We start from the raw sequence: 72,089 nt of genomic DNA on the forward strand, positions 1-72,089 counted from the left end.
GGGCACAAAGTGAACCCCTTCCATTTGAGCTGCATATCTGTATAGTGTGCTTTGTGGAGACTCAGCACACAATCTCACCCTACATATTGTACCCTGATGTAGGTTGGATTTGTAGCAGCTTCCAGAAGAAAACAGTTCCTACTATTTTTATGGTCTTGTTTCTGAATGTTTGAAGTCAATGGCCGTCATTTTGCTATTGACTTCAATGGGAGCATGATTGTATCCCATAGGAGAAGGGGGGAAAACCACCACCAAACAAACACAAACCAGTTTTCACTGCTTCATTTATCTGGAAAGACTGTTTGGAGAAAGAGGATACAAGCCAGTCTGAAGAGAGAGTGCACACTCTATTCTACTTACACAGTCTCTTCTCATTTAGTGCCACATCTTTCCTACTGTTCAAGCCAATGAAAATATTAAAACTGAGTTCAATGGAACGCAGATCTGTCCATTGAAGAAAATAAGCATAAAATGTGTGGTCTCTTCTCTTATGTCTTGACTTTGGAGATAAGAGCTCTGAACCAGATGCATGGTAATCCTATGAACTGAACCAAAACTTTCTGAGATCCAAAGAAGTTCAGATAACATTTTTTTCTCCATACTTTAGTGCCTCAATGTTTTGTTCAAGACTAGAAGCGTAAATACTTCAAGAAAAGTGACTGTCATGTTATGCAGACATTTTAGCCTCATGGAAGTTCTGAGGAAGAAATGTATTATTTGAAAGTAATTAGCATCACCACAAATATTTGAGATGTGAACTATAATTAATATGTAGATTGCTAGACTGAGAATAGGAATTTCTATGCGTGGTTTAGAATACATGCAATATTGCCATAATGTTAATTACTCTGACTTTTTATAGCAACATTTTAATGGCAAAAACCCTATATACCACAATATCTATATGAAACAGGGTTAGTAAAAACAAAATGACATCTTCAGTCCTTATTTCTGTCAATTTATGTAAAATACTATTTTAAGTTAACATATTGTTTTCAAATAGGATTATTTTGTATTATTATTCAGTTATACACTCTCCCACTACTCAGGAAAATTACTGAAGTTACTGAAAATTAAAAGTCACTATTCTGAATAATAATATCTTTAAATATACTTTATACTGAAAATGCAGGCAATATAAAATTATTACAAGTAGGAACAATTATGAACCACGATAGCACTTGAATTGTAGTTAATTTTATTAGTGCAAACCATGTGGAAGTAGAAAATAATTACCTTGAACCCTGCCATGAGTCCAATAGTGCCACTGTGTCGTAGATCTGCTGAGATTTTCACCCACTTTCTGGGGGAGTTAAAATAATGTAATTTGAAATGACTGAACTGAAATCAAACGTTCGACCAAGTGACTGGATTTCTAGTTGTTGTTCTTTTTAGAAAGCTGTTAAAAATAGCTAGGCCATAGCGATTCCAACTTGACACAATCAGACTGGGTCTGAATAGGGACTTGGAATGGTTATCTCAGTACAAGAAGTAATTGTCACTGTTCACACATTCTCACCCTCTAATCAATGGTTGTTAGTAGGCCTCATCTACCCTAAATGAATTGACTTTGTTAGCACTTGCCCTCCCCATTGTTATGTTTCGCACCCTTGGATATATATACACACACACACACATACACCTCCTATCTGTGGTTTCTACTTCATGCATCTGACGAAGTGGGTTGCAGCCCACGCAAGCTTATGCCCGCAGAAGTGTGTTAGTCTTTAAGGTGCTACAGGACTCTCGTTGGTTTTACTGTATACAGACTAACATGGCTATACAGACTATATACAGACTAACATGGCCTCTGGAACCTTAAATGTTACTTATTAGTTGAATTTACTATTTACAAAGAAATGGTTTACCCTTGAAAAGTATCTATTGAATATGAAATGGTTCTGTACTTTCCATAGTAGTTTTTTTTTCAATAAGAATTCTGTCCATGTTATATATTGTAATATGGTTATTATGTAAAACTTTTAAATACTTAAATATGTGCTTAAGTTTAAATCTAACTCTATTCAGAAAAGAGCTTAAGAATTGCTTTACCCCCATTTACTTCAATAACCCACACATAAGTATACATTTAAATTCTTTGCTGAATAGGGATAGATTAAAGTGAATTTAAGCACATGCTTAAATACTTTGCTGAAATCAGGGTCAAATGAGGACAAGAGTCTAGCTGCATATTTACATTTCATGGTGCCAGAATTTTAATTTGGTGGTCAAAAATGGTAGAAAGTGGAAAAGAAAATGGTAGAAAACAAAAGAATAGAATAGAAAAATGGTAGAAAAAATGGTAGAAACTTCATGAATTTAACAGAGTTTGAGATCTGCAATCTGAATGGTGAAAACCTTTTAAATATTTCTTTGATCTTGATGTGAAATCTCATGGTAGCAGCTGAAATCTCAGGAGAACAGAACTGAAGTATCCTGTCACAGGCGTAGGTATCTGTGAAACTGAAAATAGAAATAAACATGGAACGGGAAGAAGCCTAACTCAAAACCCATACTGTAGCTGGAGTATTGTGCAGGAAATATCCTGTTTTAAAAATTAAATTTATGAAAGAAAAATTGCTTCTAAAAAACAATTTTGTTTAAAGGATCTGAAACTAAACAAGAAAATTCTACACTCAGGTTACTGCTCAATCCTTATCTCATCCCATCTGTCTTATGTATTATGGAATAGACACTATAAGATATGACTACATTAAAACCCCGAGGCTGGCCCATGTCAGCCGACTTGGTTTTGTGGAGGTCAGCCTGAGTGACTAAAAATTTCAGTGTAGAAATATGGGCTTGGACTGAAGCCCGGGCTCTGGGACCCCAAGCGCAGGCATCTACACTACAATTTTATAGCCCCGCAGCTCAAGCCCTGTGAGCCTGAGTCAGCTGACGTGGGCCAGCCGTGTGTGTTTTATTGCTGTCTGACATTCCCTATGTTCTATAAGAGCACGAAGGAGGCTTCTGCAGGCTTCATAGACAAAAGGGGTGAATTAAGGAAGGGCATCTTTAACTTCCTTTTCTTGTGGGTAAATGTCATTTCAAGTTTTGCCTGGATAGGGACTGTAGGATGGGACTCACATGTACTTTATTTCTTCAATTGTTACATGTAAGAGGAGAGCATAGGCTTTGTATCATTTTAGCATGTAGTAGCTTAATTAACCCTTAACACATTTTTATTTTCTTCTTGATTACAAAAAAGACAAAAGAAATGATATGGTCTTTGGGCATGACCCACGGCCCACTGAAGTCAATGGAAGTCTTTCTATTGATATAAATGTGCTTTGGATAAGGTCATTTACTTCTAGTAATGTTTGACTAACAAAAGTAACAACAAAAGTACAAAATTTACCATACCTCAAAATAACTTTCAGTTGGCCTTTGTCTTGTCATCTGAGCAGTGCAAGCCATTTGTAGTTGGTGATCATAGCACATCAAGCAGTCTCCTTCTTAAGCCCTCCCAAGCTGTTTGTATCTCAGGCTTCTGAATAGGCAGACCTTTTGAGTCCTGAAGGTCTTTCTCTTCTCTAGAGCCTCCCAAACGATAATGGAGGTACATTTTAACTTTATAATCTACTCTCAAATGATAATGTAAAACATGTGTGTTATTTGTCTCCCATTACTAAAATCCTTGCTTGAATAAAATAAAATGGAATTACAAACACAGAATTGGATTTTTTAGTATTGTTTCATTGATAAAAATGGCACTAATGTCAGTGTTGCAATAGTAAAAGTGATTGTGTGTGAGAAAGACGGACATGAGTCATTCCCACATTTTCCACAAGTATTTTCCAAGTATCTGTATATAATTCCAAGTATCTGTAGGCTGCTATTCCTAGACTTAAGTGGGACATTTCTTTAATTAATGGTTTTAATATGTTATTTTTCTTATGAAATCTGTTCTTATCACTGAGTAACTATTCAGTTATTTGAAACAACAGGGCACAGACACCAGCATGTGGGATAAAATAAAATGTTTTATCTAACACTTGCTGTTAAAAGCTTGGTTTGGGAACTGCACTTACATTTCTGTTCTGCTTGTTCAGAGCCAATGTTGGCAGTAACTCTTAACCAATTTAACATTTGCTTTGCCTTTATACCTCACTTTGGTGTTCATCCTTTGGACCAATTTTATCAGGATCTTGTTCCAAATTGAGGTACAAAACAGGTGCAACAATACAATCAATCCCAAACAGACACAAGGGAAAAATACAGTCATGAAGAAAACCAAAACAAATTATTCTGCCCTTTGTTTATGCGAGACTACTGAACCCTTATGCGTGGCTGTGAAGTACTTTGTTTTTTGGTAGTGGTATATGATTTCAGATTCTGATGAGACTGATATTATCTCCCCTAATGTTATGGTGAGAGTAAATGATAGACTGGCTTTGTAAATGAAATCCCATGCTGCTACGGTCTACAGTTCAGAATTGTCATGTTAGATTAAACAGCATTGTGTTGTTGCCCTTTATTAATTATGATGCCTCCTGCAGCTTCTATGATTGTTTTGTTCCAAGGGTACTGTTATGTGGAAGAACAGCTTCCTTCAAAAAACGCCATCATTCTGAAAGCAGCTCATTAACTTCAGTCTTTCTCTCAGTTTGCTATGACAGACTTTCCTAACTAACTTTAGATGTGAGGTAATAAAGTTTTATCTCTTTTCACAGCAATTCAAGACAGTTCATCATGCACTCTACTTGCAGACAGCATTCTGAATAGAACTGAACACATCAGGAACCCTTCGCATACTAGTTGCCCACAAAACTCAAACCATAATGAGGAAACTAACTTCTATCAAAAATCACAAATTCTGACACTATATGGAGATTACTTTTTGAATGTCCCTGGATTGGAAGGTCAGAAATCCCATCTCCTAGCCTCTCTGCAGATATCTTCTTTAGGATTGTGATTCTTCATCTATTCTGATGAATTCCGTGCAGGAGGTTTTATATGAAATAGTTCAGTAGAGGTAATGATGCATTCCTGTAGCTTCAGCAATAGATACTTTTCCAAAGTGTAGGGAGTAGTGGAAGTTAATGTGCAATTAACAGTGAATGTAGCAGCATTGTACTGTATTAAACCAAATCACTTTGGGCCATATTCTGTCACCCTGACTCATGTAGAATAATCCATTACTCTCTAACCCATTACAGAGGATGATCGCAGTCATTCCATCATGAAGTAGCCTGAGAACATGAATGAACTTCAATGGACAACCAAACCTAGAGAGCACCTTCTATAATGCTTCCCAATTGATTGCATCAAAGGGCTTAATTAGGTCAACAAATGCCATAAACAATGGCTGATGTTGTTTTCTACACTTCTCTTGGATCTGTCATGCAACAAAAATAATGTCGGTTGTGCCCAAGATGGTCTGAAACCACACTGGGATTCCGGAAGGTCATCTTCTGTAAGACGCAGGAGACGGTTCAAAAGGCTGTGAGCAAGGATCTTCCCAGTAATGGAGAGGAGGGCAATACCTCGGTAATTACCACACATGGTCTTGTCTCCTTTCTTAAAAATGGTCACAATGTTAGCATTCTTTATGTCAGGTGCAATTTCCTCATTAACACAAATTCTAACTAGAAGTTGATAAAGCTTTTGCACAAGTGTTATTCCACTAGCTTTGAATATCTTCACAAGGATGCCATATAAGCCTGGTGCCTTGTTGTTTATAGTCTAAGTGATGGCATGCCAAACTTCCTCAGAAGATTGGGGGTCCGCAAGAGGTTCTATTACTGGATGCTGAGGAATGAATTCAATGGTGGCAGCTGAGACTTCAGATTTATGGTTCAATAGAATCTCAAAATACTCCTTCCAATATTTCTTGAGAGCTACACTGTCCTTAAGAAGAGTGGAGTTGTCCTGGGGTTGCAAAGGGGTTATGCTGTTTGAACTTGGCCTGTAGATGGCTTTCGTTGCTTGAAAAAAGCTTCTCATGTCATGTCGATCAGTGAAACTCTGGATCCCCCTGGCCTTTGCTAGCCACCACCGATTCTTTATGTCACACAGCCTCCTTTGAACTACAGCTTTAAGCTGATTGTAGTGAGGGGGCGTGGCCTCCCTCAGAGATGGGCAAGGAGGGTTGGCCCAACTCCTGGTGGGCAGAGCCAGGACAATCCTGCATGCCCCACCAGAAGCAGAGAGGCAGGACAGGAAGTATACAAGGTGAGCCCTCTAGCTCAGTTGGGAGGGAGCTGCTGGAGGGGAAGGACATCTCTCCACTGCTGCTGGGGCCCCAGCCCAACTGCTGCACTGCAGAGTAGCTGCTGGAGCTGTCTGCCACTTGCAGCTCAGAGGAGCTGCCCACCGCAAGTGACCTGGAGTTGCCTGTCGCCCATGTCACTGAGGGCATGTGGGGGTTACCCCTTGCCATATACTCTGAGGAGACTGACTGTGAGCCTGAGGCCCAGGTACTCCAGGGAAGAGGAGCAGGAAGAATCCCAGGGGGACCGTACAATTGTATGGTTGTGTTGTGGCCTGCAGCCGCATCAGTGAGTTGCGGCTGAAGTTCCACTGACAAAGTGGCGGAACACGCTGCCACTGTTAGGCCCTGGGATGGGATGTTGTGGAGATGGGAGGGCCCGCAACCCCCTCACCCATTGGGGTGACTACCCCCTTCACTCCCCTCACCTCTGGGGTGGTCACTTCATCCTGGCATGTGAAGCCTCGGAGGGCAATAGACTGCTTGCTCACCCCGCCCTGCCTGAGGGCCAAGGGCAATAGACTCTTTAATTGGTGCCCCGACTTCAGAACCTGGGGCACAGACTACTTTCTGTTGCCTGCAGAGAGGGCCAAGATCCCTCCTCCAAACGCTCATTTCCCTTCAAGTTTCCATGCTCACAGTAGCACTGTAGCGAGGGGGCCTGGCCTACTTCCCAGACAGACAGGGAGGGTCGGCCCAATGCCCTACTCTGATGATAAGTGATCATCCATACTGGAGTTAAGCCAGCTTTTCAATCTGCGGCATTTCCATTCTAAAACTAAAGTCACCAGGATTGTTATTACCAACCTTCAGTATGCTGACGATTGTGCTATCCTTGCACACACTAAGCCTGACTTACAATCCACCCTAGATCTCTTCTAAGATGCCTGTCATAGCTTAGGACTCTCCCTCACACTGGGAAGACTAAAATGCGCCATCAGCCTGCCCCAGCACAGGTTGCCCCCCTTGTCCCACAAATTGTCGTCGGCAGTGGACTCCTGGAAAACATTGAACATTTCCCTTACTTTGATAGCCACCTCTCTCAGATAGCCAATTTTGATATGGAGATCGAACATAGGATCCATATTGCCAGTGCATCCTTTGGAAAATTGCTCCATTGTTTCTTTATTGACAGAGATCTGCAGATGGAAAATAAGATCCTGGTCTACAACGCAGTAATCATCCCCACTCTTCTTTATTGTGTGAGACATGGTTGACATATTGAAGCCATCTTAAGCACCGGGAGTGGTACCAACAGCGCTGCCTTAGGAAGATTCTCCATATCAGATGGGAAGACCATTGCTTCGATGCCAGTGTTCTCTCTGCAGCTAACATCACCAGTATTGAGGCGAAGATTATGAAACATTAGCTTGGCTGGGATGGTTATTGTGTGTGGATGGCTGATACTCATCTTCTGAAGCAAGTCCTCTTTTCTCAACTTAGTCATGATAAAAGGACCCATGGAAAACAGAGGAAATGCTACAAGGACACCTTAAAATTATATCTTAAGAAATAAGTCATTGACCCCATGAATTGGGAAGAACAGGCTGGCAATAGCCTGGAATGTCATCACATCATACAACAAGCCTCAGCCTGTTTTGAAGAGAATTGCCTTGCTCAAGAGGCTGAGAAATGACAGAGGAGGAAGGAAAGGGTACAGCATCCCAGCCAGCACCCACTTGTCACATATGTAGAAAACTCTATAGAGCCCAACTTGGATTCCTCAGCCATCTTAAGTCTCATCAATGACTTTCCCCCTGGCAGACACCATCCTCGTATCGAGGGATAGCCGCTGCCACCAAGTCCATTCTACAGAAGTCCCATGACAGAGGACCAGATTGTAACTGATGGCAATGCAGCATGCAGGGGATTAAATACCTCATCATGACTGTCTTAGGTCTCCCAAAATCCTTGATCCAGGCATGGGGACAGCGGAGCAGTGGTTGTGTGTCTGCCACTCCTCCAAAGGCTCCATCCCTGAAGAAGTGGGTGACAAGAGGGCAGAGAAGGTCAAGGGATGGACAGAACCTTGACTCCACAATAAGTCAATCAGCAGAGAGAGCAAGTGCAAAATGGGAAGTACTCTAAAGCTGGGAAAGGTCTGTAGCCAGTCACTCCCCTTACAGCAAGTAGAGGGAACCTAGGGGAATAATTGTGACTTTCTAATTTATCAAGAGTATTACTCTGACAAATTTAGCTCTTGCCATTTGATTTTGCTTCAGTTATTTTCCTGAGGCTCTAAACCTGGTGCAGAAAAGAATCCAGACATAGTATGGATTATTTTAGTAAATAACACATGGTGCAAATATACCTTTCAGACCAAACTGGCATCACCACTAAGTGCTGCTAGGTTTCCAGTTATATGACAACTTTCTAGGGATTTTGAAGATAGAGATCCTCATCTTCTAAGAATATAAAATATTCAATATTAATCAGGAAAAGGGAAAGCTTCTATACTGAGTTATCAATGCATAGAGTAACTCACTCAGGGTGGTAGTGTGCATGCCAGGATGACAAAATGTATGACATGCTATTTTCAAATTGTTTGTGATCCCGTTTAGTCTGGAATAGGCCTGCATGCCCTATGCCTGTGTGAAATGCCCTGTTATTTTCAATCTGTTCCATTTAACAAATTGTGTGCTCAGTAGGAAAGCTAGTTTGATCATTCCTTACATGATCCTAATTTGAATAGATAGCAAACATCCCTTTGTAAGTCTTTTGAAGGGTATTGAGTTTTTCCCCTGTTCATTACTAGAACATTGTCAAACACTATAATTTTGCACCACATTATCTCCCTGGCCTTTTATCCCCTCTTCTCACTGTTTGAAGATGTTTCTCTATGCTATGAAAAAGAAAATCATAAATAAAGATGTATCCTTAGGAAATCATTCTATTTTGTACAAGTATATATAGCTGTCACATAATATATCAAAACTAAAATATCTTGCAAGCATTATAGCACAACCACCATTCTCTCCGTTACCAGGGAACACCTCAATTCTGTATCTTTTCTAGATTAGGTTATTGTGTTCAGGTCATCTGTATGCTCTGTTGCTATGTATTATTTAGCCCTCACTGTTGTCGAAAAAATCTTTGAAAATGGGTTCATAAACCAGAAGGTAAATAAAAAGAACCTAATATTAATTTTTAAAATCTCATGAATTTAAGCTAATCTCATGACTTTTGGGGAACTGATTCTTGATTTTTGAACACCTGTAGTGGCAAAACTGCAGTAGTTGCTGGATACTAACCTCTGTAATTTGGGGAAAATCGTTTGTAACCATAACATATGGCATCCATTCATTTTAGGTACTTTATAGCCCCCCTTAGCATGGTGTCTGAGTACCACAGAGAGGCTAAATAACTGTCCAAGCTCACACAGATAACTTGTGGCAAAAAAAGCCAAACCTCTCCTCAGCTATCTTCAGTCCCAACTTCGTATCTATCTACCAGACCATCCTTCCTAGCAAGGAATTAGGAGCAGGAAATAAAGACCACTCTTTTTACCAGAATTCTTGTGAGTGAGCCCTGTTACAGCACTGACAGGAGTGACACCAGAAGGCAAAACAGATGATATTGTTGTAGGAAGATAAATGACAGAGACAATTAAGACAATGGAAAGTCATATGGAGATATTAAATTATTAAATCTAGACACTTAAGAGAAAGTATTTTATTCTCAAGAATGTAAAGGACAAGGAGAAAGAGCCAAGAGTGAACAGTAGAGCTGATAGCAGATTTCCAATTTTCTGTGTAACTTTTTTTTTTCCATTAGATATTAGGGTTTTTTAGGAAAAATCTTTAAAAAAAAAATTCTCTAAACATGTCCAGCAAGTTGTGTCAGGGTTTTCTGAGTCACTATAAACTGGTAGACATTTTTCAATACTTGACAACGCTCATCAGATTTCAGCATTTTGAAAATAATCAAAATATTTTCCCAAAACTCTCAGCTTCTAGTGAACAATCTGTCTTGTCTATTTAAATTGTAAGCTCTTCACGTCAGTGACTGTCTCTTAAAATGTGTTTGTACAGTGCCTAGCACAATGACGACATGAATTAAGTTAGGTGCTAAGGTAATAAAAGTAATAATAGTGAATGAATATGAATTATTCATTTCAAACCCTTGAGAAAAGCTTAGCAATACTCTATATGTGCTTCAGATATGTACAGGCAACATAAAAATTCTAAAGCAATCAGCCTGCCTTAGTGCATCAGTAGCATCTCTGTTGGGAAGTTTATATTAGGAATGCACAAACACCTCTGACAACATTTTTGGTTTAAAAAACTAGTGTAAATTTTCAAACCATATTTTTCCCCATGGTAATCCTGTTTTTTATACAACTGTTTTTCTAGCTAGAGGGAACCTACTGTCTTTCAGACTGCTGTACTATTTGTGTATCTGGGATAGGAAAACAATCCCTAAAGCTAAGCTGACAACTAGGTGCTTTCAACACAATACATAGAGTATTTTACTCAGAATTTTTTCCCACTCACTTTTCTTGCTTCACGGTCTTTCTAGGCCAGGTCAATCTCCCTTAGAACCACCTGTGCAGAGGTCCTCTAAACAGATGTCCACCTCCCCACTCTGGCTCCCTGACACCTTCCCTTTCCCTCCATCCACAACCCTCATCACCCACAGAGCCGTTTCTGAACAATCCAAAGTTTGCTTGGGGATGGAAGGAGTACAGTGGAGTGGAGCTGGGCTGAGGGAAAGCAAAGTCAGACAGGGAAAAAGAAAGACATCCTTCGTCTCCAGCCTCATGAAAGTTACTTGGAAAAGTCAACACAGTTAAGTTAAAGTTAAACGACTCAGTCTCCTTCTACCCATGCCAGGATTGCTGAGAACTGCTGCAGTTAAGAAACAGTCATGAGAGAGCGGCTCCAACAGAACCTAAACACCAAAGCAGCCCACCACAGTAGCATTTAATTTCAGAAAGGGGAACCACACAAAAATGAGTACGTTGGTCAAACAGAAATTAAAAGGTACAGTGCCAAAAGTGAAATCCCTGCAAGCTGCAGAGAAACTTTTTAAAGACAGCGTAATAGAGGCTCAATTTAAATGTAAACCCCAAATAAAAAACACATAGTAAGAGGACCAAAAATGTGCCACTGTGGCTAAACAGCAAGTAAAAAGCAGCTACAGGTAAAAGTGCATGCTTTAAAAAGTGGAAGTTAAATCCTATTGAGGAAAATAGAAAGGAGCATAAACTCTGGCAAGTGAAGTGTAAAAATGTAATTAGGAAGGCCAAAAACGAATTTGAAGAACAGCTAGCTAAAGATTAAAAAAGTAACAGCAAAAATAATGTTTAGTACATTAGAAAGAGAAAGCCTGCTAACCTATAGTTTCTCAACCTGTGGTAGGCATACCCCTGGGGGTACGTGAGACACAGGCAGGGGGTACTCGGGAAAAACAAAGAGAAGGGGAGGTGGGCAGCAGCTGCCGACTTCTGGGGAAGCCTGGCGGCAGCAGCCCACTTCTCACCCAGCCCCCAGCTTCTGGGGAAGGTGGGAGGCAGCCCCCCCCCGCTTCCCACCCAATCACAGCTCCCAGCTGGGAGGCAGGCGGCAGGCACCACAGTCCCGGGAAGCCAGGCTGCAGCTGCGCACTTCCTTCCCTGTCACTGCTCCCAGCTGGGAGGCGGGCGGCAGCCACTATAGTCCCGGGAAGCCTGGCTCCAGTCACCTGCTTCCTGCCCGGTCCCAGCTGCGAGGCAGGCAGCAGCCGCCGGCTTTTCGGGAAGGCACGCGACAGCTGCCCGCTTCCCGCCAGGTCACAGCTCCCAGCTGGGAGGCAGGCGGCAGTCTCCAGCTTCTGGGGGAGGCGGGTAGCAGCTCCCTGTTTCCCGCCAGGTCACCGCTCCCAGCTGGGAGGAAGGCGGCAGCCGCCCGCGTCCTGCCAGGTCCCAGATCCCAGGAGGGAGCCCAATGGCAGCCTCCTGCATCTCAGGAGCTGGGCTCACAGCTGGGTGGCACCTGCACCCGGCTCTGAGCTAAGGGACAGCCTCCAGTGCCCCGGCTTGAAGACTGGCAGCAGCTGCCTGCCCACATCCCTGAGTCCCAGCCGGTGCTGAAGCCTCCTCTGTCCACCACCTGAAAGCCAGGCAGAAGCTGCCTGCAACTTGCTCAGGTGGCACCCACCTCCCTGGCTCAAAGCACAGTGCCCAGAAAACTTGTCAATTTGAAATTGACAACTATGACAGTCCCAGATTTTACCAGTTTAAAAATATTAAGAGGGGCCCACACAGTGTGATTGCCCCAGGTCTACACCCCACCTAGGGACGGCCATGGGGAGTGCTGCTATCCACTCTGGGCTGCTAGTGCCTACTCATACCTCAAAAGTTCACACCTGTGTAAGGAGAACACCACGTGACCCCTGCCATCAGGCCATAGTGATTGGCTGGTGTTGACCTTTGCTCCTAGTAAGGAGGAAGGTGGGGAGAGAGAGAGCAGGGGGTTTTGTGATCTGCCACAGCCACACAGCATTGCAGAACTCAGAACTCTCCTGCTTTATGAGAAATACAGTCATCCAGGAGTCAAGGGGAAAAAGACTGTTTCTCAGAGTTTAGGCACGTGCCAGTTTGCTGTAAGTTTCCACCTTTAGCATTTGAAAGTAACTGGGCTTGTGCTACTGTTTAATTTTATTGATTGTGGGGGTGTAAAAATGGATCTTTTTCATGTAAAAAGAAAGACTTCAGATTTAGAAGAAAGTAGTTCCCATACAAATGTGGAACAAGTGTTGGATCCAGAGGATCATGTTTTGAGGGGAAAAAAAGCATCAGTAGTGAAAGTACAAAATCTTCACAGGTTCATAAAGCACATAACTATGATCCCAATTATCTGACTTTCGGGTTTGCAACAAACAGAGGTATACCTCCTTTACCACTTTGTGTGATCTGCAGTGAGACATTGTCTAATCACTGTATGAAGCCATCCCTTTTGAAAAGGCACCTCGAAACTAAACATCCTGATCTGAAGTACAAATCAATAGATTTTTTTCCACAAGAAAATGTGAAAGTTTGACAAAACCAAGTGCTGCTACGAAATTGTACTCTGTGATCCCTAAACCAGCTCTACAAGCTTCATTTGAAATCGCACACATGGTGGCAAAAACGAAGAAACCAGATACCATTGCTGAGAACCTTGTCATTCCTGCTGCTATCAAAATTGCTGAAATCATGTTTGGTAAAACAGAAGTAGATAAAATTAAAACCATCGCACATTCAAATGACACCATGACAAGAAGAATTACAATTAAACAAAGACACAATTAAACAAATTTCAGAAAAAATCATCCAGAAAAAACAGTTCGTTTTACAGATTGATAAATCTACGGATGTATCCAACTATGCATAACTGATGATGTTTGACAGATAAATTGATGATGAAGACAAGCAAGGAATACAGGAACAAATATATGGCTGCAAAGAACTGGACACAAGAACAACAGGAAAGGACATTTTTAAAAACTTAAATGAGCACATTGTAAAAAATGGATTGTCATAGGCGTGGTGTGTGTCTGTATGCACAGATGGAGCAGCAGCAATGGTATGTCGATGAAGTGGTCTTGTTGCTCGCTTAAAAACTATAAATCCTTCAATCAAGTGGAACCATTGTATTATCCATAGACAGACATTGGCGGCAAAGCAACTGAATGAAGATTTAAACAGCATGCTACGAATGGCCATGAAAACTGTAAATTTCATAAAAGTGCGGGCTCTGAATTCACGTCTTTTCTGATTGCTGTGCCATGACATGGGATCTGAACATATTACTCTACTTCTTCACACTGAAGTTTGGTGGTTGTTACGTGGAAGGTTGTTGAATCGCCTGTTCAAGTTGAGATATGAAGTTACTGTCTTTCTCAGAGATATGAAATCTGGATTCTTACAGCATTTTGAAGATGAAGTATGAATTTGCAAATTAGCCTATCTTTGTGACATTTTTGATAAAATCAATAAGTTGAACCTTCAGCTTCAGGGATACAACACAAATATATTTATCTTGCATGACAAAGTAAGAGCTTTTAGAAAAAGTTGAGGTTCTGGAAAAATCGAGCTTTATGTGGAAATTTTGTTTCATTTTCACAGCTCTCAGAATGCTGTGAAGAAAACGAAATCACTCTGAATGAAACTGTGGAAGAAAATATTAAAGAACACTTGATAAATTCAAAGTCAAACTTCGAACATATTTCCCTAATGTTGAAGAGCATGAAGATCCACAAAAACTGTGGATTTTGAATCCATTTAATGACTGTGCTATTGAACAAACAGGGATTCCAGAAAACATGAAGGAAAAACTTTTCGAGCTTTGCATGGACAGTACGTTGCAGAGCATGGGACTGGGTGATATCCCTGCGTTTTGGCAGAAAATAAAATGGGAATACCTACAGCTGAGAAACATGGCTCTCACAGAGTTTCTCCGTTTGCCTCAACATATTTGTGAGAGACCAGTTTCTCGCACTTGACTGAGCTAAAATGTAAAATAAGAAATCGTTTGTGCCCGGAAAATGATCTGATAGTAGCAATAAGTAGTTTAAAACCAAGATTTGGAATGCTTATGTCATCCAAACAGGCCCAAGTTTCTCATTAAATTCAGATCTTACAAGAACTCATTTTTATGTTATTTTGTTAAAACTAGCAAAACGTCCAGCCCAGTCCCACATTTAGAGAACAAGTCTAGAGGGGGAGCATCAGTTCCAGTCACAAAGATGTTTAGAGAGTTTTATTAATATAAATGTTTGAGTTATAATGTTTTTACTGTTTTATCATTTATGTGTTTTCACGTTATTTTGTTTAAAAAACTGTTGTAAAATACAATAAAAAAAATAAATCTTACATTCTGAGTTATTGTATGCCTATTTGTGTGTCTGTGCCTCCATGTCTGCCTGCATGTGCGTGTGCCTCAGAATGTTGCTGCATGTGTCTGACTATGTCCTTGTGTCTTTTTATCTCTGAACTAAGGTCCGAACACTCCCTTCACCCACTGCCACCATAGTGCTCCTACAGACATACCCTTTTTAGAAAAAGAGCAACCACAATCTTCCCTCTTGCCCACAGTAGATCTGACATCTGCCATATCACAGACTTATATATGCAGCCCTCCTTCCAACATATGGCTCCCATTAGCCTGTAAATATAAAATTCCGTGGAAAATTGAGTGTTGGGGTACTTATTAAAATTTTCAGAAGTTAGGGGGTACTTGCAACTTAAAAGGTTGAGAAATACTGTGCTAAAAAACCAGTAGGGCCACTGGAGGATTGAGATGCTAAAGGAAGATAAGGTTATTGCAGAGAAACTAAATTAATTCTTTGCATCAGTCTTCATGGCTGAGAATGTGAGGGAGATTCCCAAATCTGAGCCATTCTTTGTAGGTGACAAATCTGAGGAACTGTCACAGATTGAGGTGTCAATAGAGGAGCTTTTGGAACAAATTGTTAAATTAAACAGTAATATGTCACGAGGACCACATGGTATCCACCCAAGAGTTCTGAAGGAACTCATATGTGAAATTTCAGAACTCCTAACTGAAGTATGAAACCTATCATTTAAATCAGCTTCTGTACCAGATAACTGGAGGATAGTTACTGTGACACCAATTTTTAAAAAGGCTCCAGAGGCGATCCCAGCAATTACAGCCAGATAAGCCTATATTCATTACCAGGCAAATTGGTTGAAACTATAGTAATTATCAGATACAATTTGTTGGGGAAGAGTCAACATGTTTTTGTAAAGGGAAATCTACTGGAATTCTTTGAGGGGGTCAATAAGCATGCAGACAAGGATGATCCAGTGGCTATAGTGTACTTAGATTTTTAGAAAGCCTTTGACAAGGTCCCTCACCGAAGGCTCTTAAGCAAAGTAAGCTGTCATGGGATAAGAGGGAAGGTCCTCTCTTGGACCACTAGTTGATTAAAAGATAGGAAACAAAGGGTCAATTTTCAGAATGGAGAGAGGTAAATAGTGGTGTCCCCCAGGGGTCTGTACTGGGACCTTTATTGTTCAACATATTCATAAATGATCTGGAAAAAGTGATAATCAGTGAGGTGGCAAAATTTGCACATGATCAAGATAGTTTATTCCAAAGCAGATAGCGAGGAGTTACAAAGGGATCTCACAAAACTGGGTGACTGAGCAACAAAATGGCATATGAAATTCAATGTTGATAAATGCAAAGTAATGCATTTGGAAAACTTAATCCCATCTATACATATAAAATGATGGGGTCTAAATTAGTTGTTACCACTCTAGAAAGAGTGGAGTCATTGTGGATAGTTCTCTGAAAACATCCACTCAACATGCAGCAGCAATAAAAAAAACAAACAGAAGATTGGGAATCATTAGGAAAGGAATAGATAATAAGATAGAAAGCATCTTATTGCCTCTTTATAAATCCATGGTATGCACACATCTTGAATACTGCATGCAGATCTGTTTGCCCCATCTCAAAAAAGATATATTGGAACTGGAAAAGGTACAGAAAAGGACAACTAAAATGATTAGGGGTATGGGAAAAGCTTCTATATGAGGAGAGATCAATAAGACTGGGACTTTTCAGCTTAGGAAAGAGACGACTGAGGGGGGAACATGATAGAGATCTATAAAGCATGACTGGTGTGAAGAAAGTAAAAAAGGAAGAGTTATTTATTCCTTCTCATAACAAAAGAACTCGGGGTCACCAAATGAAATTAATAGGGAACAGGTTTAAAATGAACAAAAGGAAGCATTTCTTCGTACAACACACAGTTAACCTGTGGAACTCCCTGCCAGAGGATGTTGTGAAGGCCAAGACTATAACGAGGTTCAAAAGAGAACTTGATAAGTTCATGAAGGATAGGTCCATCAATGGCTATTAACCAGGATAGGCAGGGATTTCTGTTTGCCAGAGGCTGGGAATGGCTGACGGGATGGATCACTTAATGATTACATGTTCTATTAATTCCCTCTGAAGCACTTGGCATTGTCCACTGTCAGAAGACAGGATACTGGGTTAAATGGACCATTGGTCTGATCCAATATGGCTGTTCTTATGTTCTTACGTAAATACCAGGGAGCAGGGGTGGGGAGTATTGGAGCAGAATCAAAGTAGAAGAAACATGGTTTCCTTATGAATGGAGCTGGTTTCCCACAGCACTCCTGGGAAAAAGGCAGCTTTTTCGCAAATAGGTTGATGATGGGACAAAGACTGGGGAGGTAATCTGTATTAGGGATTCCTTGGTGAAATTTTCACGTTAAAAAGTCCTCTTCCACAGCTTTTCATGCAGGACTTCACAATCTGGTTGTTTGTAGTTATTCACTTTCCCCACTACTGGCTTCATTTTTTCACTCTGCTAATTCATTGAATTTTCTCTCTCCACTTCTTTATTTGGCAGACCCTCCTCCTGAGCAGGTCACAAACTCAACATGAGTTTGAGTCTACTTTTGAACCCACAAGGTCTGAGGGAGTTCGAGATTAGGCCAAATGTCTTTGCCCATTCCTCACTCATTTTAATTGCCCATTGCTTTTCTATTCCACTTATTGCCAGCTGGAAGCATCTAAAATATTGTTCCTTAAGGTTTAATATAAACAGATCTACCCATTTCTTACATTAACTATTGCAACATTAAAGTTGCTTATAACTCCAGAAACACTATCTTGTGGGCTTTAAGATGCTTTGCCCTTTTCAGAACATCCCCATAAATGTATTTTCTTTTTCTTACACAATTATCCATGACTGCCTCCATGCTGCTACAAGAATATGTAAATTAGTTCTTTTCTTGACTCATACATACATGTGGCAAGCAAAATAAAAAATCCTGGGACAATGAGATCAGACCAGATCTGCTAAAAGGGTTGGGCCCAAACTGTAAAAATCAGATGTAGGGGTGGGTTTGAGTTTTGACACCTGTATCCATCTTCCCAAATTTCAGGGATGGTTGGCCCTATTTACAAGGTTTGAGTTCAGCTTTGGGCCTAGATTTTTAACATCTGCAAAGTTTGGAGATTTTGGATTCAGGATTCTTTTTCCAATCCACCCTATAAATAATAAGGGCTAAATCATGCCCTCACTTACTTGGAGCAACTTTTACTGGAGTTGCACCTATGCAGGTATGTGCTGAACTGGACCCTTTGTATTTCATGTATAGTGTTCATAACGGATATTTGATTTGTCTTTTATATACCAACAGCTGAAGACTTATGAGTTTCTCTCTCAGTTCTACTTTCTTGACTTGTCAGCTGCTCACAGACAAACAAACAAACAAACAATGAGGGTTAAGGCTGAAAAGCTTGTTTCAATAGAATCCAGACAATACCCAAAACTAAAATCACCCTGTCTTTACAAGAAACCCAACATTAGAATAACTGGAAATGAACTATCAATGGAGACCGTTTATTCCCCACTGACAGAGAATCCTTCTCACTCACTCTCAGTCCATCTGATTTACATTTCCAGCCTTACTTTGGCTATCAAAAATAGCAATATACACCCAAAGCAGAAAATACAAACACTGTCTGATTACTAGAAATGGATCCCTTAGATATGAAACCAGATTTTATAATCTGAGTAATTTGCAGCCATTAATTTTAGCTAATGGTCATACACACCAATCCTTCACTACTTCCTCCATCAGTTGCATTGGCTATATCATATAGACATATGGGCTGACTTCTCCACTTATCCCCAACCCCGGAGAGGTACAACTTACTTGCTGCAGTAATGAACAGCACTATTCTTCAAACCAGCTCACTTCTTGTTGGATAAGAAACGAAGCTCTCAGTAAGTTTCTTCACCTCCTACTATACACTTAGCTAACACAGAACAAAAGGAGGTTTTTAATGTTTTTGAAGTTTTTGAAGTTCTTAGATTTTTCAGCAGAGGGTCAGTTTTTAGACTTCACATTTTTACTGAAAAGAAAAATAACGATACAACCTGCACTTGAATATGATTCCAGCTTGGGCAGGTAACGTATCTTTGTGTATTTTTGTATAGTGCCCAGCACCTATTGGTACAGACCCTTACTGGAGCCCAAGGGAAGTATTGTAATAGATATAATAAAGAAAAGGAAATTTGCTGCAGAAGGAGTGTATGTTTTCTTGCACATAAAGATCAGATTTATACTTTCAGTCAGAATGACCTTCATTATATGTTAATAAACAACATAATAAGAATGAAAAAAAGTAAAGTCTCCACAAGGAAGCACAAAGTGTGTGTGTGTGTGTGTCCCCTCTCTGATGGCCTCTGATGAATTGAACTCAAAATGGCCACTCACATCTGCATCCTCAAATTCAAAGGTGCAGTAACTGTAATTCAATGGTTTAACATTTCCACAACTAAATATGCCACATAATTCAGCTTCCAGTAGCATTTAGAAAGAAGTGGCTATTTATGCTGAATCTTTGCTTTTGAACACTAAGTAACTTAACTTGGGCAAGTTGAATATAGCAAACAGCACTTGTGAGAATTCATTCTGTTAAAACCCAAGAATACACTTTGATGGGATTTGTGAAATTCCAATTATGGAAACTCCATTTCTGGTGTTAGTGCACGAGCCACAAAGACCACAGCTGAACTTTCAGATCCCAGCTCAAGTTTGGAGTGTTAGAGCCCACATCTTAAGACTTGTGAAGTTAACAAATTTAATATGAAATCCACTGAGAAACAATAGAAACCTAGAATGCTGTATTTACAGAATCATTTTTCAGGGTATAGCTGCACACTGAAATATAATATATAGAAGTCCATAAACCCTATTTCCATAACCCCATAAATCTCATCTCAAGGGTTGCATTTAATAACAGATTTTCTTCGTATTATGTACGCAGCTTTGAAGCTGACTCTAACAAACTATGAAACTGAAGTTTTGCGTGCATAAGCCAATTTTACTTAAAACTCCTCAGATAATAAATAATAGATGGTAAACACAAAAATAACTATGAGTCTTTTTTTTTCCTCATTTTTCTTCTGTTTGTGCATCTGACTAGGGAAAATCATTCTATCATTTCACCCAGCTTTTTTTCTCCTTAACCATTAACAAATAAATGCTTTTTCTGTTTGTGCAAGGCATATATTATATTATATGGGGCAACTTCATTTTCAAGCTTCTGAGTTTTCCTACTACACTCAGATTAATGTCCTAGTGGCTTATCACTTTTCTGTTGTGTATTGTAATGGGGTTGGATTTTTCTCTCACCAGCAAGGTATTTTGGAGGAAAGAAAACTTACCTGGCCTGCTCTGAAGAGAATGTAAGAGGGCATGGCATGCAGACTGCTGGGTTCTTACTACGGAAAAGGTCTTTAAAGTAGAAACTGCACAAGTGAGAATGGAATTGGACCCTCTATGTGACAATGATTGTTGTGCTATAATGCAATATCCCGAAGAGAGCAAGGAATGTTCTTTGGAAGGTAAATAGTGTGGGGTGGATGGGGTGTCCATCCCACACAGGAGTGGAAGGAGTTAATAGAAGCCATATGGGCAAATTAACCTAGCAGATTGAATGCTAAGAAGAAAGTATTGGTTAAAGGAACAGGGTCACCTGTGCAGGAACAAGCAGAGCCTGTAAAAAGACAGGTGGGCTGCTGCTGGGAAAGGCTGCAGGGAAGGGAGGGATTTGGAGGCTGGCAAACCTGGGGGGAAGCCAGATAGGTAGGAAAAAGCCCAAGGAAAGAGCAGCAAGGGATAAGACAGTTTAGAGACATTGGCTGATTATTATAGGGTCAGATCTGGGGCAGTACGGGGCAGATCTGGGCTCCCCTACCAGCCACTAAGGAGTGGCAAGACATGGGAGGTGCCCGCCAGCCAGCCAGCAGGTATGAAAAGACTGTGAAGGGAAGGACCTTAGTTACCTGGCTGGAGGGCAAAGCCATGAAGAGGAGACTGCAATTCCTGGAGTGAGGGGGGCCACACAGCAAGACAAGACAGGGGAAGACAACACTGAGAGGGCGCGCATGCCTGGCAGAGCTAATTCCCAGGATGGCCAGTAGGAGACTCCACTAGCAGTGAGTGGACCCAGTGACACAGGATATGAAATAAATTGGTTGGTTTATTACCAACAAATGTGGCATGTCACTGTGTGAGGCAGTCCCATTAGGGCTGCCCCAATGTGCAATCACTGTACATTTCTCTAAATAGTGTAGGACTAGAAAAATACAATGTCCTAAACATTTATTTTGCATTTTGTTGCTAGTTAAAGAAGCACATGGTCAAATATCTGTAAATATATACAATAAATACAATAAACAAATATCAGCAGTTTGACAAAGGTACCATGGAATTAATAACTGCCATGGGTGGGTTGTTTGTTTTGTTTGACCTTCTATTTTTTCTTCCAAAGTTGTGAAAAACATGTTTGTTTGTTTAATTGTTCCTCCTTCATTCTAAAAGAGGAGGAAAATACTTCTGATGTCTCCTGCAGTAGAATGACATGGAGCAAAATAAAGCCAATCACTAGTTGTTTTTTCAACAATATTGATTATTGTAATGCAGTTTGAAAACAATGCCCGCATTTTTCAAATCTAAAAGCCTAATTTAGGAAATGGTCTGACTTTTAGCATACAAGCTGATAAAAAACTGGACTTGACAAAATCAAGTTTGAAAATATGTAGGCAGTGTTATTTTGTTTATTACACCCTTCCCAAACCTTGGCAATTACGTCCTTTTCCACTGGAAAATACTGAGATTGAGAGGCTGTCTGTGTGTTCAGATTGACATAGCTGCCTTTTAAAAAGAGCATCAACTCATTTAGCTTCTCTTTATGCCAGAAAAGTCTGATCAATGCCCCAGAATGAGGATGTTATCACTGATCTGGGAGATATACAGCACAATTGCTACTATACAGCTGGCCAGCAGAACCAAGACCAATCATTGGTCCTGGAGAGTGCACAAAACTCTGGCTATTGTATTTTTCCTTTTAATTTTACTGTAATGAAAAGGTAAATTTCACAGAAAACATCCCGAGATATTTGAAATACAGAGCATTTCCCTGACTCAGATTAAATCACTTTTAAAGCAAAACAGACTTTTGGCCGATATCCTGGAGTGTCACCTTTAGCATTTTCTAGTTTAGACCCAGACAAGATCTGTTGGCTTTGGAGAACGTCAAATACTATTAAAAGGAAGCAAACAGAACATTTAACATTTTAGCAAAGCATTTCAATCTTCCTGCAAATTCTCATACTGAGGAGTGCTGCTGAGTATGGTCATACAAGAATTCTACAGCCTTAAGCTTTAAAGGTGATATAGAAAAGGTTCTAATATCAGCATGACAGACTGAGCCCTCTGTTATGGGTTTGCTTCACTAGCACCAAAGCTTGCATAGGCATCAAGGAGAATTAAAGATGGAGTTCAGTTTGTGTAGGAACTAACCTATAGACATGAGCTCTCTCCATGTTATAAAGATTGCACAGTTTTAAAACAAGAACACATCCTCCAACAGTACTGCTGCCATTGGATTCTCTCAAGGGAATTTTGTAAATTTCCACAGAGAGAGAGAAAGAGAGAGAGTGTGTGTGTGTGTGTCAGTGTCTACCTCAGCCTTTAGATTAGGAATTTTCATGATCCAGCTCTTCTAAGAATTCCTCAGGTCCTCTTGTCCGTTTCCAGGGTCAGGCGGGCAGATGAGTTTGGGACTTCAAAAAAGCAACATCTGTCTGCCAGAGGAACTAACAGCAGGTTTCCTTTAAGACTCCATCTACACTGCAGCTGAGAGCATGCTTCTCAGTGGGGAAGGCAGGCGTGGGCTAATTCTACTGGAGTTAGCATTCTAAAAATAGCAGTGTGGCTCAGAGGTCACACAGAGGCTCAAGCTAACTGCCTGAATACATACACAGGGCAGGTTTGTACTCAGACAGCCGGCCCGAGTTGCTGCCTCGGCTACCACTGCTAGTTTTAGCATGCTAGCTCAAGCACAGATTACATATCTGTTTACATGAGCTGGGAAGCATGCTCCCGGCTGCAGTGTAGATGTACCTCAGGACATGTCTACGCTGCAATGTAAGCCTGGGCTCAGACTCAGGCTCTAGCCCTAACCCCTCTTCGGTCTACTTGCAAATCTCTCAGACTCACTCTTTGAGCTGGAGTCCTAGGACCTAGGATGGAGGATCCAAGTCCAGCTGAGACCCAGGGTTCAAGCCCTATCATTTTGGAATGCGGATACAGCCATGCCAGTTTTAGGCCCTAAGAATCTGCCAATACTATCCCACAAACCCATGGGCTGGTGTCTTTTGACTTTGTAGGATAGAGAAGACATCAATCCAGTCCCAGGAAATGAAGGTAAACCCCTTTATTCAAGTACAGGTTGGTGTTTAACCCTTCCATTTAATTCTGAGTGCTGAGCTGCAATGCAGTGAACATTCTCCTACGTTCAATGATCGCTGACCAGAAGGCTCAAGAGCACAGCCAGGTTTTAGTGAATCTATGAAATGGGCAAGTGAAACATTTAATTTTAATAAGAGTACCAGGAATGACTATGCTTACCAGCAAATAGCGAAGAAGCTAGGACCAGTGCAGGGAGTGGATTAAGTGGGTCAAGATATACTACTGTAAAGCCAGAGACCAGAACCGCACCTCTAGGAAATCATCATCATGTCCATTTTATGAGGACTTTGACAGGATGTGGGATAATGCACCGAGCAGAGTTCACAGCACTGCATGATGACCTGGTCAGTCTGGAGGTCACCCTGCTGACTCCAGATTCTAGCATAGGAATGGATGGGCACCAGCAACAGGTGCCAGATGAGTCCACCAAAGAGACTCTGATGATGAAACCATTCCCTGAGGAGGCTTTGCCACAGAAGCAGCTGCATAACATCTAGGGTTGTACTCAGATGAGACTTCTGATGCGCCCCCACCTCCAGAGAAGCTGCCTGCCACCAAACTGTTAGCAGAAGTCACCCAGAGCTGGGTAGATTTCTGGCTTAATTTTTCTGCTTATAAATATAGCTATGGCAGAGATTTCCATTTTATGAACCAATTCAAAAGTTATTACAAGCCCCAGATAGCAGCATTTATTGTCTAATGGTTGATTGAACACCAACACCTTGGCGTCCTCCTGCCCCTCCTATCCTGAACACTGCCATGTGAAAATCAAAATGGAGACTGGGCAGAACAAACAGTGAAACAAGCCTCTGAAAGTGAAATTTTACTAGGAAAGCACAATTTTTTGCTAGGATATGCCAGTTTGTTAAAAAAATAAGAACCTTATATTGCCTTTCCTGTAAACATAGTGCTCCGTACCAATCTAATGGTGTAATGAGCTGCCTACAAACAGTCAGCTCTGGGGGAGGAGGGTTGAAATGCAGTCCATTTACAGCTTTAGTTTATTTCAGTTAAATTTCATCCACGTGATCCATAGATAATGAAATTATGTGTTTGAAATACATCTGGGGGGGTGCAATGCAGTCGAGAAGCAGGCTTGGGAAGAGGAAAGAGGATGCCGATAGAGTTCTGCGTGTTTATACGCAGTCATAACAGGCTGTATTAGAAGCTGTAGGAAGGCACCAACCCACGGGGACACTATCCCAGCATCCTGTTGATTCCCTCGTGAATTTTGACCCATTCCTGGGTGCTGATAACTGCAAACTTTTCCTACAGCAGGAACTCCAGATAGGTAGTCATATTTCAAGGAAGGACATATTTTTAAGGGCCACCTGAGTAGCCGACACTCCACTCACAGACGTGTTGTTCACATCACCATACATCTGAATACTTCAGTGGCATACACAGCCGGTCTCCCACCATGAGGTTGGAATAAAACCTCTCTTTGCCACGCGGGAACCAAGAGAGCTGTTATGTCCTTCAAAATGTGGAATAACTTGCCATTCTCTCTGCATGTCTTTCTCTGCAATTAACTTGACTGTGTCCAGGGAGCTTCTTTGCTCCAAAGTGTGGCTCTAACAATATGCTGAAATACAATTGTAGGCACCCTGTACTTCAGGGGCCTTGGAACTTGATTGGGAGTTTACAGTTGGGAAGAGCCTGGGAGACTACAACTCCCATGATGCCTTGGGGAAGAGGGGAGAGACACTTCCCCCTTCCAGAGAGACAGGGAATAGCATGTGGGGGACTCCATTTTGGTGCTAGGGTGGAGTACAGCTGAGGCTGGAAGCTGCTGGCTGCCTGCTGCTGGTTCCTGCCTGCTGCTGGAGTCCCAAAGCTGCTGCTGCCTGCTGACTGCTGCTGGGGTCCCAAAGCTGCGGCTGAGAGCCTGCTGGAGCCTGTTCGAGCAGGGAGCTTCGGAGGTTGCTGGCATTGCCCAAGCCAGGGCAGGGACTGAGCCTAGAGCTGCCTGAGGTGGGCCTGCAGTGGAGGTAGTGTGAGTGCCACCCCCTGTTGTTTGGGGCAGGGCGTGTAAGGGAAGGGGCACTGCACAGAAACTTTCACTGGGCCTGAGAAGAGGCAGAGGGAGAATCCTTTCAAGCAGGGCCAGGACTGCAGACCTTTGGTTGGGCCAGCTCCAAACCTCCAGCGGGACAACTGAGCTGAACTGAACACTGAACCCACAGAGTGCTGTCTGCTTCAGATCTTCAAGCGCGCCCACGCAAGCAAGGGGTTAGGGCTCTGAACTCTTGGGGAGTGTACACTCTGCAGGTGGGGTACACAGTGGCAGTGTAAATGGAAGTTTCGACAAGTTTCATTTGTTTTTATACTATTTTTATTAATTGATTTATTCAGCTGCCCTGTGGATTTAATATAATAGTGATGTTTAATTTCAGTCTGTTATGCTATATGTCTTTAATTTGTTAAGTAAAGTTGTGTTAACTCTAATTTAAGTATATTGGATGTTTAGTTTGCATAAGTGCAATTGTTGTTATACCTGTCTCAGATTATTATTATTATTATTATTATTATTATCAGACTAGGTTTAGTCCTGGAAGCTCCCAAGGCCCGCTATTAAGCGTGTGCAGGGGCCAGCCAGGTGGAGGCACCGCCAAGTTTAAATTCCTTTAAAAGTAAAGGGACTGCAGCAGGGGGGTGGATAGAGGATTCCCACCTATTCTACATCACCGCTGGGATACTCAGGATCTCCTTTGTTGTTAACAACCTTAGCGCCCTTGCACACCAGTGAGTGTTGCCGGCTCCCAAGTAACCCAGACATAGAAGGGGGGTTACACAATTTTACAAAGTAACATTTTCTGTTCTTGAAATTCCAAAAGAACTATTTCTGTACTCTTGCATTGAAACATTTTGAGACAATAACCTTCTGTGTTTTGTCCTCTTCAAGGGCCATTGATCTCTACAGACCATAGTATCTCGACAGCTCACCCATGCTGCAGTAAAAAGTTGGGTCACTGTACTGTCACTGACTTGTCCTTGAGGAAGGATTTCCGTGATGAACTTCTGATTGATATTGTGTACAGGGGCAACAAGCAGGTCCAATACCAAAGAGAAAGAAGTATATATACAGCAAGTAGATGTTGATTCTGGACACTTTGTGATCAGTGTGGATACCAGTGGGACACGTTACGCCCGATTTGCAGATCAGTAATGTTTAATGTGAAAGGTTTTCTATAAATATACTAGTTAGATACAAAGCCTAAAATTAACTACAACATATCATACTCACTAAGCCTGGAGAGCTAAGCAGTCACTCAGAAGGCTGTGTACAGGAACAGCTTTCTTCAGGGGCCCTGCCAGGGAATCAGTGGATCGTCTGGTCCAACCGGCAGCACCTCTCGCAGAGTCAGGTGTTGATGGAGCACCCCCTTTGTCTATGTGGTAACTATTTATACCCTTCCATAAAGAACCTTCACCTAATTATCTCTCATTATCATATATGCTAATTACCTACATTGGGTTTCCACCTTTAACTACATTCCATTCTCACCATAATAATTGGGGTCGTCAAAACAACACCTGGTGATAGGAGGGGCGGAGTAAAAATATGCCCTTTGGCAATAAAACAGTGTACGCCCAGACATGCAAGGATAACTTGTTATTCCTATCACCATTATCTATGTGCAGCTGCAAGCAAACAGTATCTGTATTTTGTCTTGTTATGTGCCATGGTGTGCAGAAACTAAGACATCTATAAGGTTATTCAGTCTCTGCCAACTGGAAGATGTCATGCTACAGAGGTCAGAATAGCCAAGCAAGCAACTGAAGCTATGCTAGGCCTGTAGGACAGTGGTCAAGCAATTCAAATTGTACTGGGCCTCCAACAGTAGAGAGGCAAAATGAGAGACAAGCAGAAAGGCTCAGGCTGTCTGCGCAGCTCAAGCTCAGGATTTCATTATGGGAGTAGATGCTTGTTTCACAGTGTTTGGAAGAGGATCACTTAAGAGGGGAAGACAGAGTTCTTTCTGTTGTGCTCTGAGTGGCTGCTTTCATGAATAGCCACAAGACTGCAGGCTATTGCCACGCCTCCCTATGGCCTGAGTCCCCTCCACGGTACAATGCGCTGCAGACCAGAAACAGTTTGAACTATTCCATGGCTGTGCTTCCAGGATAAACAGTTCAACAGTAAAGTCTCGATCTACAGTCTGGACCAGTCCACACAAGAAATCCACTTCCTGGACACTACAATACAAAGAAAGGATGGTCACATTAATACCACCCTATACCAAAAACCAACTGACCGCAATACATGTCTTCATGCCTCCACATTACCTCCACATGCCTGGACACATTACACGATCCATTGTCTACAGCCAAGCCTTAAGATACAATGGGATTTGCTCCGATCCCTCAGACAGAGACAAACACCTACAGGATCTCCATAAGACATTCTTAAAACTACAATACCCACCTGGGGAGGTGAAGAAACAAATTGACAGAGCCAGACGGGTACCCAGAAGTCACCTACTACAGGACAGACCCAACAAAGAAAACAACAGAATACCACTGGCCATCACCTACAGCCTCCAACTAAAATCTCTCCAGCACATAATTAAGGATTTACAACCTATCCTAGCAGATGATCCCTCACTCACTCAAGCTGTGGGAGATAGGCCTATCCTTGCTTACAGACAGCCCCCTAACCTGAAGCAAATATTCACCAGCAACCATACACCATACAAGAAGAACACTAACCCAGGAATATACTCGTGCAACAAACCCCGTTGCCAGCTCTGCTCACACACAGACTTTAGTGACACCTTTACAGGTCCTAACTGCATCAGCCACACCATCACACCTGCACATCTACTAATGTAATATATGCCATCATGTGCCAGCAATGCCCCTCTGCCATGTACATTGGCCAAACCAGACTGTTACTACGCAAAAGAATAAATGGACACAAATCAGACATAAAAAATAGAAACATCCATAAACCAGTAGGAGAGCACTTCAGTTTTCCAGGACACTCTGTAAATGACTTGAAAGTTGTCATACTTCTACAAAAATCTTCAAAAACAGACTTCAAAGAGAAACTGCTGAGCTTGAACTGATCTGCAAACTTGACACAATCAAACTGGGTCTAAATAGGGACTTGGAATGGTTATCTCAGTACAAGAAGTAATTGTCACAGTTCACACATTCTCATCTCCTAATCAATGGTTATGAATAGGCCTCAACTACTTCCCCATTGTTGTTCCTTAGCCTTGGATATGTATATATATACCTGCTATCTGATTTCTATTCTTTACATCTGACGAAGTGGGTTACAGCCCACGAAAGCTTATGCCTGCAGAAATTAAATTTGTTAGTCTTTAAAGTGCTACAGGACTGTCCTTTTTTTTTTGTTTGTTTGTTTGTTTTTAGTCTTTAAACAGTTTCGGCCCCAGTGAGGGGTGGTGCCCTCAGGGTTCCCTCCCTGGATACAATATCTTCACCCTCTCTGGGCCTTTCACTGACACCAGCTCTCCAGCTGAGTCGCTAACAGTTCAAGTTCCTGGGGTGTGTCAAGGTCCAATAAAGTCCAGTATCACTGGCCCTCTTTGGGTGTTTCAATCTCCTCTATGAATGTTAGGCCACTCCCCTGTGGCCAGTGGGGACCCAGGTCCAGCCCTACTCAGGATCCCAGCCCAGGAACCCTATGAATAGCAGCCTCATGCCACTATGTCCCCTTTAATTCTTCACTATGCCACTACAGTTTCCTGGGCCACTTCTCTGCAGTCACAGCACCTTCACAAATGCTTCACCCTTACTGTAGGACTGAAGTCTTGTACCCAGTCGCAGCAGCCAACCAAGAGAACCTTTTTGCTTCCTCAGTCCCTGCCGCGGTCCTGTAGCTCCCTCAGCCAGCAAGGAACATTGTCTATGCTCCTCCATCTCCAGATAGCTGGACTGACTGTCTCTAGTTCTACAGCTTATTTATATGGCCCTCCTGGGCCCTGATTGGCTAATCCCTGCAGCCACTCTGATTGGCTGCTGCCACCACAGCCACTTGAAGCCTCTTGGAGGACTGAGCTCCACTGCTTCTTTCTGGGACAGGTATGGTATGACCACAAGCCTAATACGCTTGTCACAGTGGGCCAGAAAACTCCACTGGAATGTCCACCAGTGTCTAACGGAAACTCGTCTGTTTCTTTAAACAAGAGTAAAAGCACAAGCAAGAAACATTCTTCATATGGTGACTCCTCCAAGTTGCTGGGAACATGTAAACCAAAATGACTGCTCAGAAGAAAATGTTGGCAGGCAGCTCAAATTTCTTGTGGTGCAAGGGGGCGGACAGTCAAGCTTTTCCACATTGCACCACTAGCAAAGGGTTAGAATGGCCACATTTCTGGAGGGTAGGAAGTTTGGGATATGGTTTGTTGGACTGTGGCCTGCATACTGCAGTGTCAATGTTGGCTGTCCCGTACTGGAGCCCAGCTACAAAAATTCACGACCTAGGGTCAACAATCAATGTAGATGTTCAAGCCCTGGGTTCTCAAACCCCAGGTTTGATGACTTGAGTTCCACTAACCCTGGGCTCCCATTGCAGTTTAGACATACCCTGTGAGGCTTATAACCTCCCCAAGGACAAGGGAGCGAGATGTTGATGAAAGCCCTAAGAGCCAGGCTTTTTGACTCATTTAAGTTACGTGCCTGAACTTTGCCTTTTATGGTTTTGATTTAAGTAACCACTGCCCAGGTCAAGGACTGACCCAAACCACATAACTAGACTTTGCACAATGCAGTGTCCATCACCACTTACAAGCGCCCATCACATGAGATGTTTCCTCCTTATCCTAATTTTGAATATCAATATTGCAAATATGATCAGTTATTTTAATTTAGGGTTAAATCTTAAACCATTCTCTGCAGTCATGGAAGGTCTGTACCAGTAAAAGGGTGTGGGAAAGGATTGGGGAATCCCAGCAGAGGACTCCCTGTATCCCAGACCTGGTATATCTTCACTGAGGGCTTGATCCTGCATCCACTGGTAAAACCCACATTGACTTCATTGGGATGAGATCATGCATTTCTGCAGCTCCAGCAGTTATTCTCCCCTGTACAGTCTCAATGGGGCTATTGCAGTCTTAAGGCTTTGTCTAGTCTCTGAGAACATGGGTAAGGATTCATCTGGACTGCAGCTGAGGTTTGTGCTGATTCAAGAGGTGGCACTTGAGAAATTCATATTGAAGGAAAACAACAGAAAACTACTTTGTTACTGTATAGACTATACAGAACTATACAGACTTTACAATTAATGTATAGTCTGTATAGTCTGTAAAGTCTGAAAAGACTGTATAGAAGAAACTTTGTATTCGGTTGTGAATTGGATTATCTATCTATCTATCAAAAGGAAATTGCCTCCAGTTAGACATTTTGGAGCCAAAGAAATTTAGATCATTTGTAAAACTAATTTATTCTCATAAATGTTTGTAGCAGGAGATGTAATCTCATTACTATCTCATATTGGAGCTGACATAGGAACAAGAAAGAAGACAAATTTTAGAGCCATATATTACACCTGTCAGGGATTTTGATGTTAAACAGATTAAAAGAAGGGGTAAGCATTTATGATTTTATGAATTTTACATATTTTCTTCATGGGTTTTTCTTCGACTCCATTCCAATTTCACTTATCCATGTCATTTTTGCAAAACCTAGAATGTATTATTCAACATCAGAACTAGAATGTCTAGGTTCCCTTCCCTTAATCCTTTATTCAGGAGTATAACAACGAGAACAGAGAAAGTGTTTCTTTAAAAATATTACTAGAAATTAAAAACAAAAATATGAATGGCTTGCGAAGCGTTAAAGGATATAAACTAAGATGGCATGTGTGAATTTGTCATTTTCAAGGATGTAAATCCGAACTGGGATCAACTGGACAGAACAGTTTTAAAAAGGACCTGATTCTAACAGATTCTGATAGTCTATTGATTCCCATTGATTTAACAGAGCAAAATATGCTGAAAATATTAGGGCCTAGTCTTCAAAGATACTCAGCATCTACAACTCCAATTAAAGGTAAAGAGTTCTGTGCTCCATGTCTCTCCAAAAAATCAGGCCTTCATCCTTTTATTTATAACCAGAGTCCAACATTTTATAAATGAGAGCCTAAAGATAGGCTCTTATATCCTTTTCTTACTTTAGTAGGAGCTTCTGAGTGCTCAGCACTTTTGAAAATCAGGCCACTTATTTAAGTGTTTAATGAAGATTTAGAATCCTAAATTTAGGCACCCATTTTATAAAATCGTGCTCATAGTTTGAATAACAGATCTGTATATTCTATCATAAATCTGATTTTAAATTTTTAGATAATTATATAGTATAATATAAGGTTAATACTATGTTTACTCAAGAAACATCTAAATAATAATATATTACTTCAGACGTGCATGAATAACATAATATCAATAAATTTTATAAAAATATACAGAATTATGAGTATATGATTCCTACATTTACAATATACGCCACATATTTACGTTTTATAAAAGGGTATTGGTTTCATAATATTTCAAACCTGTTTGTGACAGCAGATTTTGCCACAATACTGAAGGTTTTATGTGGGACTTTACCTAGGCTGCCAAGAATATTAAGGAAGTCTGTGGTGAGGTGGATGTAAGTTCAAGTGAGTGTGTGGGAAGAGGTGGGGGGAACTTTATTTAATATCTCCCTCCTAGTCACTTCCGACACATCACTATTGAATTACCTCTTTGGAATTTCTCCCTTGATTCAACTCTAGAATGCCATTATTTGGACTGTTTACACATCCTTTTCCAGATGCGGTTCGCAATCTATTCAGATCCATGGGGCAGATCCTTAGTGCAATTTATCGTTGACTTCAGTGGTGCTACAATAATTTACACTATCTGAAGATCTGTTCCCTTGTGACTAAATGAAATTAGGCTACTTTGAATATAACCAATAATATTCAGATTGGTGTAATTTAGATTACTTTGGTGTTTATACATATTTCCTGATTACCTTAGACCCATCATGTAACTCCTATCACTCTTTACATCAACAATGAATTTAGCCATATGTTTTTATAGATTGGGATTGTCAACTTTTTTCTCCTACAGAATGTGACACCACTTTTTCTTTCTGGGATTCTGTACAGTATAATGTCTGGAGGATTTTCCTTCTGAAATCTGCGTAATTGTTATAGATATCCACATATGTATATACCATGGGCTTGAGTCCCATTGATTTTAATGGACTTCAGATCAAGCCCATTAGAAAAGAAGAATCAAGCAGAATCCACATGTAGTAGCACATTTTGTCTTCTTGCCTGAAACCGATTACCTGAGAACTACTCTCTCAATGTATATATTTTGAACAAATAGATATGAAACTCAAAGAAGTTTCAGAGTCAAGCAATCTTTCAGCCTAAGAAAATTAGACATGAAAACTTGGAAGAAATGGGCAAAAAATACATATGGACCAATTTTTATGCTGTTGACATCAAAGGTAATTTTGTCATTTACACAGGAGCAGGAGCAGTGCCATAAATTCTTAAGAGTTTAAAGGTTTTATTTCTTTAAGTGTCACCAAAAAACCTCATAAATATTGCTTTTATCTTAGTGATAAAGGTAAACTTTATAAAAGAAATTTGACTTTCAAGGCAGGAATCTGACAAATATTACTATACTAGAGGTAGAAGAAAGAACAAAAGAATGATCATTATATTTTTTTCTCTATTATTATAGTCATTCAGTAAACTTTACAGCACTGCTTTGGACACAGTTCACAATATCATGCTAAAAGAGCAGGTTAAAAAGGTTATTAATTTAATTTACATAAAGCCTGATGTTCAAAACTCTCTTTCAATTAGGCAATTGCTTTAGACTTCTCCACTGTAATTTCTATAAAATTAGGAATTTCAGTTTTCAACTGTTAACTGAAGTATAATTCAATTAAAACGTAATGAAACCAAATAACCAAATGAAATGAAATATGGCATACATTTATGTCTGTTTTATGCTCACTGGATGGAGTGAGACTTTCAAGGGATTTTTGTCACTATTATTAAAACAATTCAAAACTTCCATTTTTTGTAAATCATGTAATCAGAAATCCAGGGCAGATTCTGGGCCCCACTACATCAGCACAAAGTAGCTAGAAATCTGGCTTAGTTGACTACATTAGGATTGCCTTTACATAAGTGGAAACGTTGTGATGCAGAGCCAATACAACAGCTCACTATTAGTTCCTGTCTAAAGTCCAAGCAAAGGGACCATTGCCAGGGCAAAAGGGTATGATCTGCAAACCTGCTATGCATAGCTGTTAGAATAGCCTTAATGGCCTTTGTTAACCAGGTGACAGTTAGAACAGTTTGGGGGCTGCTCTGACTTATGCTAGTTTTTGGCTGGCTTCAAAATCAACCTTTGCCTGATCCTTCAATGAACACAGTTCAGCCAGTCCAGATAACATCCTTGGTATCTAAATATTTATCAGCCCCAAATCCATTGATTTCCTGACACTTGTGACAGCAGAGAAGTGTAATATTTTGGGTAATCTGTCTGTGTACAACTTAGAGACAGGGTGAGTGAGGTAATATCTTTATTGGACCAAATTCCACGGATATAAGAGACAAACTTTGGAAACATTCTCCAAAGAATGACAAAACATCTGTCTGTGGACATTTTCTTATTAGAAATTCAGATCACCTGCCTGCTGTATATGACTCTTTTCTGCCATAAAATATTATTGTTGGTAATGATTTACAATTTAAATAAGGAATACTTAGTGTCCATTTGAAATAAGCAAATAATGGTCAATAGCAGAACATCCTGAATCCCATAGGTACTGATTTCATATTTTTTTGTCTCAGAAGGTTATATGAGGATCACATATAGCAAATTAAAATAATTTCTTTTTCTGCTTTGTTGCGCACAATCTTTTAAAGTACATGCAATATGATATGTTTCTATATGAATTGCAAATGACCTTTAAAGACTTTAAGCTCCTGCTTATCTGTAGTATACCTGCTGCAACATCTTTGCAAAATTTATTACTTTTGAGCCTGTTTCATCATCTTGAGTAGAATATTCTCTCTTAAATGTTTGCTGTTCCTTTCAAAATAGCAAACCTACAAACCTGCACATTTTAGAATGTTCAGATTTACTTATAGGAAAAAAAAAGCCAAGTTCACAAGAAATACCAAGTCTAACCTGCAGTATCATTCTATATTTTGAAGTCACTCCAAAGAATCTCATGCAGAAATGAATATCCCTAAAAATCTCACCACGATGATGGAACTCTGAATTAAAGGATGCAATATTTTTAGTGTTTCTCCCAATAATTTCATTACTGAACTGTATTAGGCCAGAGATTGATATTACAGCAGTGTTAATCAATGTGCATGATCTACACTAAACCCATTTATGCAACTACTACGGTCAGAAGTTATACTTTACACCTGAGAATGAATTAAGCAACAAGGCTTCCAAGTTTAGTATCTATTAGAGAGAGTCTTGCACTGAAGAATACTACATCCCTTCTTCTAGGCTCCCTGGAAAGTAATAAATCCAAATAACTTCAAGGCAAATTCAACTGCAAAATAAGTAAATAAACCAACTTTTGCATTGCTTGTGCAAAGTTCGGGATAAAAATTTATTTCCCCAGTTGCTCTTTGTTGTTACTTCAGTATTATAGTTTGGAATTTAAACACTGAAAATCTAATTTTTCAAAATTCACCTGCTACACTTTGGCTATAAAATCTGAGTGTGTAGCGAGCTGAGCAGAAACACAGGGGAGAGAGATTCTCCCCCTAGGTCATAGAGTGTCTGTGGAACCACGGTGTGTAGTCTTCTTCAGCCAACTGGCTGGCATGGTCTTTAGTGATCATTACATGCTCTTGCCAAGGAGAAGAGGACCATGGGACCCTTGATAACTGTATTTTCTAGCCCCATCTCTCCTCCTGCCAATGACCAGACCACCTTTCCCCCCACATCTACTAGTATGCAGGGTACCCACCACTGATTGTTGCTCCATGGCATATAAGTTATGCCTTTCCTTGTGCAGCAGAACCACACTAGTTCTGCTGCTAAGGATTCTTCATAGAGCAAGATTTTTTTCCTAAATGCATGACAAGTACTGTTGCATGATAAGTCTGAAGTTGCTTTTTGAGCTGACTAATAAAAACAGGTTACTGTATGAGTAGGAACATACTTTAAAAATAGAAACATATACATTTTTAATAGTGACATGCCTCAAAATAGAGATACTCCATTTTCATGAAAGTTTTCCAAAGGAGTGGATTTAAGCATGAAAACTACTTGCCTCAAAGGATTTCCTGAAAAAGTTATGAGAGTTAGAACTGAATTCCTCCTGCAAGGTTTAGTGTGAAGCCATTACCTCCACTTTGCCATATTCTGGAAGGTGTTTCTTGGCAATATAACAGTAAGATGCTGTGATGGGTGTACAAACCCCAAACTAAGCAGGGAGGAGTTAAAGAGCACGTTGGGCCCAGGCAGCTCTGCCCTGTAGCATCTGCGAGGCATGCCAGTCTTGGATGAAGAGGAGCCTTGAAAAATGAGAAGCTCAGTTCAGAAGGCCATAGCCTGGTGAGGTGGAAGACCTTTCATCCTCAGCATCTAGAGAGGAGTACGACAGAAAGGTTTACTGTGAAAGCAGAGAGGTAAGACAGATGGCTGGAGGATCCAGGTAAGACAAAGAAACTGGAGCCACACACTTTCTCTCTCTCTTTTTTTTATTTTAATTTAGTTTCTCTTCCTTTGTTACCTTAGGGATTGAGAGCAGGGGTTAGGCTCCAGGACATCCTGCTGAGAAGATGAGCACCCTGAGGTGAAGATGATACATTGTGGGAAGTAGCCCAGGAAAGAAACAAGAAGTCTGACCAGACAAACCTTTACCAATTGTCACAAGCTCCTGGATTGAAACACAGAGTAGAGAGAGGGCCTGGGTTCCTCTCGCCAGGAGAAGTAGCCAGAAGACACAAGGGCCCAGAAACACTATTAAGACATTCCTGGCCCAGGAATGTCAACCCAGTGTGCAAGCCTCGGACTACTGGGTAAAAACCCTGGTTTACCCTGAAAGGGGAGAGACCAAAGGTTACCTGGCTAGAGGCCTGAGTTGTAAGGCAAAAAATGGGACCTCTAGCGCAATGTTTCTCACATGGTGCACTGAGTTGTGGTAAGTTTCCAGGTGGTTGCAGGTCTGGTGTGGAAGGGACGCCTTGGAGACGAGGAAGGAAGAAAGATCCTACCCCACATTCACCCTGCAGCAGCTCATGTGTCTGGGCCTGCCTCCCCGCTCTGCCCTATGCAATCAGGCACATGGGATCACCTTTAGCCACTGAGATCTGACCATGGGGTCACAGCATCACTCAGATTGGCAGTCCAAACCTAATCAACTATGTGACCCTGTGTGCAGGTCACAATGCCACTCATTGATATTTGGTCTAGCTGCCCCTCTGTCATGGGGAAGAGAGAAGAAGGATGCTGGACTATCATTTTGGTACACCCCGGGTACTCTCGGGTGTGTCACAAAAAAAGGACAAAATACAGTTGTGGGAGGATTGCCTTACTAAAAATGTTTGGGAACCACTGCACAAACAGACCTGGGTGGCAGGACTACAGTGGATGAGACCCTGTAATGCCACTCCACAAAGCAGCATACTGGCTATGGGGCTCACTTTGAAACAGATGTACTTACTCCTATTTATGGGCTTTGTGAGTATACTTTATCTCCAGTTAACCACTCACATAAGTGGAGAGTTTCAATACATAACAGTAAATGTGAAAAGATAAAAACAGCTATTCCTAGCTCAGGTTCTGCAGATCATTACATTATTACATATATCAAGAAGTAATCAGGATCTTGTATAGCACTGAGCACCATATGCACAATAATGAGCTACTTTAATCAGAAAGAGATCCTACAAAATAGGAAGAAAACCGAACTTCAGCATACCTTCACCCATCTAACGCTAACAACTCTGGATCAAATCAATTCATCTCCCGTCTCTCATTGATAAAGGACATAACAGACACTTCATAGCTCTTAATTTTAGATCATATGAAATACAGTACATTTTATCAAGAAGATATAACAATAAGATGTGTGTGGAGTAAAATAGTGCAGCAGCTCAATGAATATCTCCCATGTTTGCTAGGAAGGGGAGGAGAGAAGTTCAGCTAAGTTTTTTGTGTTTGTAGTGCGGTCCATAAACACCTTTCTCCATCAATTACAGACACATTTGGGACAGGGAAAGTTGCCACCCACCTATTGTCCCCTTGGAATCATAGACTACCTCCATAGAATTCAAGCCACCTCTTATACAAATAAAGCTATGATGAGTAACCACATTATAAAAGGGGATAATGCTGACATTTTCAGATAATCTTTTATACCATCCTACCAGCATACTGCAGTTCAGCTGACCACATGAATAATCTATCAAACAGTCGACTAAAACCTGCCCTTTAGTTCAGCCTTTTCTGTTTATGCAAGATTAAAATTAGTACCCTTAAATCACTGCCTCCTGTTTAGTTTATTTAAGCATGGGAGTGAGGAAAGTAGTCTAAATTCTTGGAGTCTAAATTCATTACCCATTTTAGTAGTTGTAGGAAAATTACATAATCCTGTTTATAAAGGCTGAAAACTAAACTGTTAATTCTAATGATCAGGTTCCAAAAATAGCATCTATGCATAAAATGTTATTCACCAACTGTGTGTAATAGAGCTACTGATTGCAGTAAATCTGATCTCATGATGAATAATTAACAATAGTCAAGTTTCAGGTTTTTATCCCCTTTCTCATCTGGTTTTCTTAAAACTGCATAGCAAAGTGTATTTAGACAAAATAAAGGAAACAATTTTATCACCACCATATTTTGTTTACATTTAATAAAAAATAAGGCATTGTTCATTAGTAATGTTCTCTTCCTTTGTGGATCTTTATTTCTTTTTCTCCATCCACCTCTTTTTATGAGTTTTGTTTTGTTTTGTTTTTTTGGGGGGGGGGGGCGGGAGGGGGAGGAAAGTAGGGTTGGCATATGATACAAATGCTATGATTTCTACTGTAGACTCTACGTGGGGGTTGCTTCCATTTGTCTTTAGGTGACATTCTCCACTTTCAGGATTTTTCTCTTACTTAAATTACTTAAATCAGAATTATGTGTCTCATTTCCTTTTTGCAAAGACCTTCTACTCATCGATAAACGTGATATTGTTTTCGTTAATAAAGCCCTAATCTCTGGCTTGCATTATGATCAGTTTCAACTCCCCTGTAAAACATACAGCACCTAAAACAGTACAGATTTCCATTGTTCAAAAAAAAAAAAAAAAAAAAAAAAAAAAAATCAACCAACCTTGAAGGAAGAGCAAAATTATTTCCTAGAATCATAAATTTAGAGATGGGAAAGTTTTGCTACGTCATCTAGCCAATTCCCCTACCACTGCAGGATCGCACATTCTATTGTGTGGTGTATTTGCTAGTGTAGTGTTAAGTGTAGTGCCTTACTGCACACTCCCTCAGACTCTTTATAGGGACATTTTGTGCATTCAAAAGGTTTATAAACATAGACCAGGTGGGTGGCACAGCCTCTTAGACTGAGATTTATGGAGAAGGAAGAAATAACCTTGCGGTGTGAGCATCTCTCAGCAGTGTTGTATGTTCCATCCCTCCACTACAGTTGTTCCTATGTTTGTGGTTTCCCTTGCCAAATAATCCCCTTGCATGGATAGCCACTCTGTTAGGAAGGGAGCATGCCATAGACAATGGCTACTCCTGCATCCCTACATGCTCCTTCTGAACCTTTCCTTCTACTCTATGGAGGAAAGCATGTGTGCAGCTGCTATCCTCCACTCCTTTCCATGCTCGGTGCACAGTTTTGACTGAGTTTTGCTCCAGTCGTCTTGCATTGCTGGAGGGGGAGTGTGTACTCTTCAGTTTGGTTCAATAGATGCTACAAAGGGATTGCATTTTTTCATGCCATTTTAATATCCAGCAAAACAAGAGTTTTTCAAACTGAATAATATTACATATGCTCAAGTGATAAATTCTGCCTTGTAGGCAGAATGGCATATTGAAAGAATTAGCATGGAACAAACAACATGGGGTTTTGGATTGTGTTAGCATGACTGGAATTGCTTTTGTAATTCATTTATCACCTCACTGAATGTCTATGGCTCATAGGGCACAGTTGTTAACATTCAAGAAAAGAAAACTCTCTTTTTTGTTGTTTTTGTTTTAAATCTAGAGACTAAGGGTGCACTGGGCATGTGACCATGACACTGTCCAGGGGCCTGACTGGAAAGTCCTCTCTTTCTCATCCACCATGACTATCAGGCGTCTAACAAATCTGAAGCTTTCACCAATCTCCCAACAATTTTTGGGAGGAAAAGGAAACAGTCCTCTCTCTTTTCGCCCCTCTCTGCTTCTGGGTGCTATGAGAAAGGAAATCTCCTCCCGGGCACAGGTCCCCTTTCCCATGATTGGAAGCATCCACCTTTCTCTTTCTGACTATTTTCTGGCAGCTGGGAGAGATGAGCTTCACAATTTCTCTCCCTCACTCCAGATAGCCTGATTTTTAAAGCCATAATATAAGGCAGAATCTCAACCTGGGTGGTCATTGACAGGTGTCAGGGGGGTTGCAATTAACCTGCCCTTCCCATAATGCCTAATTGGAAGTGGGAGGAGTACTAACTAGATCTCACCTGGATGAGAAGTGGGTCCTAGTATAGAAAAAAGAGTCCTGGTCTGGAAAATGTTGAGAAGCACTGAGATAAGGGAAAAATGAAAGTAGTTGCAAAGAAGGAAATATGATACATTAAACTACACCTTTAAAAGGTAAGCTCTTGAATTCCACTAACTAATAGTCCAGCAGTTATACTTTATAAGTGGCTAAAGGAAGTAATTTAATTCTCTTTATGCTAGCCTGGCTTACCTAAGGAGAGCTTGAATTTATGCAAGACCCCTTATACCAAGAACTTTAAAATTAAATTTTAATTGAGGTCTGGTAACATTACCAATGTGAAAATAAGTCTCACCCACACACACACACAAAGAAAATAAATCTCACTGTTTAAAACACATATTAAAAGCATATTATGCCCTCAAAGTAGGTAGTATGCACTCTTCTATTTTGAGGACATAATTTGTTTTTAATGTTTGTTGCTGGTTTTTACACAGCCGTTTGTTGTAACATTTGTAATAAATTGTAGGCTGAAAGTATCCCTCCAAAATGGGAAGCAGAGAGACAATGAGGTCAAGTCTTGCTTTGATGAGAGCAAAATTCCCATTAACATTAATGGGAGTTATATGAACACACTGAGGGGAAGATAAGATCCCTGTAATTTTTCCCCCCAAATTAAAGACTTGCAAAAAACTGAGTATTTCAGACAGGGTTTTTTGAAAGGACAGGATAAATCTGAACAAAAGAGTTTGAATTCTACAATATCTAAATCCTACAAATAGGAATGAACCATATACCTTTCTGTATCTGTCCACAAAAGTCATAAAACATTTCAATCTTATATAACAACTTCCATCCAAGAATCTCAAAATGTGTTACAAATAGATTAAGCCTCACAAAACTCTTGTCAGATAGCTATTATTGCCCTCGTTTTACAGATAAGGAAATTGCAGCACAGAAACATTCAGACCAACCTTTTAAAAAATGGCTTAATTTGGGGTGCCTCAATCCAGGCAACCAGAAATTGAACCATCCAAAATTAGAGACATTTTTTAAATTTTAGCCCTAGTAAGCTGGTCCAGAAACATGAAGTAGTTGTGAATAAAGATCCAGGACAGAGCCAGGAATAAAGATCACTTGTTTCATAGTCCTCTGATCTACACCAGACCATCTTCCATTGCACTAAGAGAGGGTATTGATCAGACTGGACTGAGCTTTCTCAGGTACTGTTTTCAGGTAAAAAGGATAATCCAAAAATGTATAACAAAATTATTTATACCTAATATATACGATCTTTATTTTTAACTACAGTGACTGCTTTGTGTATCAGTTCTTATTTATATTTCTTTTGTTTTTTTCTGAGATAAAAAATTAGAAAATGAGATTACAACTGATACATTTCTAATGGATCCTCTACACTGTGGTTCATACGTTTATTAGCAAAGTATACTTTTATCATGTCTCCTCTAATTTAGCTCCTCTTTAAAGTAAACAGTCCATATCTTTTCAATCACTCTTCATATGAGAGCTTTTTCATACACCTAATCACTTGGTGTCATCCATATCTGAATCACTTCTAATTATACAATAGCCTTTTTGAACTGGGGTGTGCAGAACTGGACACAGTATTCCTGGTGAAAGTGAACCATTCATTGGTATAATGGCATTGTAATATTTTCTGTATTATTCTCCACTCCATTCCCTATTCCTTTTGTTTGCTTTTTTCCCTGGTGCTGCACATTGAACAGAGGTTTTCAATGACCAGACCTAGCACTGATCCCTGTGTTACCTAACTAGATACCTTCTCCCAAATCAACATGTTGCAGTTTATTATTATCCTTTGTTGATGTTCCTTCATCTAGTGTTCAATCCACATATCAGGGTTTCTCTCTTAGGCAATCTGAATTATTTTTAGAGTAATATTTTATGAAGTGCTTTGTTAAAATCCACTACCATTTTCTATTCTAATTTTGTAATTCTCTTTCAAAAAAAGCAATCAAGTTTTTCTGGCCAGTTTTCTCTCTTATGGACCCATGCAATTTTTTTGCTCAGAGTTCCACTGCACTTTGGATGTTCACTGATTGATATGAAAAGTACTATGTCTAGTATGTTGTATTTGTGAAGGGATGAATCCCAGAAGTTTCTGGAGAGGGTTTTTTGCATGCATTTGAATAGGACGGGCATGGATGAGTGAAAGAGAGACAGACTCTTTTCGTATAAAGCTATTCTGCACAGGCTAACTTTCAGTGGGATGTACATTGGTTAATTCACTGCTCCAGCATTTGGTTTTGCATTTTGTTTACTTTTGAAGACCTAGTCTTTGGCTCCAATTCTCAACTGATAGTATGTGGCTGGCTCCATAAGGGTACACCAATCTACCTATCCATACGCTACCAATGGCATGAGCAGAGTCTTGAAAGAAATGTGCTAGTCTCAACCTAGTTCCTGCACATGAAAAGGGACATAGCTACCAAACAGCTGGACATGACTTTCAACTTCATTTTAGCATAGGAACTTCATTACAATGCACGGGTGTTATCATTCACTGTAGAGCTGTGTTGTTCAAGCTGCACAAAAGATCTTGCCTGCATTGTGTTTGCCCATTGCTCGGAGGGTTAGATTCTGCCCTTTGAAGTCAATGGCAAACCTTCAGTAAGGCCAGGAGTTCACCCTTAATCTCATTTTTTTAAATTACACTCGTTCAAAAAGAAGAAGCTTCTATATAGTGGCTTCTTACTTTAAAAATCCCAACATGGAGACAAAACCTATATTTACACCCTTCACACCTCTATCCAAATCACACTTCTCAGTCCCCTTCTTATACCACTTCCTTATGGCCCTGTGGTGATAACTGCTGATTGGCTGCTTCATCTTCAGTTGACTGTAAAACTAAATTAACTTAAAGAACAAACCATATCTGAAGCCAATGAAGCATATCGATGCTTCAGTCTTGCCTCTGCCATCCCACTGGCAATGCCTCAGTAAACATGCCTTGAAATGAAAGATCCAGCATCTTCCTACACACTGTCGCCATCCATAGAACATCCAGTATTATAGCTATACGCTGCCAAAGTCACTGAAAGCTTTGGCAACTCAAAGTAACATTTTGCATATTTGCACTATGCACATAGCAGTGACAGCTGCTCAGACAGATTTCTGAGTCTTTTGCACTACCAGTTCCCCACGTATTTCTATCCTTGGCATTCCTTTCAAGGATAGAAAATACCAGCTGTTACTCCTGGCCACCAAGGCAGCAAACAACATTCCTGCCCCACACCCTCCAAATAAATAACAGAGACAATCAACAAAATCTGGGCTGAGGAATGGCTTCCATTTCCAAATCAAACCAATAAAATGATATTGGCTCATTCCATCTCTCCAGCAGAAGCCTGTGAATCTTCAGTGAAAATAAAAACAAAAATAAAAAGGCTGAAAATGGTGGCATTTGGTTTTCTTGGCTTTTCAAAGTACCATTAAAAGGCAGGCTAAAAGCTTTTTTGCTGTCAGGCTATTTATTCATACAAGTCTATGGCACAATGGTACCCCATTCAGTAAAACAGATATAGAATGTGTGAGTCAATCCAGATCAAATATGAATCTTCTGAAATCTACACCCCAAATCCTAAAACAGATAGAATACAAATTGTTTTCAGATCTCCGAAACTATCTATCTCCATCTTATTTATAGGCAGAACATAGAGGCAATAGTCTTTCATCACCTTATTTTTATTTTTCATAAATCTCCACATATTCTATCTATATTTGTACCCATTGGCATATCCTTTGTGTACATTTAGTACATTATAAAAGAAAGAAATCTCAGTGAATGCACTAGACCTTAATAAGAGCTAGTCATTTTGTTCATCAGCAATGATATATTCAGATATAAAATAAACAACAGCATGGGTATATAAAAGAGAAATCTTGCCTGACAAACTTGATTGCTTTTTTTGACAGGAAGCAAAAACTTTGGTTCCTAATTCTCATTTAGAGATAGTATATATCAGAGAGAGAGAAGAAAGGAGAGCAAATTAAAATCCACAAAGCCTTTACGTCTCTCGTGATAACTGCACGTCATCGAATAATGGCTAGGCAGGTAGTGAACTACAATTTCTTATTCATTAGCTTACTGCACCCATGCATTGTGCACACAGCTAGTCTCCTGTAAATCACTCTATTATTATTATTCCATCCTATCTCCACCCCTTCCGCCTGCTTGTTTGTTTCACACTCTAGTTCTGCCTTCCCTTTAAGCTCTCTGGGGCATTGCCTGTCATTTATTGCATAATTGTACAAAATATAACTCAGTAGGGCTTGACTTGGCTTGACTTGGTTGAGGCCTCTAAGTGCTAGCACAATATAATAATCATAAATAATCTGATTGTTTTTTCTCCACAGTGCAATTAGGCTTTTCTCATGCTGCCATCTTCCATGTAAGAAAGTGTGTAGATCACAATAAGATCACTAGTGATCAGTAGAAACACAAACACTATTGAGATTTTAAAAACAAGTTCTGATGGATAATGGAAGGGGTAGAATAGAGGGAGTGGACCAGTTCCAAGTCTGTGGAGTCAGTGGGAATCAGTGAACCAGTCCCAGTATTGACAAGTAACAGTAATTTTAAAAATAGTTCATTTAGGGCATAAACACCATGGATTAGCTAGTCTCTTACATATGAAACAGCTGGCAATGAGCAGGTCCTCTTTGAAAGAGTCTCCAGACCAGTTTCTAATCTTAGATGTGCCAAACATCCTGTGTCTCAAAAAAAAATCTGCTTATGCACGCTAGCAGAGTAGCAGGCTTTCTCTAGCTTGCTGTACTTCTGGGATTAGAAACTGGCCCTTAAACACAGCATGTCAAAAGTTTGAGTTTCACTTCAACCACTTCATACATGAATAAACAATTCTTGTCCTCTTTCTTCAGATTCTTTTTTCACAGTGCTTTGGATTTAAAATGTTAAAGATAACTCTTCACTCTGGACCCTTTTCAGGTTACAATTTTTAAACCACAGACTTCTCAAAAAGCCAGTACTTGCTATATCTAAAATGTTATTTGAATTCCACGTACTGCTACATGAATTGTTTGCTTAGCAAAATATCCAACTGCTTTTCATATGTTGTTAGTTATAAAAACAGTGGCATATTTTGCACCTTACATTGAAACAGCGTGTTTTTTTATTCATGAGAGCTCAACAGTATATTATATACCTATTCAATTCTGTCTTTCATATAAACTTAAAGTATTGACGAATATCTATCACATTACACTTTCCTATACTATGTTACTAAACAGACTGCAAAACTAAACCATTTTGGCCCATTATTGGAGATTAGGAATTGCTTTATATAATTTTCAAGACTGATACTAAAGAATATCAAACCACAAAATGTTTGAGTTCAAGTTAATGCTGGAATTAGGGGGAAGGATCCTCTCATGGATCGGTAACTGGCTAAAAGAAAGGAAACAAAGGATAGGAATAAATGGTCAGTATTCATAATGGAGAGAGGTAAATAGAGGGATCCCCCAAGGATCTGTACTGGAACCTGTACTTTTCAACATATTAATAAATGATCTGGAAAAAGTGGTAAACCGTGAGGTGGCAAAGTTTTCCAATGATGAAAATATACTCAAGTTAGTTAAGTCCAAAGCAGACTGAGAAGATTTACAAAGGGATCTCACAAAACTGAGCGATTGGGCAACAAAATGGCAGATGAAATTCAATGTTGACAAATGCAAAGTAATGCACATTGGAAAATGTAATCCAAACTATACATATAAAATGATGGGATCTAAATTAGCTGTTATCACTCAAGAAAGAGATCTTGGAGTCATTGTGGATAGTTCTCTGAAAATGTCTTGCCAATGTGCAGCTGCAGTCAAGAAGGCTAAACAGAACATTAGGAACCATGAGGAAAGGGATAGATAATAAGACAGAAAATATCATAATGCTACTATGTAAATCTATGGTATGCCCACACCTGGAAGACTTTGTGCACTTGTTGCCACCCCATCTCAAAAATAGATAGGGCTGAAAAAAGTACAAAAGAGTACAACAAAAATGATTAGCAGTATGGACCAGCTTCCATCTGAGAAGAGATTAGAAAGACTGGGATTATTCAGTTTGGAAAAGAGATGTCTAAGGGCGGATATGATAGTGTTCTTTAAAAGCACGAATGGTGTGGAGAAAAAGTGTTATTTACCCTTTCACATAACACAAGAAACAGGGATCACTCAATGAAATTAATAGGCAGAAGGTTTAAAATTAACAAAAGGAAGTATTTCTTCACATAACATACAATCAAGCTGTGGAACTCATTGCTAGGGGATGTTATGAAGGTGAAAACTATAACTGGTTTCAAAAGAGAATTAGATAAATTCATGGATAATTCCATCAATGGCTATTAGCCAAAATGGTCAGGGATGCAACCCTGTGTTCTTGGTGTCCCAAAGTCTCTGACCACCAGAAGCTGGGACTAGATAACAACAGATGGATCACTCAATAATTGTCCTGGTGTGTTCACTCCCTCTGAAGCATCTGACATTGACCATTGGAGGAAGACAGGATACTGGGCTAGATGGACCATTGGTCTGACCCAATATGGACATTCTTATGTTGACCAACAGACCAATTTACAAATAAGGGAATAGACCTTTGTGGAGCTGTGTGAGGAGCTTGCACCAAACCTCCAGAGACAGAACAATTAATTCAGGGAAGCTATACCACTTCAGAAGCTGGTTGCTCATGAATCTTGCCCTGTGGAAGCTAGAAACATCAGACAGCTATAGATCCAGTCCAAATCATTTTCAGGCTGTGCACGTGTGAGGCTATTAACACTGATCCACCCCATGGGTGGCTCCCATAAAACAAGTTCCAGAAGTAATAGCTGGATTTCAGAGGATGGAGTTTCTGAACTGTTCAGGGGCCCATCACAAGGGGCAAGTGAGTATGTGAACCAAAAAGGTTCAATCATTCTGAAAGTCTTAGTGGACCACAGAGGCAAATTCATGATTACAAACATGGGGAACACTGGAAACATTCATGATGCCAGTGTGACGAGAAAATCAGGACCATATTTGAAGGGGTAAGAAGGGACTTCATTTCCCAGAAAAGATATTGTTCTGTACGGTGTTTGAGCCAACTGTTATTTTGGGAGATCCCACATACCCACACCTTGGCTCATGAAACGGTACCCTGACACCAGTGATCCTGAAAAAAAGATACTCAGTTACAAACTCAGTAGCTACAGAATGGTTGTGGAGTGCCCATTTGGTAGAGTGGAAGCTTATTAGTGCTGCATTTTCACCCATCTAGATTCCAACGTGGCAAGTGCCATTTGTATAACCAGCATTGACTGCACAGTCCATAATGTTTGTGAGGGTAAAGGGGAGTGCATCACCCTGAGCAAGCTCAGGACAAGTCTGGTTTATAAATGCCATGCACACTGGCAAAGGAAATTAGGGATGCCATGTACGCATACATCTTGTCAGAGCAGGGAGCCAAAGGTTGATATCTGCCTGCGCCAACGAACGCATTCATATCCAGTACAGCTGCTGGAAATGCAAAAGAGGGAACATTGATACATGCCTGTGGGACTCCATAGCTTTCTGAGGGTTTTCTTTCCCTGTAGTCAAAGATCATTGGCTGTTTGTTCATGAGACACTACACATGTTACAGAAAATAACATGGCACCTCCACTGCATAATCATCTGGGGATTGGGGTTGTGCTGTGTAGGATAGCGGGTGAGTTCTAATGCAGTCATTGTGCAATGTTTTTATCTTTCCTATTCACACTTGTTTATGAAGCTCTGTAAATGGAAGCACTCAATCTCTCTTAACTGTATGAAGATTTGCTTGAGGGAAGGGATGTTCACTCATTTTTTGGTTTTTTTGACCGTTGATTGTCAGCACTACTAACTGGAGTCAGCTGCTGTTATAGGAGACTAAAGCTGTTGAAACTGGTTAAGGTTTTAAAGGGGAAGGAAGGACTGTTTATGCACAGGCAGTAACAGATGCTATCATTGCCTGTATTGTTACTGGAATTGTGTTTCGATTTTTCCTGCATGTGAACTAAACCATAAAGATGTTCATCTACTCTTCGGTATTTTAGCCTGTGGCTGTGTTGAAAACGAGTAGGCAGTTCTGTACGCACATCATAATGCACTTTCCCCATCCTCCTGTTTATCCTTGGGATGCCAGACAATTACACACCATTCAAATTCATGTGCTGTGAATCATGAGTCCCAATCCCGCCTCTGACAACATCTTCAGTTCCTCCTACTTCAGAGGAAAGGGCCACACACAAGTGAAGGATTGTAAAGTATTAGATGTAATTGAAAAATTTTAAAAAAAGTTAACCACCCAGCTTTAAAACATTTAGGGAATGCAGCCAGGAACACAGCTAGATGCTAATATCTCTGCACCCATCTTCTTGCCTTTTCCTAACAAGAGGGAACAACAGAGGAAAATGACTCAGGGTGAGGGGGAAAACTGGTGACATCTTCTGCAAGATGTTGGAGATACAGACTGTTGATGGAGTCCAGGGCATCCTGCAGGATCTATGTTCTCCTCCCAGTCACTGTGGGAGGGGATACTTAGGGGCGTGGGGGGGGATGTCTTGAAATAGGGTCCTCCAGTTCAGTAGCACACTGGACAGCAGGTAAAGGAGGATGTGGCAGCAGCAGCAGTTGCTGATGATTGAGTGGTTCAGTGGCCTTAGAAGCAGGTGGACTCTGAACTCATTTGGCCACCGGTTCAAGGAGTCTCTCCACTAGGAAATGCTCCTATTCTCTGAGGTGTGCCTGCTACTCCATGAACTGCTTCATCAGTGTCTCTTCCTGCTTATGAGACCAATCCTCCCTTCCCCTGAGGAACTGAAACTGCTGCTGGTTTCTCTCTCCAACCCTGTAAGCAGCACTCCCAGGGTTCTTCTCTGCCTGCCTCTGCTGTCTTTGGAGTGCTGTCCCTGTCCTACTGGTGGAATGGTTACCCTCTCAGGAGCTGGAAGTCCTACCAATTCAAATACATTATAATGCATTTCTTCCCTTTTGGAAGAAGACAAGAAATCCTCCCCCCACATAACTCTGCTGTAGGTGGCCACAATTTTGATACTTTTCAGCATTCCCAGAATGCAACTTTTAGATTATCCTTAGGTCTCAGGCAACTTTTGCAGCCCCTCGGGAAGGAACAAAGGCTACTAGTGGTAAGAAAAATGCCCAGTTTTTTAAGTAAGTGTTTCTACTGCCTCAAGGGGTGGAGGGGGGGAGATGTCTATGGGCTATGTTACCAGCTTGTAATGTCTTTTTCAAAAGCTGAACATTTGGAGAACATAGCCATTTTCAAGCTACTAGAATGGGAGAAAAAAGAAGGAGCTCTCCAGTCCTGTGGAAGAGATCCAAAGAAATGTTTCTGAGAATGGTCACCTCTCTCCATGTAGCTGAAGGGGGAGTGGTCAGTTATAAAAGGTGGACAAAGCAGATTGTCACTGCCATTGAATCTCAAGCCCCAGCTGGAGTTTGTCTTACCCTCAAAATTAGCTGAAATATGAGACCCAGGATTTTGCTGGTGGACATGGTGTCCTATGGAGAAGGGAAGACCTGAAATCTTCACAGACCCAGGTCTCTCCCCTGGGATCCCTCTAAGCCCCTTGTGGGAGGGAAGGAGAGTGCAATCAGATTCAGAAATGGGGTAGAACTGGGCAACATTTTTCACAGAACTTTTGCCAAAAAATATAGGTGTGTTGAATTTGTTGAATTGTTTCAACTGAAGAAAAAAAATCCCCTTAAATTTGAACCATTGTTTTGACATTTTCAAAATAGGACATTTTGACTTTTCAGTTTGAAACTACTTTGTTTCAATTTTTTCTTAAGTTTATTTTCTTTAAAAAAAAAAAAAAAATCAAAAATCTGACAAAATGCAACATTTTATTTTGGGTCAATGACATTTTTTACCTTTTCAGTTTTCCAAAAAATTCAAAGGATTTTCATTTCAGTTTTGCTACCAAACCAAGACAGTTATTCACACAGCTCTACCTGGAGTAGGCTGAAGAGGGTCTACACCAAGTTATTGGTTATGTGGCCTAGTTCAAACAGAAATGGATTCAGGAAAGTCCTATGGTCAGAGTGTACGAATACAATGATCCCTTCTGGCCTTATAATCTATATGGAGGGAGCCCAGTAACTTTGCATTGGACCCATTTAAATACCTTGCAATGCAGACGTGTGGAGGGGATAGGTATACAGCACCCCTGCTCTAGTCCACCCAATAGATGGGGCAGAGAGTTGCATGGGCTGAAAGTTATTCTGTAACATTGATTTCAAGATATTACAGAAAAGCTCACTTTAAAAATGCAGATAGATTAAACAATAAGATAAACAAGGAGCTCCAAATGGAAGAACAAACTTTCATTGACTCATAAGGTTGATGAGGAAACCTAAGAGGAATAACAAAAAGACTTTACATACACATTGTCATGTCTCTGAATAAGTTAACTAGTAGCCCTGTCTTACTTACCCAGCACTAAGCTCTATTCTGTGAAAGTGTTTTCACAATTTTTAAGTTATGTGACATTACTGGATGCTCTGGAGTTTTGTTTGAAGCAGTATGCTGGCACTTCACCTTATATGTGCAGTTCAGTTTTTCTCAAATACAAATAGAATTAAAAAAACATTTTAAGACTATAAAAGGCTCAGACTAGTAATCATGAAATCATGCATCTACAGACAGGTAAAGCAGATCTTTCCATTTAAAAGTATGAGAATTGCAATTTAAGAGATTTCACAAGAATGCCAAATTTTATCAAACCATAGTTTCAATGGATTTTTAAAGAAAGGAAAGTATTTCAATAAAAGAGAGTAACATTTCTAGAAGAGATAAACAATTTGAATCTGACTCTAGAATGTTAAAAAATAGTAGATATATACCATACGTGAAAGACCTAGCATCACTTCTTTCTCTTTGCTAAATTTATCAATTAAACAAATCATGGCTTTGTTTCATGTGTCATCACCACCACTTAGATCACTAAAAACCACTTCAACAATTAATACGGTTCAGGATGCGGGAAGAAGACAAATTGATTTTCTAAAGCTGTAGTGTTGAGTAGCACAAGCAGGCTTGGAGTGGCAATCTGAGTAGAATCAGTACACATAGAAAAGTCAGGAAGGAATTATTTGTACAGACCTCTGTCTACAACAGGCACCTCTGAGTACCCTTGTAGTGGCACTTTCTATGATGTCCATGTCATCATACAGCTTTGAAAGGAGCAATTGTATGGCCTCATTAGTTAGGTACCCTTGGCTGTTGCAGAAACAATAATCACTCCAACTTCAACTTGTTCCTGAAATGTAGAGATAAAAGGTTTGTGTTCAGAAAATAGGGTGAATCCTGAAACATAGGAATATATAAATAGACACTGGTGCTTGCCTCAGGAAAAAAAAAAAGTGTTTGTTTCAGAAACAAACACTGCTAGGTTCGTATGCTAATACAAGCTATGCCAGCATATTGTAATAAACTGGTTTTCTGAGGTGTGATGAAAAACCTAGTAATGACAATCTGGCCACTTATTCACATTTCTTAACAACAGGAAACAGGTGCCCCTGAATTTCAATTCACAAAGCAGAATCCAAAGTCCATTGAACTTAATGGGAGTCTTTCCATTTACTTCAATAGGTTTTGGATCAGGTGCTTGATATCATCATTAGAACTGGCTGAAATTCTGCATTTGTTTCGGGGGAAACTGACACTTTGAAAACAAATTTCATTCTAATTCAGAAACATTTTCAAAATATACTGTGAAATGGAAATTCTGAACATTTCTGAAATTAAAAGGCATGATATGACATAACATGTCATTTCATGGGCTACTACTGGAATGACCTATTGCAGCAGTTCCCAAGCTGCGGTATGCAGGCCACCTCCCAATGGTATGCGTCCACCTGCTGCTGAGAGGCTGGCCAGGAGCTGCTCCAATGCCAGCCCTGCCCCCAAGCAGGGTGACAGCCACTTCCCCCTTTGCCCCTCCTCCCCCACCACTACAGGTGGTAATATTACAGGTGGAGACGTTTTATGTTGGTGGTATGCAGTGTCATAAAGTTTGGGAACCACTGACCTAATGTAAAAAAAAAAAGTAATATTAAAAATAAAATATTTTTAACAAAATTCATTTTGAAATGTAATTGAAAGTTTTTCAAAATGGAATGTTCCAAAACAAAAGATTTCCCATTTCAATAAATATTCCACTGTCCCTGGAGAATATTTTGTCAAAAATCAATAAAACGTGAGAAATTTCAATTGTCAAAACAGCATTTTCAGACAGAACTTTTGATAAAGATTTTTCCAATGAGCTCTAATCATGATTCAGCTAAGATTAGAAAAACAGCAATTTAAGACGCATGCAGAAAAGCATCTATCATGGTTTCATTTTAAAGTTCTATCTACCAGTCATATCTGAAAAACTCATGTTTGATTTTTTCAGTTAGCTTTAGAGAAACTGACTTGCTCAGAACAACCAAACAAGAGCTGTGAGAGATCAAAGAAATCCCACTTCATGAGCAATCACTTCTTAAGAAAGGGGAAAAACAGTTTGTCAGATGTGGTTGCCTAGGGAAAGCTTAATTAGTCAATGAATACTCTATGAAGCTCAAAACCAAAAGTATTAGGGAAAAACTCAAACTAGAGAAATAAAAATGGTCTTTTGGCACTTGATTCAGCATTTCCCTCATTTTTCCTGTGTCTGTCCCCTGCTTTAGTGTTAAGCAAGTAGTTAGCAAAGGAATCATCAACGGAACAAATTTGGATTCCTCCCCATCCACCTGCAATCCTCCATCACAGGGCTACTCAGAGAACCATGCCAGTACAGGTGGTTTCACAGTCACAAACACACTCCAGGCTGTTTATCTTTCACCAAGGTGTATATTTATTCTCCTCTTACCTAGCCATACTGTGCAATACAGACTTACAGCAAGGGCAGACTTCCCTGCAGCCCTCACTCACCAGCCAAGGCACCCCTACCAAGCAACTTGTCTGAACTGCCCCTTGTTTCCGGTTTGCTCTCCTATATTCTTTCCAATTATCTTATTGTCCCAATGATTGTCACTCAGGTACTCACAATCGCCCAATGGAAAGTGTAACATTGCCCTAAGGCTGCTGCGATGTCAGTGATCAGGGTGCTGCTGATAGCAGCCTTATAGAAATGCATGAACAGATTGTGAATTCCCCTACTTCATTTCTTCTTTCAAAAATGTATTTTTGGAGTTTTGTGGGGATTTTGGTTTTTTTGTTTTTAACTTTATGCACCACCCATGGATATTTGACATTTAAGCTCTCTCACTTAATTGTGACTGATCAGGTAAGAGATTGGGCCCTGTCTTGCAGCACCCAGCTTGCTCTTGCTGAGCCAGCAATCCCTGAGTATCCCTGATAATTTCCAGCAGGGTCAGTTGTTGGGGGTTTTTTAAATTTTATTTCAAGTCACAATAACAACAATTAAAATTTCCCCCATCTGCACCTCCTCCCATTAAGTTCCTCCACCCAGAATTCCTAGTTCTTACCTCAGAGCCTTTTTTGATAATGTCTCCCTTCTATCCATTTTTGGGTTTGGGAGCAATTCCCCTCAGCAGCAATGCCATCCTCTGGCAAATATTGCATCACCCCCTCATCATTTCCTCCTCTTATTAGGATCAGCCAGTTAAGCTGCAGGTCTTTTCCTAGGTGAGCAGGAAAGCTCATCAGCCAGCCAGCCAGCCAGCTGCTGGCCTCTGAGCTCAGTCAAATGGTATCCCTTAGACCTTCAGAGGCATTATTTCAGTTCCCTGTGTAGGGGAGCGATCAAGCAGGATACTTATGTGTACTAATTTCAAATTGAGTTTCTGCAAGAAGGAATACATGGGACTTTGAAATATATTTTGTATGAATATTAGTGCCAGTAAAACCTGATGGTTTAATTGTTTGTGGAAAGCAAGCTCAAAAGTAGTGGTGAGCATGGCTGGAGCAAATTCATTTAAACAATCAAATGTACATTCCTGTAAATATTTTACATCATTCACCTATTTCTACATATTGGAACCTTAGAATCCACCCAGGGACAAGATTGTTGTGAAAAGAAGATGGTGTGTATTTTTTAACATATTCTTAGTTCTAACCATAACCACACCTAAATCAGTCACACAATGGACTCAGGGAAGATATAGACACTGGATTGTTAGAGCTTTGAGACAAGAAACATGTCTTACTAAGAGTTTGTATAGCACCCAATTCTGATTGGGGACTTTAGGGTAATATAAATGATAAATAATAATAGAAAGTTCACTGTGATTCATGGGATCATATTATTCATTATTTGTACATAGTGGAGATCCTCTGAGTATTCAAGAAAACTTTGAAATTGCTGTAAGTTTCACAAAGTTAAGCATGATTGGTTATTCATCCTATTTGCTACTCATTATTCATTATCATTCTGTTTAAAATATCTCAGTCAGTCAATTGAGAAGCAGAAAAAAATACTCTGATTTAGGTGACCAGCTGCATGCAACACAAATAATGACTAACCAATACTGAATAGCTAAACTGAACTCATCATAAACAAAATGTTGTCTGAGAATTATTAGTCCAAACTATTCTGTGAATGCATATCAATAACAAATACATTTTAGAACATCAGTATCTGCTTGTGAACAAGTTACTAATAAAAAAGGGGCTACATTCCTAACATATATTATTCATAACAAGTAATTCATCTGTCACCAATAAATACCAGCTTTTTATTTTAGGAGTCAAAGAAACACCATTTTGGTCTGCTCTGTATTCTAGCAGACATTTTCATTTTCTCCATTTGAGTTTGAGATCTCCAGACAAACAAAATATATAATTTAATTCCTAGTAAAATATATAATTTAAAAATATCAAATTGGCTATTTCAGTTCTGAAAGAAAGAAAGAAAGAAAGAAAGAAGCCTTTTACTCATTCAGCCCTTGCTGAGTAAACACAATGGACATGACATGCTGGTTTGACAGACCACAGACTGATGTCACTCTATAAATCAGTTTTTACTTGAGTTTTGCCAGATTATCTACTGTCAACTAATATTGAAAAATGTCTAGTGACTTTGGGCATGAAGGGACTATAAGAGCATCTTTGCAGACAGTCTGGGAGTAAATGGCAGGAATCTAACACAAATTAATAGTAATAAAAATATTGTTACTGGTAAGAAGAAATATTTGTAACAAGCTACTGTATACACAGAACAAAGAAAGAGGAATAAATGGAACTACAGACCCTATCTGCATTGTGGCCAAGCTAACATTACTGCAGGAACTTTAGCTTTTGCATTTCCTGATTTATTTTCTTTTCAGATGGTGCAACCATAACATTAAATTAATACAGCATTTCATGTACCAGACTGCCTGGGTTTTTGAAGCATAGAACTATTTCTTTTAAGCAAGACACTTGCACCTCTGTGGAAAGCACACTCCTTCAGCTGTATGCTCACTTCAAGGAGTGCACATTCATCTGAGGCACTGGTGTGCATTCTTTGCAAGGGCTGCACCAGTGGCTCCATTAAGTCAACTGAGAGTGCACTGGGTATCCCAAAGCTGGTCACTTTCTCCTTAGCATCAGTCCCAAAGAAGCCAGGGAGTACAGTGTTTAAGGTAAAGAAAAAAGGTGCTGGCTTCAAGTATTATATCCCAACTAGTGAGAAGAGCACCAAAATGTTGCCAGGCCAAAAGAAGTCCGAAGTAGTCTGGTGATCCACTTCTCAGCCATCCATCTAAAATTTCCTAGGTTGTGGAGTATATTTTGCATCTCAGGACCTGAGAGTTCAGGGTTATAAAACATTCAAATAAACATTATTTTGGGGTAGAATAAAGGAGTTGGAAGTGGTCCAACTGAAGAAGAAACAATCAGTCAAAGCCCGACAAATTTCTCTTAATCTATATATTAAAGTGAACACCTTCATAACAGTTCTGGCATGTGCAAAGCATGTATCTCTCTGAAATCACTTACTTCATGGACTCAATGTGCAGGTTTCAAATGGTCAGAAATAAAACTCTAATGTAGCAAATAAGTAAGTGAATACATTTCAATAGGATTTGGGTGTCTTACTTTCTCTAGGTGCCTTTGAAAATCCCAACCAGAAGTTTTGAAAATGGGGAAAATATATTTTTTCATTGCCATCTGATTAATCTATGGATGAAGGAACTTTGCTCAAACACAAACTACATTCTTTTTGAACAGTGACTAAGCATGGAAAATTTCCTCTGATAAGAAATTTGTAAAAACCCATTATAAAAACTTGATCACACTGGATTCTCCTTTACAATCTTAGCCATAGTACGAATCCACAGTCAGAAGAAATAATTCTGAGTATCTCTTGAAAAATCCAACTTTCTCTGTTTATGTATTAGTGTTATTGAGGATTCATAGTCTGCAAAAGCTTAGGAGACCCTGATACAATGGGCCTGGCAGCTTATGTAGTGTCTTATCCAAAGTTCACTGGAATTCAGTAGAAAGATTCAATGGACTTTGGATCAAGTCCTTATGCCATTTTTACACCAGTATAACTCAATTCACTTTGGTGAGCCCACTGCAGATTTACACTGTTTTAACTGATCTTAGAATCAGGTACAATGATTTCCAGACAATTGATTTTTAGATCTACTCATTAGTTATAGATGATCATCCAGTAAGACATTGTTCCAACAAAACTCATGTATCATACTGCACATAATGGATGAGATTTTCAAAAGCCTTTTGCAAGGGCCTACCTGTGCTCTCATTGAAGTCATTCATAAAATGCACATTAAAGTCAATGGGAGCAGAGTTAGACCTATGCTTTATAAAATCCTACCTAATGTATAATATAACTGACTACTTACAAAATCCATACTCTTGTGTCCATATCCTCTGTCTATGTGGACAGCTGATCGGCATTACTCATTAATCAGGGATAAGTAACAAAGGAATCCTTCATAACTGTCTCCATCTATTCCAGCCAGGACTGCAGCTATTGCCCCTAAGAATTCCTGTGTCCTGCTAGCTACAGAGAGGAAGAAACAGGAAAGGGAAATGACCTTACACCACCTGTGTAGCATGGTAAAAGCACTGATGGGAAAGTCCAGTAAGTTTGTACTCAGCATTTTCTGCAGCAGATCTGCTGACTTACATGCTTGGGAAATTCCCTGGTGTCTTGGTACCTTATAGGCTCATAACTTACCTCTGCTTTTATTGTGAACTTAGATGACAAACTGCATTGTGTTTACAATCTGCTGAAGCTTGTGAGCTTGGAGGTGCTAGTTTAGCAGAGATCAGATGGCTGGTGAAAACCTTGGTCCAGCTCCAGGGAAAAACAGAAAAGCAAATATCCATTTGACAACGCAATAGTATCAGCTAAACCATGGGTACCAGGATAATAAATTACGAGGTGCAGCAGCTTTAGTTGGAAGTTCAAGATTCTGTTGTGAAGTATACGGTTTGTCCTCATAATTTGTTTATGTCACCTGAAGTGCTGTCTGATAAAACAGAATATAACAATCTTGTGAACACATTGTATTGATATATAGCTCCTGACATTAAGTTACTAGAGCTCCCGCTCAGTCAACACAGGGCTCAGTAACAATGGCTGTCTGTTTAAATTCCTTATTGTAAAGAAATCAAACATAATTGATGAGGAAAGTTATTTATATAAACAACAGATTCTGGTGTGAATCCCTTGTGTTATATTATCATATTCTCTTGCATCTGGGGTGGGCACTTTTATTCGGAATGTTTATTCATTGGTCTATTTTAAAAAATGTTTTTCTTATTTATATTGGTTTTTACCAAACATAGAAGCTATCAGCGATTTCTGTCACTCTGTTCCTCGAGGTGTATTCTGTAAGAGAAGTTACTGATTCCAACTGTTTGTAACTTTTGATTAACTTAACTTTCAGAAAGAGCTTTCTAATTTCTGCAAAGAACCTATAGGGACAAATTGTAAAATCCATGTTACAAATGATGCAAAAAAAAATCCCTACGTTAGTAAGTAGAGAAGATTGTAATACTTTGGGCTCATGTTCACATAATTACACAGACTGCCATCATACTTTTCTCCAGATAAAAAGTGTTTAGTCATGCCCTTTCTTTCTTTCTTTCTCACCAAAGAGATTTTGATAGGCTGCAAGTAACTGCTTATGGCTACAATTTCAGGCCCAGATCCTTCACACACCTGAATACATTTGCACATTTTAATAGTCCCATTAAACTCAATGGTTGAAATCCTGGCCCCACTGAAGCTAATGGGAGTTTTGCCATTGATTTCAATAGTGTCAGGATTTCACCCTTAGGGGCTATTCATATGTGTAAAGCTAAACAAATTCATAAGCGTTTGCAGGATGGAGGCTCGTGTCCCTCCCTGATACTAAGTGGCAGGACCTCCTTCCACCTGTTGAGGGCAAGGAAACCTGGTGGGCCAGTCTCTATTCTACCCTGGTCCCATGACCTGCCAGGGATATCAGCTGGTGGATCCTCCATGGAGCTGTGAGCACGGGTGTGTACCTGGTGCAGTTCAATACTCTACCCAACACCTGCCCCTTTTGTGGCTCAGGGAGATCCTGGTGCACATCTTCCTGGAGTGTGCCAGGTTGTATCCCCTTTTCCGGCTCCTCCAGAACCATCTCCTAAGATTTTGGCTGCACTTTTCCCCACGCTTCTTCATTTATGCACACCCCATTTGTGGCCCCACGAAGTCGTGAGACCTCCTCATCAATCTCCTCCTGGTGCTGGTCAAGGTGGCCATCTACCACACCAGGAGAAGGATGCTAGATGGGGAGGTGCTCTGTGACTGTGGGGCCTATTTCTATTCCTCCCTTGGTTCACGTATCCAGGCAGAATTCCTGTGGGCCATGTCTGCTGGCTCCCTAGACATCTCTGAGGAACAGTGACCTCTGTGTGGAGTTCTCTGCTTGGTGTTCCCCTCTGGTTCTCTACTTATGACCCTGTGACCTCATGCCCATTCTTGTCTTTTCATTTGTTGTCCCCGTTCATTTTAGCCCTGGGTTCAGTAGCCCCTGCCGTTAGGCTAAGGGAAGGGCCTTTAACTATGGGTGGGCTTGTGCCTGGCCACTTTCCCGGGACTTCAATAGGTGCAAAATGGAGGCCTTTGTTGGTCTTATTTGAACCAGGTCTTGATATGAAGATGGATTGAGTCCAAATGAAGCAAAAGGGATTTTACTCAGGCATAGCAGGATCACTTTTCAGGTCTGGGGACTATTAGGTAGTATAAGCATTGTTTACAAAGTCACAAAATAGTAACAATAGTAAACTACAAGTCTGTAAATGGTGAAAAAGAAATGGCTTATGTAGTCGAAAAATCCCATTATTTCCCAAGTCTTTTCTACCTTCTGCTTTGGTGACATAATTTTGCCCTTTGTTTGCTTGGAAACAAGAAGAAAAAGTGATGTACTGAATAAACAAAACTGATAAAGTTTAAAATAAAGTTTAAAGTTCCAGTCAGGCAGCGTGAGGGAGGGCAGCATGATGACTCATCTTACTAGTGTCAGTGTTAAGCTGCTGACCTTCCTCAGCAAGTTCACTTCTCAGAACTGATCATGAAGTTTGGAAGGAATGAAATGATCAGATGTGACTTTATTATGTCAGGAAGAAAATGGTTTTCCTTGGTAATCAGGAACAGGGACACTAGTCACCCCCAAGGGGATTCAAAAAACAGATCACCTGCCTGGAGTTCATACTGGGAACGTTACAATTTCTGACTCAGGGATGACAGAATTCAACATTGCTTAGCTCTCACATGAGATTTAATTGCATGCAAGGTTAGAGGCAGAAGAGATATTGAAAGAGACATATGGCCAAATATTTTTAAAATATAAACAGTGACACAGTTGACTAGAAAATGACCTATTTTTCTAGACACAGGTTGGGTGAGATAATATCTTTTGTTGAACCAGATTCTGTTGGTGCCAGAGGCAAACGTTCAAGCTCTAGAAACCTGAAGGAAAGCTCTGTGTAGCTTGAAGGCTTGTATCTTTCACCAATAGAAGTTGTTTAAAAAAAAAGATATTGCATTACCCACTTCATCTTCCTTATATCCTGGGATCATGGCTACAATAACGCTGCAAACAACTTATTTTCCAACAAATTTCTACAGTAGGATAAATCAAGATAGCTCCCTTGTATGCTAAAGTTTCAAGATAAGTGTTGTCTGAACTAAAAATACTCAAGATGAATCATCCACATTGTCTTTTATTTTATATTGTTTGATTCTGTTTCCCCCCCAGCATGTGTTGGTGTGAATTTTAGAGTCCATGAAAATAGCAATGGGTATAGCTGAATGCAGTACAGGCAAATGAGATGTATGATAAATGATGTGTACATTTATCCCAATGAGAGTGAAACTCAGGTGTGAAAACATGCAATACCCCATCTGTTCCAGACTGAATCCTTTCCTGGGAAGAAACTGCCTGTCCAGCTGTATTGTGCCATATTGTGTTGCAGTTTTATGAGGAGAGTGGTAGACAGGTATTTTATTTAGAAATGTTTGAAGTTCTGATTGGGATTCAAATACCCTATCATCTGGGCTTGTTCAGATCTGGGGTCCTGGTTCAGTGCATTATGGGCCATATTTCCAGGATAGCTCTTACCCAGCAGCTCTCATTGTTCTGAGTGGGAAAGGCTAGGTGCTGACTGAGCACTTCGGAAAACCTGGCTATAGAGAGATAGTGGCCACATTTAGTGCAGAGTGGAACAGTGGCTAGTCTATGCTGCACTGAACTATGCAGTGCCTGCTCATGCCTTACCTTTCCTCTACTGCTGGCCAAAAAGTGGGCACAAAAAGTAGGTGTATCATTCCATTCATTCCATATACAGAACACCCAGAATGATTGTATAGCAGTTGTTTTATGAATATATGGTCTCCCCAACCCGCCCAGGAGCTGACATCATTCTCACAGGAGGGAGCAGAAAAAGCCGTTACTCAGGGTAGCTCTTATCCCTTCTCTGTTCTCTCCCCTCCTGTGTGCCTTCCTATTTCCCTCCAGCAACAACAAACCTGGGAAAGGGGAGAGGGGACCCCACTGCAGTCCCACCCCAGCCTGGGAAAGATGGGTGAAGAACCTCAAGTGCTGCTGGAGGTGCCGAGATGAGACTGGGGGGAAAGAATAGATGTGATATCGGCACTGATTAGGCAGTGGAGGGGATAATGGGGGTGCAGAATCGATCTTGGGGCTTGAGGGAAGAATTAAAGCAGGACGGGGGACAGACAGATGAGGGGGTGATGATAGATCTCCCACTTTTTTCTGATGAGCACTATCCAGAAATCAGGGATTGCACTCCTGGGTCTAAGCTCCAGGCATATTGTACTCAGTTGAGTAGAGTAATGGTGCAGGGCTTCATTTATATCTGAGCAAAGAAGAGCACAATCCAGGCCTAAATTATCATAAGTAATTTGCAGCTGAAACATTGTCTTGTTCTCAAAACGAGGGTTTGCTCCTCTCAGGTCACTGAAAGATACTGAGAAGCTTTTAATAATAGCATTTGTGGGAAAGGTATCATTTCTGAAGTACGGTTACTCCTAATTAATGTTTTTATCCCTAAGCCAAATACCAAATTAGAATAGGAAAGAAATTCATTCTGAAAACCATGAAAATAAGTTTTAATTTGCTCCTCTTAAGCACATCAGCACAATTTCTACTTACATCTCCCCTCTCAGGCACTGAAGATGTTGTATTTTATCCTCTATTAAGGTTGATGTAAGAATGGAATATTTAGCCTTAGTTTGTGATTTTCTCGGTATTTAATACTGGGCGGTGGTGGGGAAGGTTAGTGATGCATTCAAAGATATGTCTTGTTTTGAATTGAACTTGTTATGGCAAAAGGTGCTGATGCCAGGCATGTGTGAGAGTCATTAATTTATATAAGCCCATAGACAGAGGGCTTATCCATTATCTATGGTGACAACTGTAGCGTAATTTAGAGGACAGCCAATAGGCTTCAAATTAAAACAGCTGAAATTTACTAAAGAACTCGAATCTGACCTGTATTGCTTATTGGAAGAACTATAACTCAGTATTGGAGCTGGGCGAAAATTTTCAGATAAATAGTTGATTCACCACAAAATGAAGTTTCATGGGTCAGCCTGAAACTATTTGCAAATCTGACACAAATTCAGTGAATAGTTCCATCTAAAAGCTATACTTCCACCATTCTCTTGCACTGGCATTATGGGATTATGGGGAAGGGCAATGTAAAAGCTGGCCATAACAGCACTGGGGACTATCCCCTACTGAGACATTCGCACGGCAAGATTTCTATATAAACTAGCTAAATTTATAATCCATTGGATCCTCAATACCAGATCCACAGAGTCCTCAAAGAAGGACATGTTTATGTGAAGTCTGTTACCTGGGCATTTTCAGAATTTGCTTACCATGCCATATATTCATGAATGTGTCCCTCATATTCTATATTTCCATTTAAGGTAATGATGGGCACTAACAGTTTAAGGCATATTGTGTCTATAGATACGGGGAGCAGAAGTTGCAATGAATACACAGTTGGCCCTTGACTTGTGTGTTGTGTTCCTTTTATTAACAGAATGTGATTACTAAGTTTCCATCTTACTAATAAAGTGGTGGCTTATAACAATGCCTCCTCTTATTGTGAATTCCACCCAAAAAATTAAACATTTTCCAAATTACCAATTCCTTCTGGTGTACATAAATGGAGCAACTATAATGTTATAGCGAATGGACATCCTGTGATAGGGAACAATTACTTGGCAGCATAAGTTATTTTAATAGACACATCACTTTAAACTAAGCCTTCACCATCTGTTCTGTCTTCTAATTACAAATTCAAAAATAATGCAATTTGGAATTACATCATAAAAATAAAAAATAAGTGATTTAATCCATGTGTGTAGTTCATACAGTACAATATGCATCTGTTATATTTTTTTTGCTCATGTTTCAAAATCAAGGGAGAGTTGCTTTCCTTTAATATAGTACAATATTTTATGGGTACAAGAAAATTCATATTAACAGGGTTTCCTTTCCTATTGCATTTTCAAACAGCTATGTTGGAAGTAGAAATCTCTATTTAACTCCCTTTCTTATGCAAAAAGCCTATCCCAGTCCCCCCAGCCCTTAATCTTCAGAAGTTCTAGAAGACAGAAAAAGTGTGGTGACATTTTTTTGTTGTAATTCAGCAAGAGTCCTGTGGCATCTTAAAGACTAACAAATTTACTTGGCCATAAGCTTCCGTGGGTAGAAACCCACTTCGTCAGAAGCAAATTGTAATTTGTTGTAATTGACCATCTTCAAAAGTGTTAGAAGAGAAATGAAAGTGCAAGCCACAGTAAATTCTGTCTTTGAGAGCAAGAGCTTTTGCTGGGATGTATGTAGAGTAATAGTAATCAGAGGCATTCTGCTTGCTTAGGTCATGATCAGTAAGAATGCCATCACGGATATAAAGTGAGTATGGTCAATTGTGGTAACCACCCAGCCCTTAAATACGTGCAGTATGCATTCCCCCTCATAACCAACCTTTGTTTACTAGTAAGTATCCAGGGAATAGAGGGTCCTGACATCCCCTAACCTTTACTCCAGCTACCCCCAGCAGTGCAACAGTTCCTAATAGGTCATTACAAGTTGGCACCACTTGTTTTAGATAAATTCTGTTCCTATTGGAGGACACTAAAATATATCACTTTGACCATAATTATCACTTAGCAAGCCAGAACTTCATCAGCCCTCCTAACACTTATGTACCTCTTTGTATCTGCTTTAATCCTATATCTTTCTGTTTTCTCCTCTCTGTTCTTTTATTTCTCTCTCCTTTCTAACTACTTCTACTGTTCATATTTAAACTTCAAAAATCTGTTTTAGTAACCCACCAAACGTTAGTAATGATCGAAGGGTAGGCATTTCAAAAGCACTAAATTGACCTTCAATGAGACTTGTACTCCAAAGTGACATAGCTGGTTTTGAAAATCCCACCCAGAAGAAATAATAGGATATATAATCATCTTTTCTTTTGTGTTAATGTCAATTATCCTTTGCTTATGTACATGACATGTCTTTATTCCGCTAGTATGTTAATTTATTTGCAATTGACTTTTGTAAATGCATGTGTACTTGATTTATTAAAATAAAATGTATTTCTTTTTTTTTTTAAAGTACGCTTTTCACTGGATTACTGCTCAGATCACATCAATAGTAGCGCTAGCATTTGCTGTAACATGACAACAAAAGGTGCATGGAACACAGGAAACATTGTGTTCATGTTTCTTCACCAACATTAGTTAGTCACAAGATGTATCTGTAGATATGTATTAAAATGGTTTCATAGCCCAAATTATTTTTTAGACAATCATTAGATCCGGTCAGTTAGAAGTGTTGCCCTATTAAAATTAGATACATTATAGCCAAATATTTTCAAATTTGGGTTTTGCTAGAGTTAATCTCTTAAATCCATATTCAGGCACCTAAATAAATATGGCCTGATTTTCAAAGGTGCTCCATACCTGCATTTCTGATTGACTTCTTTAAGAGTGATGGATGCTGAGGCCACTTTTATTTAGATGCCTAAATGTCTTACTTTAGGTACTCAGATTTGAAAATTACAGCCTTTTTGTGGGAAGGGTGTTGTGAATTAGGCTTTCCCCCAAAGCACTGTGAACTGATCAGAGATCATAAGCTACCAGACAGTAACTGATCATTGATATATCCCAGTATGGCAGTTTTTATGTTCCTGATTTATTAACCTGTTGTACGCATCCAGTGCTTAAACTGTGTGTGTGTTTGTGTGTGGGAGGAGAGGGTTTTCAAGGGGTTGTAGATGCAGAAAAAATTAAATAAAATGAAACTGGGTCACTGAGGGGCACACACTAAGCACTGGTTTAGCTCCCAGATTATGACAGAACCCATACACACATCTTTTTCCAGACCATTTTAAGCAGTGGACACCTCCCATGAATCTGAAGGCTTCCATTATCAGTAGGTTTTTCTGCTAAAACAGGATTTTTTAAATTGGTATATAATAAAGGATTCATACACTATTTAAATCTATTTAGCAAGAATGAACAATTTTTATCTATTTATCTATCTATCTATCTAATCTCCTGATATTAACACCATAGTAGTAGGGGACAAAACTGATTGTGACTGGTGATAGAATAAGTGACTAATATGTTGATATAACCAGAATGTCAACATTTAAAGGACAGAAATCATTTAAATCAATGTATCTTCATGAGTTCTAGGACAAGATCTGATTACAATGATTTCCTTTCCATAAAAATCCATTTGAGAAGCAACTTTGTTAATCTTTCTTGATTAAACTCCAAGCACATACTACCCCTAGAAGGAACAATAGAAATTTGTCCTATGTCTGGAAAGTCTATGGATCAATGCCACAAAGTTAAAACAGCACACTTGGTAGTAAATGGCAAATTATTATTACTTCCTAGTATTCATTAGAACAACATTAATCATAATGAATACTGCTTGGAATATTTTGTGCATGGATTATACTGTAATCAAGGACATTGCTGTGGTAATGTAAGATGCCACTGCAGATGCTTGTCTATGGTAACATCCAAACAGAACATCAGATATCCCACTGCCTCGGTGGTCCCACTTCACCGTTGTCTCAAATATATGCTGGAGCAGCATAAAGCAGAATCTTGGTTCTTTACAGAAAACATGATACTACCTCTTCTTCTTGAATCCTCTATTATATACCAGCAGTTCTTCACGGGGAACATGATACTACCTCTTCTCTAGCTGTGGAAGGCCAAATTGCTATGGAATCAGTGTGTTTGTGCTGCACAAGGGATACACCAGGATTTCAGGAGCCAGCACTGAAGGTGTGAAGACTCTGGGTCAGATCCTCAACAGGCATAAATCAGTGTAGATCCACTGAAGTCACCTGCTGAGGATCTAACCTTTCACGTGCAAAGAAACCTAGTTATGCAGGGATTCCCTCAAAACTGCTACTCAATGAGGTATCTGGGACTTCCATTACCAGATGCAGATTTTGGCTATTGGCACTAGAGACTAAGGTGGCCAGTTCAGGGACAAAGGCCCAGATCCTCAAAGGTATTTAAGTGCTAGCAATGGGAGTTAGGTATCTAAATACCTTTGAGCCTCAGGGCCAGTGTTTTTCTACTTTATGATCACTTTCTGAGACTTGCTGACTGGGCTTGTGGGTCAAGAGGCTTTGGCTGTATTTACTGTATTTACATTAACTCAGATGTTTAGCAAAGAGGCTGAAAGAGGAGGAGGGGACAAAGTGGACATAAAGAACAAAGGAAACATGGTGGGGATTACATTGACATGCAGGAAGAGAACAGAGTAGAGAAGAATGTGAGACAGAGAAGGCCAGTGGAGTAAGAAAAACAGAGAGAAATGCAAAAAGAAAGAAAGAGAATGCAAGATACATCCAGAGCTACAAATCATGGTAAAAGACTCATTCGATTTTGCAGACTTCATTCGCTGACTGCAAATATGAAAGATGAAATAATGGGTTTCTTATACATATGATGAGATTTCATTGTGTTCAAACATTGCAATAGCAAAATCACTGTAGGTAATAAAAAACTACTTTGAAAAAGCAAAAGCAACAAGCTGGGTAGAAACTAATCCCTACAGACTTCATCCTACAACTATGCATAGTCTAATATAAAAGAGGGATGTTGACATCTCTATTGAGGAGATCAAAACAGTCGTTTTTCATAAATGGTAGAGGAAAGATGGAAACTGTACTGCAAGTTCCTCAGCTGCTGTAAACTGATTTCAGTGGAGCTATGCCAGTGTACGTCACCTGAAGATCTGCACAACAGTATCAATGGCAGCTAATGGTGCTCACTGCCTCTTAAAATTACATCTTTTATTTATGTGCCTAAGTATGGATTTAGGCGCCACTTTTGAGTATCTGACCTAAGTGACTTGTTCCAAGGTTACAGAAAACCCCAGTTCTGTTAATGATTCAAGAACTGGGTCTTCAATAAACTGACCTATACTCTAGCCACTGGATAAGCTACCTCTAACTATACAGGTTTGTCTTCACCTCTGGCAGCCTGTAGAATACAGACACCGCATGCTCAGCTAGCACCGGTATAATTAGTGTAGAGGGGGAGGCAAAGCTTAGGGTTCCCCTCATGGCTGAAACCCAAGGTTATATACCCTAGCTGTCTCACTCTACACACTCAAACCATCCCTCTCGCATCTACACTGCTAGGTTTAGCTGGGTAGTGGCCCTCTGCCTTCCTGATGCTGGAGCCTTTCCCTGCTGCAGGGAAAGGCTGTGGCAGAGGAAAGAAGTTGGGAAAGGTTCTGGCAGGAGGGAGGCAACAGGGAAAGGCTCCAGCAGCTCTCCAGTTTCAAAGCTTTACCATGCTGCTGGAGTATTACACTGCCATGTGTACTGTAGCTACGCACCACACTGACAAGTGTGGACATAGCCTGCCTTCCACTGTGGCAGGTAGCGACACCTCTAGGACCGTACTCTACACATCACCATAAGTGTAGTTACAGTATGAACTACTTTGTGTTTATTTAATATAAAAAGAATAAGTACTATACACATGGTTTTCTTAATGTAATGGCTGGCATTAGTATAGCAAGATTATTATTATTTTGAAGAAAGCTGTTTAATTCATTTGTATCCTTTTCTGTTTTGTGCAAAAATATATCTTTCATATTTTCATACTAGCAAAACCATTTTTATGTCATCTAATCTAACAGAAGTATTTTCACTAAAAACATCCTGGGTGAAAAAAATGACAAGAAGCATTTGGGAGTTCAGACTACTGCAGATAACCTTAAATGACACCCCAACCATTATTGTGTATTTCTTCAGACAATTTACTTGTCAACTCAATGACAACATCATAGTTATTATGTCATTTTCAGCAACATGATGCATATATGCTGTCTCTGAGATAAGAAGCCCATTCTAACAGAAAGACACTAATATAAAATTAAATGCATGTTCAGTTTAACTTTGTCCCAAGGGGGAAAATATCAACAACTCTCTCTCTCCTCCCCTTCCGCTCTCTCCCTATTTTCCAGTATTATATTTCATTTAACAGTTTTGTCTGATGTAATAGAAAAGGTTTATTTCCTCTCTTTTTCTTAAATTGGTCAATCTCATAAGGCAAAACAAGGTAAAATGGAAAAGGCAATTTGGAGGAGGAGTGAATGGCTGTTGAAAGAGACAGATAGAGTACGCCTGTTTTTTATGTTTCATTATCATTATATTAGACTACAGTGTTAGGTTTTTTTTTAAATTGATCATAATGACACTGTGTTTCCTTCCCCAGACCTGAAGAAAAACGCTGTGTAGGTCACTTTCCAACAACAGAAATTAGTTCAATAAAAGATATTAACTCACCTATCTTGTCTCTCTCGTGTCTAGGTAGTCACACCTATGACCATGTGATCAGTTTGACTGTGAGTTTGCTTCTCCAAATCTAATTTTATACATGAAACTCAGTACATTAATCTGAGCATCTGCTCATTTGCCGACTCTTTGGGGAGACCGTTGTGAAGGAGGACTCACTGCAGTGATAGAAGACCCATCTGTTGTACATGGTTCTGGAAAAACATCTAGTTTGTGATAAAGACACAAGAAGAAGAAAAAGAAGTTTGAGATTTTCAGTAACAGAATGATAGGTGTCTAAATGAAGAGCAGACTCCAAGTAACAGCTGAAGACATCCATGAATATGGAAATGTCTGTACAAAAAGAAGAATGGAACAACTTTGCACTAGGAATAAGTATATCCTTCAGAGTGATGAAAGTCCATTACTACACAGGTGAATAAGAGGGTGTAAGGAACCCATTATAATACCTATCAAGTTACCCAGAACTTGGATCCATGTGCATTTGGGGTACTTGCATACTTGCTTCCTGAAGCAGATAGGTGGAAAGTGGGCAGACACTGGGGTAAATGACAGAGTATTGGCTCCATTCCTGCTTACCTGCTGTCTGGAGTAATTGAGCTAGTACAGGGGACTGGAGATAGTAATTTTCTGTTGTTCTAGGAGTCACTGGAACACTGAGGGGTTTCTCTGAGTCACAATGGCTCCTGGGGGTTATTTCTGGGTTGGTGTAGTTTACACATCACCCTTCGCTCAGGGCTGTACCTAAATTCACAATGTAGCCCGATGTTTGTACGTGGTTATATTTCTAGCAACTATTCTATATCCCATCTGCAAAATAAATAAATCATCAACCATTGTACAGTTTACTGGGAATTTTTAGGGTTAACAAATATTTTATCACTTACCTTCATTTGTGGTTTATAATAAAATGATAATTTAAATTAAGTGTATTAAAGATATGTCAGTAATGCTTTAAAAAGGTTTTCACTTATTTTTTTTCAACACTTCAGTGGACAAAAGCTTTCATTATTCTACTTTGGCATCAAAGAACAGTAAGGAAATAAGTTTGAAAAACTTGGCTGAATGATGGATAAAACCCTGGCATACAATTCAAGTACATTTCAGAAGCCAATAAAGTGTTTATAGATTAGTCAACATCTGTCTATCCAATTCACATCATCAATCTGCAATGTGCAATGGAAATGCAAACTACAGTGGTAAACAAATACCTATAATTTACATTCTCACAAAATTGTCATTTGCCTCTCTCCGGTCAGTGATCAGTCAGGGTTTCAGTTGTAAACCACTAGATTTATGAATTTTAAATATTCCTTTTGGGCCAAATGTTTCCCTAAATGCCAGAGATTTGGGGAGTAAGAATGGGGAAATCATTTCAGGTACAATAAGAACCCTCCCACATCTTCTCCCATATTCAGCCTCAAACTGAAAACTTTTTAAGTTTCTGAAATGTTCATGTGCCTTTTCACCTGATAAATAATGAATGGTATATAGGAGGACAACCCAGAAATTATGCTGATCCTCAGTCATAATACAAGAACAAGGGAACACTGATGCAAGTATAAAGAATATTTGCACTTACACTGGTTAGTTGAAATATATTAAAATGATATCATCCAGCACACTTCAGGATGGAGAACAAACAACAAATTGCCTTGTGCTCAGAAGAAACTTCCTGGCATGCATCTTGTTGCCTAAATGTCCATTTTGGGGGAGGCTCATTTATTTCTTCCTATGAAGCCATGCTGACAAGCATCATACAGAGGATCCTAGAATAAACCTACCATTGGTCTGATCTGGTATGTCATTTCATAAGCCATTTCCTACCTCTGTTAATGCAACATTGGTGCATATTATGCTACAAACAAAAAAAATTGCTTATGATTAGGAGAGAACACATTTCCTGTAGCATAAGGAAAAATAATATTAATTAATTAAACTATTTTTGTACCCCAGTGAACTAAAATAGATATGCTTACGAATTATTTCAGGGAAGTTCTATGGCCTGTGTTATAGAAGAGGTCAGATGGGCTGATAACAATGCTCCCTTCTATCTTTGAAATGTATAAGTCTATGAAAAATAAGCTGTGACTACCAGTAATAAACTGTGACACTACATGCTATATTGAAAAATACCCTGCATGCAAAGAGAAAAAATTGCAATAAGGAGATTAAAGCTGTCCCACATTCAACAAATAGACCATCTTCCTGACAACAAAAGTTTTAGGTTACATGCAACATTTCAGCTGAAAACTTTCACTGTAAATTAAAATCAAGGGTACATATAGTCCTGTACCATATGCTATCATTTTTGGGAAAGAGGAAGAAAGAAGGAAAATTCATAGAGTTTAAGGCCAGAAGAGGTCATTAGATCATATTCTTTAACCTGTGTATCACAGGTCATAAACTTTCACCGTTTACCTCTATATTAAGCTCCATAAGTAGTTTGACTAAGCATAACTTGTGTTTGGCTAAAGCGTACCTTCCAGAAGGCTTAATTCAGAACATCATAAACCTAATTATTTACCAAGGACTTTCCTGTAAGCCTTTTGTGTAGGACAGAATAGATGTTCCATGCATAAGTTTCTAAAGGAAACTACCATATTTGTATGAATGTGGATTTTCACTAGAGTGAGGTTTATACTCAGAAAATACTGAAAACAATGGAAGTTCAACTAATGGTTTGTTGATAGTCAATGTCTTAAGGTTGGTCGCACCATGGGATTTCCTAGGATAAACAAGCATTGTAATCGAATAAAATAGTAAATAAGCACATAAAATCTACATAACCTGTGGCAAAATAATCATTACCTTATGACAAAAATACCTGACATATCCATCTTAAAATATTCCATTTACTTTTAATTGACTAGATTAATTGTAAATGTCAAAGCTGGGAGCACCTCTCTTTCAGCTACCTCCATTTCCTACTGAACTTATGCAAATTTTATTAGCCGGAGAGAAGGTTGTTAAACAGTGGAAGAGGAGGAAGGAGACTGGTACTCAAGAGAACTGGGTTCAGTTTCTGACTCTACTACAGACTTCCTATATGGACCTTGGGCAAGTCACTTAGGGCCAGATTCATTATTAGAATTATTATTCATTCATGGATATTAGGAAGGTGAATGCCTGCTTATAGAGAATAAAAGTTTCAAGGAAAGAACGCTTCAGTACATACCATCCTATATGTGTATATAGCTATATAAATGTATGTAATTATGCTGAGGGGGATGACAGACTTTTTGCACATAAGTCAAATGAGAACTGTAGCCATCGCTAATTTATTAGGAAGTTCTTAAATTGATCCCAAAGGATAATAATAGGATTTTTGCATTAAAAAAAAAAAAAGCAATAGAATTTTTTATTAAACTGTGTTTGATATTTAGAAATAATATATATGCAAACACTAAAAGGATAAGAATGATTATTACTTTTATGCTGGACAAGAATATATACAACTAGTCTTTGAGTAAGTAGTGGGAAAAGCTAAAATGCACTTAATAAGCAAGAGTATTTGAACAGGGGTGC

The 72,089-nt window shown here is 39.8% G+C and overlaps 1 long non-coding RNA gene across 1 annotated transcript; it reads right to left on the reverse strand.

The window, feature by feature from the left end:
• Positions 1-2,213: 2,213 nt before the first annotated feature.
• Positions 2,214-53,796, reverse strand: LOC137167081 (uncharacterized). The gene is made up of 5 exons (XR_010923975.1): positions 53,717-53,796; positions 51,348-51,504; positions 8,090-8,188; positions 3,364-3,540; positions 2,214-2,463 (listed from the first exon to the last, which is right to left on the reverse strand). It is a non-coding gene; the product is annotated as an uncharacterized lncRNA (long non-coding RNA).
• Positions 53,797-72,089: the final 18,293 nt, after the last annotated feature.

This window comes from Emydura macquarii, unplaced genomic scaffold, assembly GCF_026122565.2.
Source record: "Emydura macquarii macquarii isolate MOO-44397 ecotype Brisbane River unplaced genomic scaffold, CSIRO-AGI_Emac_v2 contig_2897, whole genome shotgun sequence".
NCBI lineage: Eukaryota > Metazoa > Chordata > Testudines > Chelidae > Emydura > Emydura macquarii.